The following is a 60,948-nucleotide window of genomic DNA, read 5'->3' on the forward strand; positions in this document are numbered from 1 at the left end:
GTTTCCACCACTCAAATTGTTCACTGGCTTCACACCGATCCAAACGTATGTACGTTTCCATTTTGTTTTATTCATTTTTGATTGCCCCTTTGGACAATAAAAGTAACATTGTGCAATGAGTACAACGAGCGATGATGTATATATACACTTTTACAAAAAATACCAATCAGGGCAACTCATTGCCTAAAAATAAAAAAGGACGCTGATTTTTGCAGGTCTTAACAATCCCCAAAACCCGTTGAGCTTGACACACACTGGCAAAAAAAATATTCTACATGTAAACGTTTATTATGCCATTTTCAAAGAAATTTTGCTTCCAATATGCCAGTACCCCAACGTGCCAGTACCCTAACGTGCAAGTACCCCAACGTGCAAGGACTCCAACGTGGCCCGGGCTGCGAGGGCCCTTTATAGCTGCTCGCAGCTCTAGTTATTATTATTCTTCTTCTTCTTTATTCTCCGCAAACAATCGCGATTTTGGGTACCTAAATATTCACGAAAACTCACCGAACTTTGCACACTCCTCAGGTCCGGCGAAAAATTTGATATTATGAAGTCGTTATAACAACGCGACTCTATAGCGCCCCCTAGCATAGAAAAATAAAAACCAAGCCCGGCACGTTTGAGCTAGAGCAACGAAAATTGGCAGGCATGTGTAGCACCCCGAGACGCACAAAAAAGTCTATTGGGACCATGTAGCTAAAATGTACAGGAAGTGAGCTATGAATTTTTTAATGTCCAATTTTGGCCTATTTTGGCACATTCACTGTGGTCATGCTTTTTCCCCCTATGCAAACATTTTTCATCCCATTGACTTCAAACTTGGGATTTATCATCTCAAGACATAAGAGAACAGCTGGGCAAAAAGTCTTGCCTTTTCGAAATACTATATGACGGGGGCGGGGCATCAAATATTGCCTTTAAAATTTCATTTGTCCAGAAAGAGCAAATGCTGAATAACTCCCATGTACAAGCTCCAAAAAATCTCAAACTTCTCAGGCAACGTAATAGTCACGGCCTGAAAACATCTATATGACAAAATTCAGTTATACATATAGCGCCACCTAGTGGTTACAATAAATGTCATACATTACGTTTTTAGCTACTGTGCTGAGCTCGTTGAAGGGATCCAGTTGAAAATTGGTCAGAAAAGCCTTAAGATGTTGATGATGCCCCACACCGAATATTGTAACTTTTCGCCAAAGGGCGTGGCCGCTACGGTGACGCAAAGTCTGAAGATTTTTCGTGACAATAAAAGCTGCATTAACTTGACCGAGATGATCCTATCTTCTCAAAATTTCACACATTTGATGAGAGTCCAGCTCTAAAGATATCTACTAACTTACATTTCATCTAACTGATAGCGCCACCTAGTGGCAATTTTTTTTCTTACGAATCTTCTTCTACGTTTTTCTCCAAACACGTTAACTGGACCTACCTCATATTTGCTCAGATGAGGGTTTCGGCCTTCATGATGTCACAACACGAAGTTTGTGAGTTTTCGCGAATTGCTGTGGGCGTGGCTAAGCGCTGTTCGCCAAGAAAACAACGCCAGTTTTGAGGGTCTAAACATGCACAGAAACTCCTGAAACTTGGCACACACATCTGGCCTGGTAAAATGAGCAATATTTTATTGTTGATTGTGCTATTTTTACAAAAATGACTCAATAGCGCCCCCTCGAAATTTTTAACGAAGCAGCCCCGGTTGTACGTTTAAGCAAGAACGACGAATATTTTCAGGTGTATGAGGGAGCCCAAGACCTACAAAAAAGTCTCTTGTACCCATATGCTAAAATGAACAGGAAGTGAGCTACGAATTTTTGAATGTCCCATTTTTGACGATTTTTGCACATTCACAGGGGGCAGACTTTTGCCCACCTCTCCTACACGTTTCATCCGACTGAGTTAAGACTTGGCCTGGACCATGTCAAGACCTGAGCCAACGACAGGGAGAAAAATTTTGACTTTTCGAAATACTATATGATGAGGGCGGGGCATCAAAATTTGTGTTTCGCAATGAAAAAGGATATGCTTGATAACTCCCCGGTACATGCTCCAAAAAATCCCAAACTTGACATGTATGTTTATCGTCAAGGCCTGAAGTTATCTCTATGACAACATTCAGTTATATATGCAGCGCCACCTAGCCCTTGAGGCATGAAAAAAAAATACCCCACATACGGTATTTTGTACAAAAAATGTAAACTCATTCTAAGTGTGATAACGAAGTCATTTATGAATATTATTTTAGTTTCCACCACTCAAAATGTTCACTGGCATCAGACTTATCCAAACATATATATATTTTTATTTATTTTTGATAGCCTCTATGGACATTAAAAGCAATATCGTGAATGAAGGATATGCTTAATAACTCCACGGTACATGCTCCAAAAAAAATCCCACACTTGACATGTATGCTTATAATCAAGGCCTGAAGGTATCTCGATGACAACATTCAGTTATAAATACAGCGCCACCTAGCCGTTGAGGCTTATATAAAAAAAAATAAAAAAAATACCCCACATACGGTATTTTGTACAAAAAATGTACACTCATTCTAAGTGTGATAACTAAGTCATTTATGAATATTCTTTTAGTTTCCACCACTCAAATTGTTCACTGGCTTCACACCGATCCAAACGTATGTACGTTTCCATTTTGTTTTATTCATTTTTGATTGCCCCTTTGGACAATAAAAGTAAACATTGTGCAATGAGTACAACGAGCGATGATGTGTATATACACTTTTACAAAAAAATACCAATCAGGGCAACTCATTGCCTAAAAATAAATAAGGACGCTGATTTTTGCAGGTCTTAACAATCACCAAAATCCGTTGAGCTTGACACTGGCAAAAAAAATATTCTACATGTAAACGTTTATTATGCCATTTTCAAAGAAATTTTGCTTCCAATATGCCAGTACCCCAACGTGCCAGTACCCCAACGTGCAAGTACCCCAACGTGCAAGGACCCCAACGTGGCCCGGGCTGTGAGGGCCCTTTATAGCTGCTCGCAGCTCTAGTTATTATTATTCTTCCTCTTCTTCTTCTTTATTCTCCGCAAACGATCGCGATTTTGGGTACCTAAACATTCACGAAAACTCACCGAACTTTGCGCACTCTTCGGGCCCGGCGAAAAATTTGATATTATGAAGGCGTCATAACAACGCGACTCTATAGCGCCCCCTAGCGTAGAAAAATAATAACCAAGCCCGGCACGTTTGAGCTAGAGCAACGAAAATTGGCAGGCACGTGTAGCACCCCGAGACGCACAAAAAAGTCTATTGGGACCATGTAGCTAAAATGTGCAGGAAATGAGCTATGAATTTTTTAATGTCCAATTTTGGCCTATTTTGGCACATTCACTGTGGTCATGCTTTTTCCCCCTTTGCAAACATTTTTCATCCAGTTGACTTCAAAATTGGCATTTATCATCTCAAGACCTGAGACAACAACTGGGCAAAAAACCTTGACTTTTTGAAATACTATATGACGGGGGCGGGGCATCAAATATTGCCTTGAAAATTTCATTTGTCCAGAAAGAGCAAATGCTTAATAACTCCCATGTTCAAGCTCCGAAAAATCTCAAACTTCTCAGAAAACGTAATAGTCACGGCCTGAAAACATCTATATGATAAAATTCAGTTATCCATATAGCGCCACCTAGTGGTAACAATAAATGTCATACTTTACGTTTTTAGCTACAGTGCTGAGCTCGTTGAAGGGATCCAGTTGAAAATTGGTCAGAAAAGCCTTAAGATGTTGATCATGCCCCACACCGAATATTGTAACTTTTCGCCAAAGGGCGTGGCCGCTACGGTGACGCAAAGTCTGAAGATTTTTCGTGACAATAAAAGCTGCATTAACTTGACCGAGATGATCCTATCTTCTCAAAATTTCACACATTTGATGAGAGTCCAGCCCTAAAGACATCTACGAACTTATATTTCATCTTACTGATAGCGCCACCTAGTGGCATTTTTTTTTTCTTACGAATTTTCTTCTACGTTTTTGTCCAAACACGTTAACTGGACCTACCTCAGATTTGCTCAGATGAGGGTTTCGGCCTTCATGATGTCACAACACGAAGTTTGTGAGTTTTCGTGAATTGCTGTGGGCGTGGCTAAGCGCTGTTCGCCAAGAAAACAACGCCGGTTTTGAGGGTCTAAACATGCACAGAAACTCATGAAACTTGGCACACACATCTGGCCTGGTAAAATGAGCAATATTTTAATGTTGATTGTGCTATTTTTACAAAAATGACTCAATAGCGACCCCTAGAAAATTTTAACGAAGCAGCCCCGGTTGTACGTTTAAGCAAGATCTACGAAAAATTTTAGGTGTATGAGGGAGCCCAAGACCTACATAAAAGTCTCTTGGACCCATGTGCTAAAATGAACAGGAAGTGAGCTACGCATTTTTGAATGTCCCATTTTTGATGATTTTTGCACATTTACAGGGGGCATACTTTTGCCCACTTCTTCTCCACGTTTCATCCGACTGAGTTAAGACTTGACCTGGACAATGTCAAGACCTGAGCCAACGACACGGGGGAAAATCTTGACTTTTCGAAATACTATATGATGAGGGCGTGGCATCAAAATTTGTGTTTCGCAATGAAAAAGGATATGCTTGATAACTCCCCGGTACATGCTCCAAAAAATCCCAAACTTGACATGTATGTTTATCGTCAAGGCCTGAAGTTATCTCTATGACAACATTCAGTTATATATGCAGCGCCACCTAGCCCTTGAGGCATAAAAAAAAATACCCCACATACAGTATTTTGTACAAAAAATGTAAACTCATTCTAAGTGTGATAACTCAGTCATTTATGAATATTCTTTTAGTTTCCACCACTCAAAATGTTCACTGGCATCAGACTTATCCAAACATATATATATTTTTATTTATTTTTGATAGCCTCTATGGACATTAAAAGCAATATCGTGAATGAAGGATATGCTTAATAACTCCACGGTACATGCTCCAAAAAAAATCCCACACTTGACATGTATGCTTATAATCAAGGCCTGAAGGTATCTCTATGACAACATTCAGTTATAAATACAGCGCCACCTAGCCGTTGAGGCTTATATAAAATTTTTTTTTTAAAATACCCCACATACGGTATTTTGTACAAAAAATGTACACTCATTCTAAGTGTGATAACTAAGTCATTTATGAATATTCTTTTAGTTTCCACCACTCAAATTGTTCACTGGCTTCACACCGATCCAAACGTATGTACGTTTCCATTTTGTTTTATTCATTTTTGATTGCCCCTTTGGACAATAAAAGTAAACATTGTGCAATGAGTACAACGAGCGATGATGTGTATATACACTTTTACAAAAAAAATACCAATCAGGGCAACTCATTGCCTAAAAATAAATAAGGACGCTGATTTTTGCAGGTCTTAACAATCACCAAAATCCGTTGAGCTTGACAGACACTGGCAAAAAAAATATTCTACATGTAAACGTTTATTATGCCATTTTCAAAGAAATTTTGCTTCCAATATGCCAGTACCCCAACGTGCCAGTACCCCAACGTGCAAGTACCCCAACGTGCAAGGACCCCAACGTGGCCCGGGCTGCGAGGGCCCTTTATAGCTGCTCGCAGCTCTAGTTAGGGCCCGAGCAGCGACCGCTGCGAGGTCCCTATTGTTTTTGTAAAAATTATTATTATTATTATTATTATTAGGGCCCGAGCAGCTACCGCTGCGAGGTCCCTATTGTTTTTCGATCGGATTATTATTATTATTATTATTATTATTCTTCTTCTTCTTCTTCTCCGTAAACGATCACGATTTTGGGTACCTAAACATTTACGAAAACTCACCAAACTTTGCACACTCCTCAGGCCCGGCGAAAAATTTGATATTATGAAGTCGTCATAACAACGCGACTCTATAGCGCCCCCTAGCATAGAAAAATAAAAACCAAGCCCGGCATGTTTGAGCTAGAGCAACGAAAATTGGCAGGCACGTGTAGCACCCCGAGACGCACAAAAAAGTCTATTGGGACCATGTAGCTAAAATGTACAGGAAGTGAGCTATGAATTTTTTAATGTCCAATTTTGGCCTATTTTGGCACATTCACTGTGGTCATGCTTTTTCCCCCTTTGCAAACATTTTTCATCCAATTGACTTCAAACTTGGCATTTATCATCTCAAGACCTGAGAGAACAACTGGGGACAAAATCTTGCCTTTTCGAAATACTATATGACGGGGGCGGGGCATCAAATATTGCCTTTAAAATTTCATTTGTCCAGAAAGAGCAAATGCTTAATAACTCCCATGTTCAAGCTCCAAAAAATCTCAAACTTATCAGGCAACTTAATAGTCACGGCCTGAAAACATCTATATGATAAAATTCAGTTATCCATGTAGCGCCACCTAGTGGCAACAATAATTGTCATACTTTACGTTTTTAGCTACTGTGCTGAGCTCGTTGAAGGGATCCAGTTGAAAATTGGTCAGAAAAGCCTTAAGATGTTGATCATGCCCCACACCGAATATTGTAACTTTTCGCCAAAGGGCGTGGCCGCTACGGTGCCGCAAAGTCTGAAGATTTCTCGTGACAACAAAAGCTGCATTAACTTGACCGAGATGATGCTATCTTCTCAAAATTTTACACAATTGATGAGAGTCCAGCCCTAAAGACATCTACAAACTTATATTTCATCTTACTGATAGCGCCACCTACTGGCAATTTTTTTTCTTACGATTTTTCTTCAATGTTTTTCTCCAACCATGTTAACTGGACCTACCTCATATTTGCTCAGATGAGGGTGTCGGCCTTCATGCTGTCACAACACGAAGTTTGTGAGTTTTCGCGAGTCGCTGTGGGCGTGGCTAAGCGCTGTTCGCCAAGAAAACAACGCCAATTTTGAGGGCCTAAACTGGCACAGAAACACACGAAACTTGGCACACACAGCTGGCCTGGCAAAATGAGCAATTTTTTATCGGCGATTGTGCTATTTTTACAAAAATGACTCAATAGCGCCCCCTAGAAATCTTTAACGAAACAGCCCCAGTTGTACGTTTAAGCAAGAACGACGAATATTTTTAGGTGTATGAGGGAGCCCAAGACCTACAAAAAAGTCTCTTTTACCCATATGCTAAAATGAACAGGAAGTGAGCTACGATTTTTTGAATGTCCCATTTTTGACAATTTTTGCACATTCACAGGGCGCAGACTTTTGCCCACTTCTCCTACACGTTTCATCCGACTGAGTTAAGACTTGGCCTGGACCATGTCAAGACCTGAGCCAACGACAGGGGGAAAAATTTTGACTTTTCAAAATACTATATGATGAGGGCGGGGCATCAAAATTTGTGTTTCGCAATGAAAAAGGATATGCTTGATAACTCCCCGGTACATGCTCCAAAAAATCCCAAACTTGACATGTATGTTTATCGTCAAGGCCTGAAGTTATCTCTATGACAACATTCAGTTATATATGCAGCGCCACCTAGCCCTTGAGGCATAAAAAAAAAATACCCCACATACGGTATTTTGTACAAAAAATGTAAACTCATTCTAAGTGTGATAACTCAGTCATTTATGAATATTCTTTTAGTTTCCACCACTCAAAATGTTCACTGGCATCAGACTTATCCAAACATATATATATTTTTATTTATTTTTGATAGCCTCTATGGACATTAAAAGCAATATCGTGAATGAAGGATATGCTTAATAACTCCACGGTACATGCTCCAAAAAAAATCCCACACTTGACATGTATGCTTATAATCAAGGCCTGAAGGTATCTCTATGACAACATTCAGTTATAAATACAGCGCCACCTAGCCGTTGAGGCTTATATAAAAAAAAATTAAAAAAATACCCCACATACGGTATTTTGTACAAAAAATGTACACTCATTCTAAGTGTGATAACTAAGTCATTTATGAATATTCTTTTAGTTTCCACCACTCAAATTGTTCACTGGCTTCACACCGATCCAAACGTATGTACGTTTCCATTTTGTTTTATTCATTTTTGATTGCCCCTTTGGACAATAAAAGTAAACATTGTGCAATGAGTACAACGAGCGATGATGTGTATATACACTTTTACAAAAAAATACCAATCAGGGCAACTCATTGCCTAAAAATAAATAAGGACGCTGATTTTTGCAGGTCTTAACAATCACCAAAATCCGTTGAGCTTGACAGACACTGGCAAAAAAAATATTCTACATGTAAACGTTTATTATGCCATTTTCAAAGAAATTTTGCTTCCAATATGCCAGTACCCCAACGTGCCAGTACCCCAACGTGCAAGTACCCCAACGTGCAAGGACCCCAACGTGGCCCGGGCTGCGAGGGCCCTTTATAGCTGCTCGCAGCTCTAGTTATTATTATTCTTCTTCTTCTTTATTCTCCGCAAACAATCGCGATTTTGGGTACCTAAATATTTACGAAAACTCACCAAACTTTGCACACTCCTCAGGTCCGGCGAAAAATTTGATATTATGAAGTCGTTATAACAACGCGGCTCTATAGCGCCCCCTAGCGTAGAAAAATAAAAACCAAGCCCGACACGTTTGAGCTAGAGCAACGAAAATTGGCAGGCACGTGTAGCACCCCGAGACGCACAAAAAAGTCTATTGGGACCATGTAGCTAAAATGTACAGGAAGTGAGCTATGAATTTTTTAATGTCCAATTTTGGCCTATTTTGGCACATTCACTGTGGTCATGCTTTTTCCCCCTTTGCAAACATTTTTCATCCAATTGACTTCAAACTTGGCATTTATCATCTCAAGACCTAAGAGAACAGCTGGGCAAAACATCTTGCCTTTTCGAAATACTATACGACGGGGGCGGAGCATCAAATATTGCCTTTAAAATTTCATTTGTCCAGAAAGAGCAAATGCTTAATAACTCCCATGTTCAAGCTCCAAAAAATCTCAAACTTCTCAGGCAACGTAATAGTCACAGCCTGAAAACATCTATATGACAAAATTCAGTTATACATATAGCGCCACCTAGTGGTTACAATAAATGTCATACTTTACGTTTTTAGCTACTGTGCTGAGCTTGTTGAAGGGATCCATTTGAAAATTGGTCAGAAAAGCCTTAAGATGTTGATCATGCCCCACACCGAATATTGTAACTTTTCATCAAAGGGCGTGGCCGCTACGGTGACGCAAAATCTGAAGATTTTTCGTGAAAATAAAAGCTGCATTAACTTGACCGAGATGATCCTATCTTCTCAAAATTTCACACATTTGATGAGAGTCCAGCTCTAAAGACATCTACTAACTTACATTTCATCTAACTGATAGCGCCACCTAGTGGCAATTTTTTTTCTTACGAATTTTCTTCTACGTTTTTCTCCAAACACGTTAACTGGACCTACCTCATATTTGCTCAGAGGAGGGTTTCGGCCTTCATGATGTCACAACACGAAGTTTGTGAGTTTTCGCGAATTGCTGTAGGCGTGGCTAAGCGCTGTTCGCCAAGAAAACAACGCCAGTTTTGAGGGTCTAAACATGCACAGAAACTCCTGAAACTTGGCACACACATCTGGCCTGGTAAAATGAGCAATATTTTATTGTTGATTGTGCTATTTTTACAAAAATGACTCAATAGCGCCCCCTCGAAATTTTTAACGAAGCAGCCCCGGTTGTACGTTTAAGCAAAAACGCCGAATATTTTTAGGTGTATGAGGGAGCCCAAGACCTACAAAAACGTCTCTTGTACCCATATGCTAAAATGAACAGGAAGTGAGCTACGAATTTTTGAATGTCCCATTTTTGACGATTTTTGCACATTCACAGGGGGCAGACTTTTGCCCACTTCTCCTACACGTTTCATCCGACTGAGTTAAGACTTGGCCTGGACCATGTCAAGACCTGAGCCAACGACAGGGGGAAAAATTTTGACTTTTCGAAATACTATATGATGAGGGCGGGGCATCAAAATTTGTGTTTCACAATGAAAAAGGATATGCTTGATAACTCCCCGGTACATGCTCCAAAAAATCCCAAACTTGACATGTATGTTTATCGTCAAGGCCTGAAGTTATCTCTATGACAACATTCAGTTATATATGCAGCGCCACCTAGCCCTTGAGGCATGAAAAAAAAATACCCCACATACGGTATTTTGTACAAAAAATGTACACTCATTCTAAGTGTGATAACTAAGTCATTTATGAATATTTTTTTAGTTTCCACCACTCAAAATGTTCACTGGCATCAGACTTATCCAAACATATATATATTTTTATTTATTTTTGATAGCCTCTATGGACATTAAAAGCAATATCGTGAATGAAGGATATGCTTAATAACTCCACGGTACATGCTCCAAAAAAAAATCCCACACTTGACATGTATGCTTATAATCAAGGCCTGAAGGTATCTCTATGACAACATTCAGTTATAAATACAGCGCCACCTAGCCCTTGAGGCTTATATAAAATAAAAAAAAATACCCCACATACGGTATTTTGTACAAAAAATGTACACTCATTCTAAGTGTGATAACTAAGTCATTTATGAATATTCTTTTAGTTTCCACCACTCAAATTGTTCACTGGCTTCACACCGATCCAAACGTATGTACGTTTCCATTTTGTTTTATTCATTTTTGATTGCCCCTTTGGACAATAAAAGTAACATTGTGCAATGAGTACAACGAGCGATGATGTGTATATACACTTTTACAAAAAAATACCAATCAGGGCAACTCATTGCCTAAAAATAAAAAAGGACGCTGATTTTTGCAGGTCTTAACAATCACCAAAACCCGTTGAGCTTGACACACACACTGGCAAAAAAATATTCTACATGTAAACGTTTATTATGCCATTTTCAAAGAAATTTTGCTTCCAATATGCCAGTACCCCAACGTGCCAGTACCCCAACGTGCAAGTACCCCAACGTGCAAGGACCCCAACGTGGCCCGGGCTGCGAGGGCCCTTTATAGCTGCTCGCAGCTCTAGTTAGGGCCCGAGCAGCGACCGCTGCGAGGTCCCTATTGTTTTTGTAAAAATTATTATTATTATTATTATTATTATTATTATTAGGGCCCGAGCAGCGACCGCTGCGAGGTCCCTATTGTTTTTGTAAAAATTATTATTATTATTATTATTATTATTATTATTATTATTATTATTATTAGGGCCCGAGCAGCGACCGCTGCGAGGTCCCTATTGTTTTTCGATCGGATTATTATTATTATTAGGGCCCGAGCAGCGACCGCTGCGAGGTCCCTATTGTTTTTGTAAAAATTATTATTATTATTATTATTATTATTATTATTAGGGCCCGAGCAGCGACCGCTGCGAGGTCCCTATTGTTTTTGTAAAAATTATTATTATTATTATTATTATTATTATTATTATTATTATTATTATTCTTCTTCTTCTTCTTTATTCTCCGCAAACGATCGCGAATTTGGGTACCTAAACATTCACGAAAACTCACCGAACTTTGCACACTCCTCAGGCCCGGCGAAAAATTTGATATTATTAAGTCGTCATAACAATGCGACTCGATAGCGCCCCCTAGCGTAGAAAAATAAAAACCAAGCCCGGCACGTTTGAGCTAGAGCAACAAAAATTGGCAGGCACGTGTAGCACCCCGAGACGCACAAAAAAGTCTATTGGGACCATGTAGCTAAAATGTACAGGAAGTGAGCTATGAATTTTTTTATGTCCAATTTTGGCCGATTTTGGCACATTCACTGTGGTCATGCTTTTTCCCCCTTTGCAAACATTTTTCATCCAATTGACTTCAAACTTGGCATTTATCATCTCAAGACCTAAGAGAACAGCTGGGCAAAACATCTTGCCTTTTCGAAATACTATACGACTGGGGCGGAGCATCAAATATTGCCTTTAAAATTTCATTTGTCCAGAAAGAGCAAATGCTTAATAACTCCCATGTTCAAGCTCCAAAAAATCTCAAACTTCTCAGGCAACGTAATAGTCACAGCCTGAAAACATCTATATGACAAAATTCAGTTATACATATAGCGCCACCTAGTGGTTACAATAAATGTCATACTTTACGTTTTTAGCTACTGTGCTGAGCTTGTTGAAGGGATCCATTTGAAAATTGGTCAGAAAAGCCTTAAGATGTTGATCATGCCCCACACCGAATATTGTAACTTTTCATCAAAGGGCGTGGCCGCTACGGTGACGCAAAATCTGAAGATTTTTCGTGAAAATAAAAGCTGCATTAACTTGACCGAGATGATCCTATCTTCTCAAAATTTCACACATTTGATGAGAGTCCAGCTCTAAAGACATCTACTAACTTACATTTCATCTAACTGATAGCGCCACCTAGTGGCAATTTTTTTTCTTACGAATTTTCTTCTACGTTTTTCTCCAAACACGTTAACTGGACCTACCTCATATTTGCTCAGAGGAGGGTTTCGGCCTTCATGATGTCACAACACGAAGTTTGTGAGTTTTCGCGAATTGCTGTAGGCGTGGCTAAGCGCTGTTCGCCAAGAAAACAACGCCAGTTTTGAGGGTCTAAACATGCACAGAAACTCCTGAAACTTGGCACACACATCTGGCCTGGTAAAATGAGCAATATTTTATTGTTGATTGTGCTATTTTTACAAAAATGACTCAATAGCGCCCCCTCGAAATTTTTAACGAAGCAGCCCCGGTTGTACGTTTAAGCAAAAACGCCGAATATTTTTAGGTGTATGAGGGAGCCCAAGACCTACAAAAACGTCTCTTGTACCCATATGCTAAAATGAACAGGAAGTGAGCTACGAATTTTTGAATGTCCCATTTTTGACGATTTTTGCACATTCACAGGGGGCAGACTTTTGCCCACTTCTCCTACACGTTTCATCCGACTGAGTTAAGACTTGGCCTGGACCATGTCAAGACCTGAGCCAACGACAGGGGGAAAAATTTTGACTTTTCGAAATACTATATGATGAGGGCGGGGCATCAAAATTTGTGTTTCACAATGAAAAAGGATATGCTTGATAACTCCCCGGTACATGCTCCAAAAAATCCCAAACTTGACATGTATGTTTATCGTCAAGGCCTGAAGTTATCTCTATGACAACATTCAGTTATATATGCAGCGCCACCTAGCCCTTGAGGCATGAAAAAAAAATACCCCACATACGGTATTTTGTACAAAAAATGTACACTCATTCTAAGTGTGATAACTAAGTCATTTATGAATATTTTTTTAGTTTCCACCACTCAAAATGTTCACTGGCATCAGACTTATCCAAACATATATATATTTTTATTTATTTTTGATAGCCTCTATGGACATTAAAAGCAATATCGTGAATGAAGGATATGCTTAATAACTCCACGGTACATGCTCCAAAAAAAAATCCCACACTTGACATGTATGCTTATAATCAAGGCCTGAAGGTATCTCTATGACAACATTCAGTTATAAATACAGCGCCACCTAGCCCTTGAGGCTTATATAAAAAAAAAAAAAAATACCCCACATACGGTATTTTGTACAAAAAATATACACTCATTCTAAGTGTGATAACTAAGTCATTTATGAATATTCTTTTAGTTTCCACCACTCAAATTGTTCACTGGCTTCACACCGATCCAAACGTATGTACGTTTCCATTTTGTTTTATTCATTTTTGATTGCCCCTTTGGACAATAAAAGTAACATTGTGCAATGAGTACAACGAGCGATGATGTGTATATACACTTTTACAAAAAAATACCAATCAGGGCAACTCATTGCCTAAAAATAAAAAAGGACGCTGATTTTTGCAGGTCTTAACAATCACCAAAACCCGTTGAGCTTGACACACACACTGGCAAAAAAATATTCTACATGTAAACGTTTATTATGCCATTTTCAAAGAAATTTTGCTTCCAATATGCCAGTACCCCAACGTGCCAGTACCCCAACGTGCAAGTACCCCAACGTGCAAGGACCCCAACGTGGCCCGGGCTGCGAGGGCCCTTTATAGCTGCTCGCAGCTCTAGTTAGGGCCCGAGCAGCTACCGCTGCGAGGTCCCTATTGTTTTTCGATCGGATTATTATTATTATTATTATTATTCTTCTTCTTCTTCTTCTTCTTCTTCTTCTCCGTAAACGATCACGATTTTGGGTACCTAAACATTTACGAAAACTCACCAAACTTTGCACACTCCTCAGGCCCGGCGAAAAATTTGATATTATGAAGTCGTCATAACAACGCGACTCTATAGCGCCCCCTAGCATAGAAAAATAAAAACCAAGCCCGGCACGTTTGAGCTAGAGCAACGAAAATTGGCAGGCACGTGTAGCACCCCGAGACGCACAAAAAAGTCTATTGGGACCATGTAGCTAAAATGTACAGGAAGTGAGCTATGAATTTTTTAATGTCCAATTTTGGCCTATTTTGGCACATTCACTGTGGTCATGCTTTTTCCCCCTTTGCAAACATTTTTCATCCAATTGACTTCAAACTTGGCATTTATCATCTCAAGACCTGAGAGAACAACTGGGGAAAAAGTCTTGCCTTTTCGAAATACTATATGACGGGGGCGGGGCATCAAATATTGCCTTTAAAATTTCATTTGTCCAGAAAGAGCAAATGCTTAATAACTCCCATGTTCAAGCTCCAAAAAATCTCAAACTTATCAGGCAACTTAATAGTCACGGCCTGAAAACATCTATATGATAAAATTCAGTTATCCATGTAGCGCCACCTAGTGGTAACAATAATTGTCATACTTTACGTTTTTAGCTACTGTGCTGAGCTCGTTGAAGGGATCCAGTTGAAAATTGGTCAGAAAAGCCTTAAGATGTTGATCATGCCCCACACCGAATATTGTAACTTTTCGCCAAAGGGCGTGGCCGCTACGGTGCCGCAAAGTCTGAAGATTTCTCGTGACAACAAAAGCTGCATTAACTTGACCGAGATGATGCTATCTTCTCAAAATTTTACACAATTGATGAGAGTCCAGCCCTAAAGACATCTACAAACTTATATTTCATCTTACTGATAGCGCCACCTCCTGGCAATTTTTTTTCTTACGATTTTTCTTCAATGTTTTTCTCCAACCATGTTAACTGGACCTACCTCATATTTGCTCAGATGAGGGTGTCGGCCTTCATGCTGTCACAACACGAAGTTTGTGAGTTTTCGCGAGTCGCTGTGGGCGTGGCTAAGCACTGTTCGCCAAGAAAACAACGCCAGTTTTGAGGGTCTAAACATGCGCAGAAACTCATGAAACTTGGCACACACATCTGGCCTGGTAAAATGAACAATATTTTATTGTTGATTGTCCTATTTTTACAAAAATGACTCAATAGCGCCCCCTAGAAATTTTTAACGAAGCAGCCCCGATTGTACGTTTAAGCAAGATCTACGAAAATTTTTACGTGTATGAGGGAGCCAAAGACCTACAAAAAAGACTCTTGGACCCATATGCTAAAATGAACAGGAAGTGAGCTACGAATTTTTGAATGTCCCATTTTTTACGATTTTTGCACATTTTCAGGGGGCATACTTTTGCCCACTTCTCCTACACGTTTCATCCGACTGAGTTAAGACTTGACCTGGACCATGTCAAGACCTGAGCCAACAACAGACGGAAAAATCTTGACTTTTGGAAATACTATATAATGAGGGCGGGGCATCAAAATTTGTGTTTCGCACTGAAAAAGGATATGCTTAATAACTCCCCGATACATGCTCCAAAAAATCCCAAACTTGACATGTATGTTTATCGTCAAGGCCTGAAGGTATCTCTATGACAACATTCAGTTATATATGCAGCGCCACCTAGCCCTTGAGGCATGAAAAAAAAATACCCCACTTACGGTATTTTGTACAAAAAATGTAAACTCATTCTAAGTGTGATAACGAAGTCATTTAGGAATATTCTTTTACTTTCCACCACTCAAAATATTCACTGGCATCAGACCTAACCAAACATACATATTTTTGTTATTTAGTTTTATGTATTTTTGATAGCCTCTATGGACATTAAAAGCAATATCGTGAATGAAGGCTATGCTTAATAACTCCCCGGTACATGCTCCAAAAAATCCCATACTTGAAATGTATATTTATAGTCAAGGCCTGAAGGTATCTCTATGACAAAATTCAGTTATAAATACAGCGCCACCTAGTCCTTGAGGCTTAAAAAAAAAATGCCTCACTTACGGTATTTTTGCAAAAATTGTAGACTCATTGTAAGTGTGATAACTAAGTCATTTATGAATATTCTTTTACTTTCCACCACTCAATATGTTCACTGGCATCAGACCGATCCAAACATACGTATTTTTTATTTAGTTTTATTTATTTTTTTGATCGCCTCTATGGACAATAAAAGCAACATTGAGTACGAGCGATGATGTGTGTATATATACTTTTACGAAAAATACCAATCAGGGCAACTCATTGCCTAAAAATAAAAAAAAGACGCAGATTTTTGCAGATCTTAACAATCACCAAAACCCATTGAGCTTGACACACTCATCACACCTGGCAAAAAAAAAAAAAATAATCCACATGTTTATCATGCCATTTTCAAAGAAATTCTGCTTCCAATGTGCCAGTACCCCAATGTGCAAGTTCCCCAACGTGCAAGTACCCCAACGTGGCCCGGGCTGCGAGGGCCCTTTATAGCTGCTCGCAGCTCTAGTTATTATTATTCTTCTTCTTCTTCTTCTTCTTCTTCTTCTCCGTAAACGATCGCGATTTTGGGTACCTAAACATTTACGAAAACTCACCAAACTTTGCACACTCCTCAGGCCCGGCGAAAAATTTGATATTATGAAGTTGTCATAACAACGCGACTCTATAGCGCCCCCTAGCATAAAAAAATAAAAACCAATCGCGGCACGTTTGACTAAGAGCTACGAAAATTGGCAGGCACTTGTAGCACCCCGGGACGCACAAAAAGTCAATTGGGATCATGTAGCAAAAATGTACAGGAAGTGAGTTATGAATTTTTGAATGTCCAATTTTGGCCCATTTTTGCACATTCACTGTGGTCATACTTTCCCCCCCTTTGCAAACAGTTTTCATCCGATTGACTTCAAACTTAGCATTTATCATCTCAAGACCTGAGAGAACAACTGGGCAAAAAGTCTTGCCCTTTCGAAATACTATATGATGGGGGCGGGGCATCAAATATTGCCTTTAAAATTTCATTTGTCCAGAAAGAGCAAATGCTTAATAACTCCCATGTTCAAGCTCCAAAAAATCTCAAACTTCTCAGGCAACGTAATAGTCATGGCCTGAAAACATTTATATGATAAAATTCAGTTATACATATAGCGCCACCTAGTGGTAACAATAAATGTCATACTTTACGTTTTTAGCTACTGTGCCGAGCTCGTTGAAGGGATCCAGTTGAAAATTGGTCAGAAAAGCCTTAAGATGTTGATCATGCCCCACACCGAATATTGTAACTTTTCGCCAAAGGGCGTGGCCGCTACGGTAACGCAAAGTCTGAAGATTTTTCGTGACAACAAAAGCTGCATGAACTTGGCCCAGATGATCCAATCTTCTCAAAATTTCACACATTTGATGAGAGTCCAGCCCTAAAGACATCTACGAACTTATATTTCATCTTACTGATAGCGCCACCTAGTGGCAATTTTTTTTTTTAAACAAATTTTCTTCTACGTTTTTCTCCAAACACGTTAACTGGACCTACCTCATATTTGCTCAGATAAGGGTTTCGGCCTTCATGGTGTCACAACACGAAGGTTGTGAGTTTTCGTGAATTGCTGTGGGCGTGGCTAAGCGCTGTTCGCCAAGAAAACAACGCCAGTTTTGAGGGTCTAAACATGCACAGAAACTCATGAAACTTGGCACACATATCTGGCCTGGTAAAATTAGCAATATTTTATTGTTGATTGTGCTATTTTTACAAAAATGACTCAATAGCGCCCTCTAGAAGTTTTTAACGAAGCAGCCCCGGTTGTACGTTTAAGCAAAAACGACGAATATTTTTAGGTGTATGAGGGAGCCCAAGACCTACAAAAAAGTCTCTTGGACCCATGTGCTAAAATAAACAGGAAGTGAGCTACGAATTTCTGAATGTCCCATTTTTTACGAATTTAGCACATTTACAGGGGGCATACTTTTGCCCACTTCTCCTACACGTTTCATCCGACTGACTTCAGACTTGACCTGGACCATGTCAAGACCTGAGCCAACGACAGGGGGAAAAAATCTTGACTTTTCGGAATACTATATGATGAGGCCGGGGCATCAAATTTTGTGTTTCACAATGAAAAAGGATAGGCTTAATAACTCCCCGGTACATGCTAAAAAAAATCCCAAATTTGACATGTATGTTTAGAGTCAAGGCCTGAAGGTATCTCTATGACAAAATTCAGTTATATATGCAGCGCCACCTAGCCCTTGAGGCGTGGAAAAAAAAAAATACCCCACTTACGGTATTTTGTACAAAAAATGTAAACTCATTCTCAGTGTTATAACTAAGTCATTTATGAATATTCTTTTACTTTCCACCACTCAAAATCTTCACTGGCATCAGACCTATCCAAACATACGTATTTTTTATTTATTTTTATTTATTTTTGATAGCCTTTATGGACGTTAAAAGCAGTATCGTGAATGAGGGATATGCTTAATAACTCCTCGGTACATGCTTCAAAAAATCCCAAACTTGACATGTATATTTATAGTCAAGGCCTGAAGGTATCTCTATGACAAAATTCAGTTATAAATACTGCGCCATCTAGTCCTTGAGGCATAAAAACCCCCCCAAAAAAACCCACTTAAGGTATTTTGTACAAAATTAGTGAACTCATTGTAAGTGTTATAACTAAGTCATTTATGAATATTCTTTAACTTTCCACTACTCAAGATGTTCACTGGTATCAGACCGATCCAAACATATGTACTTTTTTATTTTGTTTTATTTATTTTTGATAGCCTCTATGGACAATAAAAGCAACATCGTGCAATGAGTACGAGCGATGATGTGATGAGCAGCGACCGCTGCGAGGTCCCTATTGTTTTTCGTTCGAATTATTATTATTAGGGCCCGAGCAGCGACCGCTGCGAGGTCCCTATTGTTTTTCGTTCGAATTCTTCTTCTTCTTCTTCTTCTTCTTCTTCTTCTTCTTCTTCTTCTTCTTCTTCTTCTTCTTCTTCTCCGTAAACAATCACATTTTTGAGGACCTAAACATTTACGAAAACTCACCAAACTTTGCACACTCTTTGGGTCCGGCGAAAAATTTGATATTATGAAGTTGTCATAACAATGCGACTCTATAGCGCCCCCTAGCGTAGAAAAATAAAAACCAATCCCGGCATGTTTGACCTAGAGCTACGAAAATTGGCAGGCACGTGTAGCACCCCGGGACGCACAAAAAGTCAATTGGGACCATGTAGCTAAAATGTACAGGAAGTGAGCTATGAATTTTTGAATGTCCAATTTTGGCCCATTTTTGCACATTCACTATGGTCATGCTTTTCCCCCCTTTGCAAACAGTTTTAATCCGATTGACTTCTAACTTGGCATGTATCATCTCAAGCCCTGAGACAACAACTGGGCAAAAAATCTTGACTTTTCGGAATACTATATGACGGGGGCGGGGCATCAAATATTGCCTTTAAAATTTCATTTGTCCAGAAAGACAAAATGCTTAATAACTCCTATGTACAAGCTCCAAAAAATCTCAAACTTCTCATGCAACTTAATAGTCACGGCCTGAAAATATCTATATGATAAAATTCCGTTATACATATGGCGCCACCTAGTGGTGACAATAAATGTCATAATTTACGTTTTTAGCTACTGTGCCAAGCTCGTTGAAGGGATCCAGTTGAAAATTGGTCAGAATAGCCTTAAGATGTTGATCATGCCCCACACCGAATATTGTAACTTTTCGCCAAAGGGCGTGGCCGTTACGGTGCCGCAAAATCTGAAGATTTTTCGTGACAACAAATGCTGCATGAACTTGGTCCAGATGATCCAATCTTCTCAAAATTTCACACATTTGATGAGAGTCCAGCCCTAAAGACATCTACGAACTTATATTTCATCTTACTGATAGCGCCACCTAGTGGCAATTTTTTTTTTAACGAATTTTCTTCTACGTTTTTCTCCAAACACGTTAACTGGACCTACCTCATATTTGCTCAGATGAGGGTTTCGGCCTTCATGGTGTCACAACACGAAGGTTGTGAGTTTTCGCGAATTGCTGTGGGCGTGGCTAAGCGCTGTTCGCCAAGAAAACAACGCCAGTTTTGAGGGTCTAAACATGCACAGAAAGTCATGAAACTTGGCACACACATCTGGCCTGGTAAAATTAGCAATATTTTATTGTGGATTGTGCTATTTTTACAAAAAAATGACTGAATAGCGCCCCCTAGAATTTTTTAACGAAGCAACCCCGGTTGTACGTTTAAGCAAGATCTTTGGAAATTTTTAGGTGTATGAGGGAGCCCAAGACCTACAAAAAAGTCTCTTGGACCCATATGCTAAAATGAACAGCTACGAATTTTTGAATGTCCCATTTTTGACGACTTTTGCACATTTACAGGGGGCATACTTTTGCCTACTTCTCCTACACGTTTCATCTAATTTGCTTCAAACTTGACCTGGATCATGTCAAGACCTGAGCCAACGACAGGGGGAAATATCTTGACTTTTCGAAATACTATATGATGAGGGCGGGGCATAAAATTCTGTGTTTTGCAATGAAAAAGGATATGCTTAATAACTCCCCGGTGCATGCTCCAAAAAATCCCAGACTTGACATGAATGTTTATAGTCAAGGCCTGAAGGTATCTCTATGACAACATTCAGTTATATATGCAGCGCCACCTAGCCCTTGAAGCATAACAAAAAAATACCCTACTTACGGTATTTTTACAAAAATTGTAAACACATTCTAAGTGTGATAACTAAGTCATTTATGAATATTATTTTACTTTCCAGCACTCAAAATCTTCACTGGCATCAGACCTATCCAAACATATGTAGTTTTTTATATTTTGTTGTATTTATTTTTGATAACTTGTGTGGACAATAAAAGCAACGAGCGAAGATGTGTATATATACTTTTACAAAAATATTCCAATCACGGCAACTCATTGTCTTCAAATAAAAAAGTACGCTGATTTTTGAAGATCTTTTTTTTTGCAGATGCTTTCAGTGTGCCAGTACCCCAATGTGCCAGTACCCCAACGTGACACTCACCAAACTTTGCACACTCTTCGGGCCCGGCGAAAAGTATTATATATATAATATTATATTGAGGGGCGGCACGTTAGTCGAGTGGTTAGCACGTCCGCTTCCCAGTTCTGAGGTCTCCGGTTCGAGTCCAGGCTCGGACCTTCCTGGGTGGAGTTTGCATGTTCTCCCCGTGCCCGCGTGGGTCTTCTCCGGGTACTCCGGTCTCCTCCCACATTCCAAAGACATGCATGGCAGGTTAATTGGCCGCTCCGAATTGTCCCTTGGTGTGCATGTGAGTGTGGATGGTTGTTCGTCTCTGTGTGCCCTGTGATTGGTTGGCAACCAGTCCAGGGTGTCCCCCGCCTACTGCCCAGAGCTAGCTGAGATAGGCGCCAGCAGCCCCCGCGACCCTTGTGAGGAATAAGCGGTCAAGAAAATGGATATTATATTGATATTATGAAGTTGTCATAACAACGCGACTCTATAGTGCCCCCTATCGTAGAAAATAAAAACCAATCCCAGTACGTTTGACTTTGAGCTATGAAAATTGGAAGGCATATGTAGAACCCCGAGACGCACAAAAAAATCTTTTGGGACCATAGAGTTAAAATGTAGAGGAAGTGAGCTATGAATTTTTGAATGTCCAATTTTGGCCCATTTGGCACATTCACTGTGATTATGCATTTTCCCCCTTTGCAAACAGGCTGGAGGGCCTTCACACGATCACATATGTTATTCCCTGTTACATTACCCCCCATAAAGTATTTTGTACAAAATTTGGATACTCTTTGTAAGTGTGATAACGAAATCATTTATGAATTATTTTTCACTTTCGAGCATTCAAAATGTTCAGTGGCATCAGACTAACATATGTATTTTTAATTCATTAATTTGCCAACCAGGGAAACTCATTGCCAAAAAAAAAAAAAAAAGTACAGACTTTTGAGGGTCTTATCATTGACCAAAACTCAGTGAGCTTTACACACTCATCACACCTGGCAAAAAAAATTCCCTATGTAAAGGTTTATTATGTCATTTTCAAAGAAATTCTGCTTTGAATGTGCCACTACCACAACGTGGCTGTTTGTAAATTTCTATTTTCTGAAATTTTATTACTGAAATTGTGACATGACATACCTCATATTTACAGGCAGGGTTAAATATTTCAAAACTGCCTAAATTTAATTAGTCTATTACCAACCAAAGCTAAGTAGGAGTACATGAAGTTATTTTTTATTATAAGTACATTTACGTATTAAAGATAGTGGTAGGTAAAATTACGGTACCAATAGTAAACAGTGCAGTACTTAAGTTGTAATTTCAACATGTTTTTTTTAACTTCAGTATTCCATGTGACCTAATAAATTCTTATGTAATTGTTTTTATTACTTTCCAAGTGCAAACAAATATATAATTTTACATGCATTTCACTTTGCAGTTATATACACCTTTCATGTTTTTTTTTTTTAATTTTGTAATCCATATGCATAAACAAATTGCATACAAATTTCTATTTTCAGATATTCTATTACAATTGTGATGTGACATACCTCCTGTTTAAATGGCAGGGTTAATTAAATACTTCAAACTTGCCAAATTTTGTGTTACCAACCAAAGCTAAGTATGAGTTATTACTACATCAATTAGAAGTATACAATTAAGTCAAATTTATTTGCGTTGCCATTAATCAAAACTCTGAAGGGGCATCAGGAATTTGACGTTGAGTTAACAAAGATCAGTAAAATCAACTGATCTAAACCTCTAGCCATACAAGGAAAACCACAAAACCTCATATTCAAAATTGTCCAAATGTACTTTTATTGTCTATGCATGCTAAATGAATTCATACTACATCAGTTCTAAGTGTCAAATTTATTTGTACAACAGTGAAGTCAAATTTATTTGTACAACACTTCATCATAATAAAAAAAAAAAAAAGACTCAAAGGGCTTCATAGGACTACAGTTGTTAAAGATTGGTGACATCCCCTGATCTATAGCCCCCAACCAGTAAAGCACAATTCAACACCGCATGTGTTAGAAAAACAAGAAATCTTGAAAAGGGACTACAGATGGAGGGATCCACCTTACAGACGGATCTGATTGCAATGGATGTTGAGTGAACAACATGGAATACGTAATAGGGTATTGTACAATGTTTGTTAAAACAGCAGTCAATTTAATTAATAAATTATCGCAGGTTGACTCCTCATGAAAGTGGTTCTTCCTCAGGCTCGGTGAATCGATGTAGAATCCTCCATAGCAACACATCTGAGGAAGTGGTCTGTCTCAGATTTTGTCCCAGTCAGTCGGTAGAGAATCCATCCAGAAACAGCTTGACAGTTGATCACCGCCACCTAGCCTCCACTCCACGCAGGAGGCCGGGGAGAGAGAGAGAGAGAGACACACACAACGGCAGTAAAAAGGCCCATGTGTAGTTTAGCAAAGTATGAGTGTGTAAGAGAGAGACAGAGAGAGAGAGAGAGAGAGACAGAGACAGAGAGAGAGAGAGAGAGAGAGAGAGAGAGAGAGAGAGAGAGAGAGAGAAAGAGAGAGAGAGAGAGAGAGAGAGAGAGACAGACAGACACAGAGACAAAGAGACAGAGAGAGACAGAGAGAGACAGAGAGAGACAGACACAGAGACACAGAGACAGAGAGAGACAGAGAGAGTGAGTGAGTCGGTACAGAATCTATCCAGAAACAATTTGACAATCGACCATCGCTACCTAGCCTCTATGCAGGAGGCCAGGGAGAAAGAACAACAGACAACAACGGCAGCAAACAGGCGAGGGAGTGTGAGCGAGCGTGTGAGGGTGAGGGTGTCAGAGCGTGAGTGAGCGCAGTAAGACAGGCCAATGTGTAGTTTAATGAAATGAGTGTGTAAAAGGGGAGGGTAAAAAAATATATTTAGTGCGTTACAGTACTTTGTCATTAAACAGTAAGAAACGAATATTAAAATTGTAAATTTTGGAACGTAAACTGTTATGGGACCCTTTAACATGATTGACAGAATTTCAGAAGTATGAAATATATATATATATATATATATATATATATATATATATATATATTACACCACCCCCCCCCACTACAATTGTGAGTGTGCAAGTTATTTTTCTGTGTCATTCATTTACTTGTAAACGAACATAAAACCCCTTCGTGATCACTGAAATACGTCGGTAACACAATTGATTGTACATCATAATTTGTTGTTTTAACATACACATGATCAATTAGTGTACCTTTTTCTGTTGTGGGTTGTGTGACAAGCTGAGTGTATCCTTTGTCTGTTACCAATTTGTGGATTGTGGATGATTTCAGAAGGTCTTCATTAAAATCTCCCATGATCGCAATTGTGTTACTGAGAGGATCGAGCCAATCAAGTAACTTGCCAAAATTTTCTTTAAATAAAAACATGGGATATGATGGTGGTCGATAAATGATTGCCACCAATATGTTGTATGTAACACATTGGTAAGCCAAACACTCCAAATTGACATTTGGTAGTTTGAGAATGTGATATTCTGTATTGTGTTCAACATACATGCCAACACCACCATGTTGTTGTTGTTGCAAAGCAACCAAAGTGGGGTTGTTGCCACTGTATGCCAAACTGCGTGGTGCGCTATGAAAACTGTAACCATCAATTTTCACGGTTTCCAATGAAAAAGCATCAGGTAGCCATGTTTCTGTAACAGCAATACAGTTAAGCTGCAAATGCTGTGTGCGCAATACTAAATCTGCAACATGACAAGGCAAATTTTGCACATTCATCATAAACACAGAAAAAGTATGCGTGTTGAGATTGGGTTTTGTCATGTTTTCAACCAGGAATTTGGGCATACTCTCAATTGCATCCTTAATGTTATCCTTGCAATAGAGAGCTTTATCTTCAAAATCTTGAATTACCAACCCGGGCAGACTGGTAACACGACTTAGAGCCACATATGCCTGTCCTGCAGAAAATACTTTTTTGAGGGACACTACAACTTTGTCAACTGTAATTCCTTGTACTTTATGTATTGTGCAAGCCCAGGCAAGTTTAAGAGGAAATTGTCGGCGCAAACCACCTTGTTTTGTGACCCGTTCTTCCTCTGGTTCAACAGCAGTGGAACCCATTGAAACAGATGGATTGGAACCTGCAGATTGTTTCCTCCTCTGTGCACCAACTTGATCATCATCAAATTTCACATACACTTTTTGAGGAAACCTCTCATTCGGAGAAGTAACAATATGTGTTACAGTTCCACATACGCCATTAACCAGACCATCAGTAACGTCCACGTTCTTACACAACATTACGCGTGCATCTTTTCCCAACAATAACTTTTCTGCCAAACATGTGTCATTAGCGTTAGCGTGATGTCGACTTTTTAACTCAAGTTTCCCGTTTTTTTTATTAAGTACAAAATCCTGAGCACCTATCTCGATATATTCAGGACAAATTTTGATTAGCTGCTGAATGTTGTATTCGTTTACTTGTTTGTTTGTAGGAAATATGTGCAATGCTGTGCTTTCTTCGCCAGTTTCGCACCGTTTCAGTGCTTCAATGTCAGTTTTTAACATTGGGGAACCTTTGGAACGAGTTCTTATTCTGTTCAGCAACTCGGCAAACACGTGGTCTTTCTGCCTGACGATGTCTGTCAGTTCCACAACTCTAAATCGATCAAACCACAAGTTAAAACCGACATCATCTACATACAGAGGTTTTCCTTTTACTGGAGGTAGTTGGAAAAAATCTCCAACAGCAATTACGCTTACTTTACCAAAGGGGTAAAGGTCACCGGTTTGTTTAATTTGTCTTAATCTGCCATGAATGTATGATAGCATTTTGTGATCAACCATTGATATTTCATCAATTATGAGCAGCTGTAAATCACTATAGTTAGCACGTAAGGAGTTGAGCTTTTCTTCCCCCAATGGTGTGTAAGGTAAGCGACAATCTTTGCCGATGCTAAATGTGTGATGAATAGTTGATGCATGCAAATTGTATGCAGCAATTCCTGTTGGAGCAGTTATCAAAACACAAATGTTGTCAGGAAGGCGGCAGAGTGTTGACAACAATCTTGTTGCTTCATACTGAATAGCTTTTATTAGGTGGCTTTTTCCTGTCCCGGCACCACCTGTAATGAATACATGTAATGGATCAGGATTTTTCCCTGCAACCTTTTCTAAACACCACTGTCGAATCTGATAGAAAACAGACAGCTGTGTCTCGTTGAGAGATCGAATTAAAGCCAAGCCGTCACTTCTGCTCAAGATGTTATTTCGCTTTTCCAAATGTGCAATTTTTTGGTTACTTACAGCTAAATCAGGAATATTTTCTACATGTTCGTCAACGGTCTGGTCTTTGTTTTTCCGTTCCTCCTCACATTCTAACCGCTCTAGCTCTTGCTCAGGAAACAGCTCACACCAGGCATTTTCTAAAACCCCATCAGAATCAATCATATTCTGGACAGTTTCCAATTCATTTGCTTCAATTTCAAATTTACTTCTGTTCAAATCGACAACCGACTTGACAGAATGTCTTGAACCATCACTGAACATCATTTGACCATTTTTATAAAACTGTTCAAATAACTCACAGTTTGGAGGTTTTAGCTGCGCTTCTACCCGATATGGCAAAAACAACTGCAGCATGCTTTGATAAAACGACTCTGGATTTTTAGTCTCAGAAAAGCGCATATAACGAACTACTGCGGGTTTTGTACGTGTTCTTTTAGTGATGAAACCATAATCATTGTTTAGTTTAATTCGGTTTTTGGATTTCTCATTCTTACTCAAAACACGATATTCTGATGCAAATGTCGCCATACACATATCGTTAAATGCAAGGTCATTTGGTCTATTTTGATACCGGTCAACATTACTGGTCATCCACATGTCTTCCGTGGTAAGATTTTGTGATGCCGCCTTTTGTCTTAACACATTTAAAGGCAAACTCATTTTCACTTGATTGTCCCCTGTTGGTACAAATACAACTTTCCTTGAGCATTCCTTCAGATGCATATTTGTTAAGCGGTAAACTGCCTCTTGAGCGCACACCTCTCGGTTATGTAGGTACACACTGCCCAGATTTTTCAAGGCATCCTTGGCTGAAATATTTCCCTCTTTTGCTGCTTCTCTTTGTGCATTACTTAACAGTAGTCCCATTTCTCGTTCTGACTTTGAAATGTAAGAAATAATGTATACTATGCATGCGTATGCATCAATAACGAACTGTATGTCCATGTTTGCATTCCAACATTTTAGCAGTGACTTGTTGTAAGGATTTACCCAAACCTCGTTTACATCCCTTTTCAGAACAACGTGTGTATTTCGACTAATGCATTGATATGCATCTTCAAACATTGCTTGATCTATACCGAGGCTTTCAAACAAATCTTCAACAGTGTTGTAGCTTGCATTTTTATCAGAAAGAGCAGTCTTAATTGCTTTCATAATTTCTTTTGCTGGGGCAGGATGTTTCTGACCTTCATTTTCACATGTACATTCGGCTACATTAGCTGTGTTGTCTTCCTTACACTTGCATTGAGTTTTGCCATGTTCATCAGTTTTGCATCGACAAATAAACGTCCTAAGAGATGCTGGCTTGGGATAATGAAAACGACAATCTGTGCCTTTCTTTTTACACGTTTTTGTATGTTGCTTTGAATGCTCCTGCACAGATTTGACTGTGTCTAACAATGACTCATCATCTGAAGGTAATTCACACGTTACATATTTGTCTATAAATTCACAGACTTCTTCATCTGTGTTTTTGTCAATCTGTGGAGCTTTGAAAATCCAAAAAAAGCAATGAGTATGAGGTGAACCACGTTGTTGAAATTCCACCCTATGAAAGTAATCCAGGATTTTACCAATTGGATTTGAATCTGACATAATCACCTCTCGCAAAAAGATATGCCACCGAAAATCAAAATATCTTGCTGCAGCAACAGGATTGTGACGCAGAAGTTCACATTTGTCTGCCCATTCCAAGTCTTCCACTGTCTGTGTTCTACCTTCGGTTTTCAAAATACTGTAGAGAAGGGTTTGCCATCGCAGATCAGCTGAAGAAAATGAACAAAACCAGGTAGGAACACCAAGCTGACGAACACAGGCAATCAGGTCTCGTTGTACTTTCTGCCAAAAAGCAGGGGTACCTCTTATAGGTTTAAGGAAACGATAACCTTCATCACACTGCAATAACGTTTTCAAAGATTCTTCATTGTTCAACAGATCATCGCTCAGCCTTTGACATGTTTGACCTTTGTTTCCTTTGCGCAATGCTATGGAGACATTAGACATAACCTGTTCAATCTCAACCATGTACTGGGCAAAAAAGATATATTCAACATTTTGTGCAAACCTACCATCAGCATGTAAAATTCTGTTATTGAAGTAACGCGCCAGTGTAAGTCGATATGGTCTACTATCATAGTATGTATTTTGCCCTTGTGGAAATAGCACTGGGAAGCATTTGGCTTCATTTGTATGGTCAGAAAGAAGTTTAACTGGATTATTCCCTTCTGCTGGTGCCAAATTCAATACATTGTCAAAGTACTGATCGAGCGCTTCCTGACCAATATCAACAGGCATTAGACAGGTGTCTTGGAACATACAATGTTGCTGTCTATCATGCAAAAGCTCGTCTTCAACACCTGCAGATTTTTCGCCACTTCCAACGTGAGTATTATTGACATTTTCAACAACTTCGTCCTGTTTTCTACAAAACTCATTTATCCAGGCTTCATTAAAATGTATATCTTTATAATGAACATTTGTTTGTTTTAAATACTGTAACGCCTGTCGTATGCGCATCGTGTCAACAAATTGATATTCATAATGACCTTTATATGTTATCTTACGCTTCAGTTTTACAGGCAATAAAGACCCTTCCATATTAGAACGAGGCAGTAAGTTGTTTGTTTGCACAATATTTGCTGGAACACATGTCACTGGTCCATGTACTCCATTTTGCCCGCCTTTAGGTAATGCTAGCATTTTCATAAATGGTATATGTAAAGCAATCAAATGTTGTTCCAAGCTATTCAAACATGATAATTTGGGTGGAATTGGTTGAACTGTCAAGTTGTTAATTACGCATTCAGGAGGTATTTCACCTTTCATAATCTTACTATTACATGTGAAGCAAATCCAAAGCTGCCCTCTAGCTGACTCTAACACTTTGCATGGCACTACACAGTCCTCATTACATTTGTGTAAATATTCTTCAGTTATGCATTTGTTTGCTATTAACTCTATTGCGCTACTCATTTTTTTATAATGATCCCTTTTACAGTATGAAACCTGACGTTTAAACATCAATCTATGGCAGACACTACACACAAATTCTGGCCCATTTTTAACTTTATCAAGAAAATTTTCCATCACGAAATCAAACTGATTTAACTTTTCTTTAAAATTTTGCATCCTCAATTTGTTGGCTACTTTTACATTTTTCTTGTGTTCAGGATTATTATGGTATTTGTTTGTACTTCTGAGTTTGACATTTTGCCTGTGCAATGCGTTTTGGCGATATTTCTTTATGCTCATTTCTTTCACTTTTTCTTTATGGAATGCGTTTTGGCGATATTTCTTTATGCTCATTTCTTTCACTTTTTCTTTATGGAATGCGTTTTGGCGATATTTCTTTATGCTTATTTCTTTCACTTTTTCTTTATGTAATGTGTTTTGGCGATATTTCTTTATGCTCATTTCTTTCACTTTTTCTTTATGTAATGTGTTTTGGCGATATTTCTTTATGCTCATTTCTTTCACTTTTCCTTTATGTAATGTGTTTTGGCGATATTTATTTATGCTCCTTTCTTTCTTTTTTTCTTTAAGCAAAGGATTTTGGTGATATGCCTTCATACTGATTTCCTTCTTTTTTTCTGGATTTTGGTGATATGCCTTCATACTGATTTCCTTCTTTTTTTCTGGATTTTGGTCATATGCCTTCATACTGATTTCCTTCTTTTTTTCTGGATTTTGGTAATATGCCTTCATACTGATTTTCCGCTTTTTGTCTGGATTTTGGTAATATGCCTTCATACTGATTTTCCGCTTTTTGTCTGGATTTTGGTAATATGCCTTCATACTGATTTTCCGCTTTTTGTCTGGATTTTGGTGATATGCCTTCATACTGATTTTCCGCTTTTTGTCTGGATTTTGGTGATATGCCTTCATACTGATTTCCTTCTTTTTTTCTGGATTTTGGTGATATGCCTTCATACTCATGTCCCTAACATTTTGCCTGTGCAACATGTTATCCTGATATTTCATTTTCTTTTGATGTTTGTATTTCTCCATCAAGTACTTGGAATAATTATTGGCAATAGTCTCAGCAGTGTCTATTGTCTTAGTTTCTAAATTTATGCATGAAGCTGGGATTATATTTTGCCACCGGAAATTGTATGCTTTGGCGTCGGATGTTTCAACTTTACAGAAACCGTAACAGCTCTGCAGTTGAGCATTATGTACACATATAACTGTTTCATAATGATTACCGTTGCAATTTTCCAAATAAATTCCCTGTTTTGAGTTTGAACTATATTGTAGCCACTTGTCATGTAAATATGTAAATATATTAACTCCTAAACAATCTGCCGCTGCCTGGATCTCTACTTCAGTAGCCCAACTACCAACGTTTCGCATTTTTGATTTTTTTATATACTCTTCCACTGAAGAGTATTCGCGTCTTAAAAATGTTTTATACTTAACTGCATTAGATTCCATTTGTTTAACAACCGCTAGTCTGATTTTTCTGTGGTTCTTTTGTGAGCCACTCACAGCTTGAGCGACTGCTCGAAAGAAACAGTTCCCATCATTCACAATTTTCTCTTTTTGGCATGGGATTCCTAATAAACCAACAGTTGCAGACTCGGGTGCATCCGGTTTCTCAAACTCCAATTTAAGCCGTGTACATATTGCTAGTGCAGTTTCTTTACCAATAGGCTCAAACTGCATGGTTTTAGAAGTCACACAACCCACAAACTGAATGTCTGCATCGAGAGAAGCGGCATCATGACTTTTCAATGTCTTTGAAACGCTACTTCTCAATGACATCTTACGTTGTTGCGATACAGTCTCTTCATGACCATCTGAAGAAACACTTGGTGCTCCCAAGGACATTGGATGGAAATTATCATTGGATCCATTAGTGTGTGCAATAGTGGTCTCTCTTTGGATAATTTTGGAACTGATTTCCATGTTTCTATAAGGCATATTACCCACAAACTGAACGTCTGTATTAAGTGCAGTGGCATCATGACTTTTTAGTACATCTGCATTAAGTGTAGTGGAATTATGACTTTTCAGTACATTTGCATTAAATGAAGCGTCATCATGACTTTTCAGTGTCTTTGAAATGTTAGTTCTCAATGACATACTTGATTTCATTAATAGAGGAGAATCCAATACAATTATTTCAAGACCCTCAATAGACTTTTCATATGAGCCCGTCTGTTCAACACGCAAACCTGAAAACTCGAACAATGTTTGACCTTCACAGGTCATTTTGATCAAATTACATATATGACCATAAACATCTTGAAGGCGACTAAAGTAAACAATGACACTTTTACCGCCAGTATCTGGCATTCCACAGGCGCTGCGGGCGTGGGAATCCAACACTGCATATTGTCCGTTTTGACAAATAATAGCAGATGTATAACAGCCCATTGTCAGCAAACACGCCTCAACTTCATCACAAATCGTACGCAGTCCACCTAAAAGAGTGACACCTCCACCCTCCTCAATCTTGGTTTTGTTTACCATGGATAGAAAACCCTGTGCTATAATTACATTTTCAAACTGAATTTTCTTTCCTTCAAGAACAAGCTGCTTGGGTAATTCGTCACCATTTAAATAATCATTAGACCCGCTGATCTTGTTGTTGTTGCGCAACCACGTGTACAAACTGTCACCTAAAACAACAACTTCGTCTAAATCTGTGGAGCACCATGAAAACACACTGCTAATCGTGTGCTTTGCTAGACCCACATAAGCTATAGCCATACACTGCTTGCCCGGATGGTTCAACCGACTGTCTCCCTGATGAAAAGATCCATTCAAACATCTGTCATGACCAAAGGAAATTGGATTGATGTTGGAACCCTCAGTGTATGAATGACTCTCAGATGTATTCAAATCAGTCAGCAGTGATTCAAGTGTAATATCTGACTCCAAAACGAAGCGCACAGATTTATTAGCGTCACCTGTAGTCTTAGTTTGGATGCTCTTGGGACTGATCCTGGGCGTATGCTGCATGTGGGAAACCTCCTTGCTCTGCAACTAAAAAGGAAACACAACCCCCCCAAAAAAAGATTTAGAAAAGCATTCATGTAGTGTCAGATAATATAAATGGAAATGCATAGCCACATTATCACACTGTGTGTTAATGTCACAATACAAATAATTTCACAATACAAAGGCTAATTTGAGAAAATTTGTTATGTCAAAAGTGTGTCTCAAACTGATAGACCTTTGCATTAATCAGTTACCCAAGAATATGTTCTAACGTTTATGAAAGGTTGGTGACCCAAGTTATAAAATAAAACAATAACACAGACAGCTTAATGCATGTGGAATGGGCCAGCTAAATATAAAAAAAATATATTACAAGTAAGGAATCATAGTAATTCTAAGGGCCTTGTGTAATTCTAAATAAACCAGGAAACAAACCTCCTCCTGCAGAGCCTCATTCGCAGTACTGGAAGAAGCCAGACTCTCATCCACCACTGGGCTTTGTGTTGCCTATAAAAAAAAAAAATACAAAAGGTTATATAATTTATTCAATAAAAGCAAAATACATCTCTAAAATTTCATAGTTTCACAATCATTTACTCCATGCTAGACTATGTTCTCTCCCATGTACTTCAATTCAACTGTACAACAATCAAACAAGCCACCTATTCTTTTATGCAACAACAACTATCACAAATAACGAATCATAATAATTCTAGGGATCTTGTGTAATTCTAAATAAACCAAGAAACAAACCTCCTCCTGCAGAACTTCATTCGCAGTACTGGAAGAAGACAGACTCTCATCCACCACTGGGCTTTGTGTTGCCTATAAAAAAAATACAAAAGCTTATATAATTTATTCAATAAAAGCAAAATACATCTCTAAAATTTCATAGTTTCACAATCATTTAATCAATGCTAGACTCTGTTCTCTCCCATGTACTTCCAATTCAACTGTACAACAATCAAACAAGCTACCTATTCTTTTATGCAACAACAACTATCACAAATAACGAATCATAATAATTCTAGGGATCTTGTGTAATTCTAAATAAACCAAGAAACAAACCTCCTCCTGCAGAACCTCATTCGCAGTACTGGAAGAAGACAGACTGTCATCCACCACTGGGCTTTGTGTTGCCTATAAAAAAAAAATAAATACAAAAGCTTATATAATTTATTCAATAAAAGCAAAATACGCTACATTTTTCATAGTTTCCCAATCATTTACTCAATGCTAGACTCTGTTCTCTCCCATGTACTTCAATTCAACTGTACAACAATCAAACAAGCCACCTATTCTTTTATGCAACAACAACTATCACAAATAATGAATCATAAGAATTCTACGGATCTTGTGTAAATCTAAATAAACCGGGAAACAAACCTCCTCCTGCAGAGCCTCTTTCGCAGTATTGGAAGAAGACAGACTGTCATCCACCACTGGGCTTTGTGTTGCCTATAAAAAAAAATAAATACAAAAGCTTATATAATTTATTCAATAAAAGCAAAATACGCTACATTTTTCATAGTTTCCCAATCATTTACTCAATGCTAGACTCTGTTCTCTCCCATGTACTTCAATTCAACTGTACAACAATCAAACAAGCCACCTATTCTTTTATGCAACAACAACTATCACAAATAATGAATCATAAGAATTCTACGGATCTTGTGTAAATCTAAATAAACCGGGAAACAAACCTCCTCCTGCAGAGCCTCTTTCGCAGTACTGGAAGAAGACAGACTCTCATCCACCACTGGGCTTTGTGTTGCCTATAAAAAAATAAAAAAATAAAAAAAATACAAAAGCTTATATAATTTATTCAATAAAAGCAAAATACGCTACATTTTTCATAGTTTCCCAATCATTTACTCAATGCTAGACTCTGTTCTCTCCCATGTACTTCAATTCAACTGTACAACAATCAAACAAGCTACCTATTCTTTTATGCAACAACAACTATCACAAATAAGGAATCATAATAATTCTAGGGATCTTGTGTAAATCTAAACAAACCGGGAAACAAACCTCCTCCTGCAGAGCCTCATTCGCAGTACTGGAAGAAGACAGACTCTCATCGACCACTGGGCTTTGTGTTGCCTATAAAAAAAAATAAAATACAAAAGGTTATATAATTTATTCAATAAAAGGAAAATACATCTCTACATTTTCATTGTTTCACAATCATTTACTCAATACTAGACCCTGTTCTCTCCCATGTACTTCAATTCAACTGTACAACAATCAAACAAGCCACTAGGGGTGTTTAAAAAAAAAAAAAAAAAAAACGATTTGGCAATATATCGCGATACTACAGCACGCAATTCTCGAATCGATTCAATAGGCAGCCGAATCGATTTTTTTAACATCCATTTTTGATGAAAAAATATTCAACAAAACGTCTAACTTTCACACGTTAAGCATGGAAGAATGGAACATTAAGCCTTAGTATTTTAATTCAATGCTGTTCTAACATGAAAAAGGTTACAACCTGTTTGTTAAATACAGTGGCTCACAGTTATAACACTGACGTTTGAGATCAATAAATAATAAATTTTCATACAAATCTTACAGTGTACATGTACAAGTTTACTGAATGGTATTTTCTAAATTGAGTAAAAAAAAAAATCGTAACAATCGACTTGTAAATTCATATCGGGATTAATCGGTATCGAATCGAATCGTGACCTATGAATCACGATACAGATCGAATCGTCGGGTACTAGGCAATTCACACCCCTACAAGCCACATATTCTTTTATGCAACAACAACTATCACAAATAAGGAATCATAATAATTCTAGGGATCTTGTGTAAAATCTAAATAAACCAGAAAACAAACCTCCTCCTGCAGAATCTCATTCGCAGTACTGGAAGAAGCCAGACTCTCATCCACCACTGGGCTTTGTGTTGCCTATAAAAAAAAAAAATACAAAAGGTTATATAATTTATTCAATTAAAGCAAAATACATCTCTAAAATTTCATAGTTTCACAATCATTTACTCAATGCTAGACTCTCTTCTCTCCCATGTACTTCAATTCAACTGTACAACTGTAAATAAATATCTGTAAATACTGTAGAGATAGTCATATACAATTATTTAGCTGTTTATCAATATTATATACACATTTATATCCTGCCATAATGTGTATATACTAAATCGATCTTATTTTTAAAATATGTAATTTATTCTTGCTAAAGCACTTCTGAATGGATGCAAACTGCATTTCGTTGTTCTGAACTTGTGACAGTGCAATGACAATAAAGTTGAATTCTGTTCTATTATGTTCTATTCTATTTTATTCTACAACAATCAAACAAGCCACTAGGGGTGTGAAAAAAAAACAAAACAAAAAAACGATTCGGGAATATATCGCGATACTACAGCACGCAATTCTCGAATCGATTCAATAGGCAGCCGAATCGATTTTTTAACATTCATTTTTGATGAAAAAAATGTGTTGCCTTTTTTTTTTAAGAAACAACAACAACAACAACAACAACACAAACCTGTGCCGTCAGACTCTTGGAAGCACCAACCCTGCGGCCATATCGTACAACATCTGCCCAAGATTGCTGAAAAGAAAAAAGAAAGACAAAATAAATTTTTGTAGCCACATTTGGAATAACAGTTTCTTTTGCACAGTTTAAGCAGTTAAAATATTACAATCAAGACTGTATCAGCTAAAAAGACTAGAAAGAATAGCATTGACCCATGACATGTATATGCAAATCACCTTTGGAACAGCCTCATCCATCGCATCCAAAGTTGCACTGCTGAGCGGAACTCTGGTCAGAGGGATGAAACATTCCTTCAGCACATCCTGTGAAATAAAAACGTAGATTAACTGTTGTTGATAGGACTTGTCAATTAAAAAAAACAAACAAACAAACATATCAATCAAGATACTAATTGATTAGGGTGCAGCAAGACCTCGTGCTGAAACTTCCTCTTTTTGTGGCGCACATCGCAGGACTGCTTAAGTTTCCTCTGTAATGACAAATAACATAATTTACAAAAAAAATACACACTTGTAATGTATACAGCATGACCACCAACAAGGCTAGTCAATGAAATGAATTATCCGTATGTTTTAATGGTTTTGAAAAAAAGTCACGACTATCACGGTTCATACTAACATTATGGAACTTCTGTCAGTCTAAACCAGGAAACAAAGCTACTGAACACAAGAAGCCAGCTTTCTACCACAAAACAATAACATAAAAATTGAAATATAATTTCACAAACTGACTTTTCAATGTCCATTAATCAAACAAATCAATACTGCATTTCTTTTGTTTCACAATCATTTGTTACAATTACAAATAACTCAATTATTCTTTTAAAATAACAAAAGCGCACACACAAACCTGCGAATTTGCCAGTGTCCTCTTGGAAGCAGTAACCCTGGGGCCATATTTTGCAATCAACGCTTCCTAATAAAAGAAAAAAAAAATTTATAGCCACACTTGCTTTAGACAGTGTAAGAAATTTAAATGGTTTTAAATCAAGAGTGTGTCAGTTACAAAGCTGGAGACACTTCATGATAGGATTCAACCAGGAGATGTACCTTTTTCCCCTTTGGAACCACTTTTGGAACCACTCTGCGCTCCACACGGCTCGAGAGATCTGCAGGAACTAACTGATTCATTGCTTCCAACATTTCACCACTGAACCAAACTGGGGTCAGAGGGATGAAACACTCCTTAAGCACAATCTGTGAAGTAAAAATACAGGGGGAAAAATGTTGCTAAATAAGTATTTTCAATAAATACTACATCATCATTAAAGGCCAAATGTTTTGGATGAAACAAGATAACTAAACAAACCTCTTCCTCCTCTTCCTCAATCTTGATCTTTTTGCAAGCCACACCACGGGAGCGCTCAAGTTTCTCATCTTGTTTCCTCTGGAATGACAATATAATTTTCAATACACCTTGACCATTACTTTGGGGACTCAAAAACAACACACTACTACTAAACTATGACAATATGCAAGCCATTACCTTCCCGCCTGGTCCAACAAGAATCCACTTGAAAGGGTCAAGTCCACGCGGAACCACAGTCTTTCCCTTCACCACAATCTTAGGAGTAAATGTTGGTGATGGTGGCCTTGAAAGACCTTCTGTGGTGGATGGTGATGCAGGTCTTGCAAGTTGCTGAAGATTAAAAAAACAACAACAACAACAATAAGACTTTTTTATTTAACATATCATTGATAGCAGTCACAAATGTGTTTCACATAGTAAAACAGAAAATAGACAGGCAGGATACAAATAAATTCTTTTTTAACACAACTAAAAATTAAAGCAGACTACTACATCATACAAAAGAAAAATGCATACACAGGAAACAGTAATTACAGGATATATATATATATATATATATATATATATATATATATATATATATATATATATATATATAAAATAAAAAAATCTAACCTGATTGGCACCATCCCAAATCAACTGTGCAAGGATGTTCATCCCATGATCATCACTCAAGTGGACCTGCAAAAATAAGCAATTAACAATTGAATTACAAAAACCTAAAAACATGTTTGTTTATCTCTCATGAACCAAAATTGTGGAAGTGTGTATCTTTTGTATACTTTTTCATATGACACAAATATACTTTACTTACACCATCTTTGCTCCACAGCTTCAACTTCGTCAACGGGAAGGACGCAACAGTAGACAAGTACTTGATCCCTTTAAGAAAAAAAAAAATTGTGAACATATCTTCACCTTTTCTTACTTGAAAAAAATTGCCTTAATCACAACCAATAGGCCCTAACTTTATTTTTAAATCTCTTTTAAACATACCCATTCGCACTGAGATGCGATGAAACTCCTGACGGAAGAAATCCTGTTGAGCCACATCCACGTTAAGACGCGGAGGAAAGTCCAGAACAAACACCTATAGGAAACAATGATTATTACAAAAATTTTACTCATTCCAAGAATTATACATGCTACACCATATGTTCAAATGAATTATAGTATTGAAGATACACGAATAAACACCATGCATGCATACCTTATTAGGCCAACGATTTGAGACAGTGAAAAGGAGTTTGTAGAAATCCACTCCTGCCTCTTCGGGGGTCCGGCTAGCTGTCAAGTTGTTGCTAGGGGCCAAAAGGCAAACTACGTCCGGTGTAGGCACATCAGCATGCTCCACCTCAACAGTCAACTCAGCTGCATTGGCCCCCGGTGTTGACATGACACCAAAGTCAAGGTAACCCTTTGGCATCTCAACGTAGCCATCTGCGATGCTTCGCAGGTGCGAGTCTCCAATGAGCAACACAAACTAAAACACATAATGTATTTCATTTCAGAATGATAATCACAAATCATAGCTCTAAGTATTTCATTCATAATTCAGAAAACAATAATACCTTCTTGTCTGGAGACTCAGCTGGAATGACCAACTTGTGGCTCCGTCCGGTCAAGGTAGAAATTGGCCATTCTTGCACTTTGTGACGGTAACCTGTACCTCTACCTATTTGTAAACACATACACACAAAATACATATTTACATGTAATTCACTAACCTTAACATCATGTCCACAGAACAATTACACAACTTTAATTAATTAGAAGAAGTACACAAGGCATAGGGGAAAAAAAGAAAACAGTTTAACATCATGCAATGTTGATGCTTGAAAAGACCATAACATTTGCACTCTGATAAAAGTTTATAGATAAAAGTTGTATCTAATGCTTCTTATTGGTTGGTTAATATTTAATAAATCTGTTGATGTTTATGATAATATGGATTTATTTTTGTAGGTTGAAAAATAGAACGAGACCTATTTTATTAATCGCATACCAAATCACAAAATTTAGTGAAAAGAATTTAAAAAATAAAATCTCTATTTGATTCTTTTCCATAATTGTTCAGCATCTTAGTGTACTGTTAGCTACTGTACTCGTGGTCCAACCTTTGTAAGATGGTAGTCACGCTCCTTGTCACTCAAAACGTATGAAATAGTTTATGTTGTTTTTTTCTTCAACACTATCTATGTTGTACCCAGAGGAAGAAGCTGTGATGGGTACAAACACTGCTTTGTTGTTTCCTGTATCTTACATCAACCAGTCACAAGCAATATTTTTACAAACACATCCCAATTTAGTTTTCCCTCTAACATCGAACATAATATGGCCAAATCTGAGCACTTCACATCTCTAACACGTATAGTGAATGGCATTACATAAAAATGGTTGCTACATATTGCAGAAACAAATAAATGCTTAAAAGCTAAATTCAATAAAATTATATAAATCAGACATGAGCTGGCAAGCATCAGAAATTGTGTCAATTCTTGTATCAGTATGAGTGTAATTAAAATTGTACATGAGCATGAAGATAGATTATTACGGTGTATGCTTATGAACTACATGTACATATGCTACTGGCAAATGCACGGACATGTCAAAGTGCAGTTGTATATATGAAGAGGTTATTTCATTGAAATATATTAACCTATTATTGTATCAATAAGTCAAATCACAAAGGGTATGACTACTGTGATATTATTGACGATTTTTTCTCTTTCTTCCTATTCTTTTTTTTTTTCTTTTACTCCAACTTATATTTTTTTTTATAATATTAATGTGTTTATGTTTATATGTTCAGTAAGCCAAAAAAAAAAACTACATACGTGCATACGTGCGTGGCTTCCTCAATTCCAAATCGAATGGACGTTCACTCAGCTTCCATCTGTTGGATTCAGAGCGATGGTAAGCTTTTCCACGAGGCATCTGGAGTAAAAAAAACCAAAACAAAACATTGTGGTGTTTACAGAAACATAGTTCAATTGTTGTTGTAACAGCAAACTGCCTCAAGAGGGCGCAAAGTGGCCATATATGAAGCACTGTTGTGTAATTTGGACACAACAAATATTTAGTTTAACATTAATATATAACTCAATCTCGTATAGTTAGACTCCCCTCGGGGGATGGTGGTAAGATGGCCGCCCCGTGGCTTCAAGTGCTTACTTAGCATTAGTGCTAGCGATGTTTAAAACAAATGACGTTTTGCATTTAAATAGACAATGCATGCAATTATTCATAATGTGTTTTTAGTTTTGCACTAAACTCCAATTGTGGTAGCTTAAAAGACGCATACAAACAGTAGAATCACATACCTAGCGGCAACCACGTGTCGCATTTTGATGACGTAATCGCATTACACGTGGCCACTGAGCCTTAAAAGTAATGGTATTTTTCGCCGAATTAAGGTTACATTGTGGTGTATTTATCCAAGTTTTCTTCTTGGATGCTAGCAAGAGAAAATCGGTCACCCTTAAATAATAATAATCACAATAACAATAATAATAATAAATAATGCGTTCATTGGCCTCAGAATGAATTTTCCACTGATGCCACGAGGGGGACCGCACTGTGCTGGATTCACGTAGGATATATAGTCTATAGATTTAAAACCACAAACGTATATCCCACAGTTCCCAAGCATAAGTCATTAAAAATGCACACACAAAATAATTACTCTTGAAAACCGTGACAAATCACTAATTTATTTGTGTGAATAATTCTGAGACAAATCGCTCCGCATACTTTATGATAACAACATGACAAACAATAATAATTATAAGGAAACTTACTGTTCGTCCACAAGAATCCTCCTTCAAAACGTTGATGAAACCTTGTGAAAATCTTTCGACCTCTCAAGTTATCCGAATGTTCTGTTCTCTGCTGTGAAGAGTAGACCACTCGAATGAAATTAAATGTCGTATCTCACACACTACCTGAAAAATGTAAATGTGGAAAATGTGATCGACCAATAAGAGCATAGGGGGCGGAGCTACCTCAGTTCGAGAAAAGTCTTCGTTGCACAATATGAAAATGACTAAAAGACTTTTTAAAATGCAATGAGCTTCATAATATATTTTCGTACAAGTTTATTGCCCCAATATGTATGTTCCCCTGAATATTTGTAATGTACTATTATAGTGAGTGATATAATAAGCGAAGTGCACATCTCGAATTCAAGGTGCATTATGGGTAGCGGCGTGGTGCATTGTGGGTAGGCGAAACTTCCTAACGGTCATTGAAAATGAGTTGGATCCAATGGAATCGGCTCTGATAGAAACGTTACAACCGTTGGAAAGTTGCTGTTTATTAACATGCATAACATGTGGTTTACCGACATCGGGGAAGTTGACTTGCAAGCTTTAAAATGTACAGTTACGCAAGATTGTCACCACTCCGTCATCTCCGCCATTCTAATTGGTAGCCATGTAGCCTTGTTTTTTTTTTCTCCTCGCGCATGCGCAAACTTAATGCGCACTTTGCTTATTCACCCACGGAATCAATGTTTGTTTGCCTACATTGGTCTTCTTGTCGCAGTTATTTGGTGCATGTGCAATGAGAAATCACGTGTCTACCGAGTCCTTAGAGGGTTTTTTTTCTCTCTTTATTTTAACATTTCTATAAACATACACTTGTGGAGGATGTAACTCATGAACATGGCGACAATACTGTAACATTTGTAAAAACGCCACCAGCAAATGTTGATAAGGATGTCACCCGTTTATTCTTCTCAACAAAACGCCACTCTTTTAGCAGTAGCCGACGCCAGGAAACAAGAGTACAACTCACAAGGCGAGCAGTAAAAAACACGCAACCAAGACCTGTGTTGCGTTCACTAACAGTCAGAAAAAATAGTGCTCTTTTGTCATTTGTGCTCACACGCAAGCACTTACTTCGTTACAATATAAACAGCAAAAAAAAAGAATATGAAAATAAACAAAAACTGGGGATTCTTGCACAACAATCACTTAAAATAAAAAAGGAACGTATGCCTATACATTAAAAATCAAAACAATAAATACTGCTTCATATTGGCACTTATTTTCCTTGCATATTTATTTATTTCCCACTTCTCCACAAGTGAATATCTGACCATAGAAACATTAACCTTCCTCTTGTGTTAGGATCAGCACCAACCTTTTTGAGATTTTAAATGCACATAAGTACTACAATAATTTGTTTACAACTTAAAAACTTTTTGACTTTGTTTTTGTATAACACACCTATCTGTACTCATCAACGTCGTTGGATCATGAATGTAAGTACCCATTGTTCAACATTCCAATGTGAATGGTGGTCATTTGCATGATCTTTTGGGTGTGGTGAAATATCATTGTTCAACATTCCAATGTGAATGGTGGTCATTTGCATGATCTTTAGGGTGTGGTGAAACTCCCGGACCATTGAAATGTTGAATTGCAGAGTATCTGTCTTCAGTTTATGGCAAGCAATAATGATAAGATTTACTAAGCCAAGCTTTATTATTATTATTATTATTATTATTATTATTATTATTATTATTATTATTATTATTATTATTATTATTAACGTAGCTTTCGTGATCCTTTGCAGTGAGTCGTCTTGCGTCCGCTCTTTTTTTTTTTTTGGCTTGTGTCCGCTCCAGCTATGCGCGATCAACACTATGACGTCATCTTTGTTTGTAAATAGTAAAGGTACGCATAAATCAATAATAAAATAGGGGGCTGTGTGGACGTTCTTCTTATTCTACTGTTCGATTTACCACTAATAAGTGGACCTTTTTTTCTTTTTCTTTTTTTACAATAGAATGAACTTTATTCGAACAATAACAGTGCAATGGACCAGTTTCATGTGACGTAGTCATGGAGCTGCGCGCGCAACTCGGAGGCAGAAAACTGAGCTACCTTCCCCATTCCTTTGTGTTAGCTAACAAAACAATGCCGTCGTCGTGCTGTGCCGTGGGTTGTCAGAACAGAAAGAGTACACACAGTGATTTAACGTTTTATAGAATTCCTGCTGGTAAACACTCCTTTAAGAAAAACCGGCGAAAGTTATGGCTTTACGACGTGAGAACTGGACGGAGGAGGAAATTAGGAATGCTCGTTTTTGCAGCGCTCACTTCATATCCGGTAAGTTCTTTAGTTCTACTGTTTTCAGCAAAAGAGCATGATGTTAATTTAGTATAACAAACACCTTTGTGAAAAATGATTGAAAGCACAAGTGAAGCTATTTTGTACAGTCAAACGCGTTTATTATTTTGGGCGAGAAGTAGAATAACTTAATGTGAAACAATCACAAACTATCCGTGAATGGCTTAAAAACAAAAAAAGGGCATGCCTCCACCCACAAAATCATTTTATTTTATTGTATTTTTTACAGGAAAGGCCTCACTGGAACATGGCAATCCAGACTTTGTTCCGTCAATATTTTCATATACAGCAGCTGCTGCAAGTGGACACTCAAAACTCTCAAGGTAGAACTATGAAGCCAGCAGAATCAGATAAAATTTGTCTAAAGGGAAATTTGAATGAATTTATTGTCCATGGGTATGATTGTGATGTTGTTTGTCTACCTGTAAGTGGTTCAGAAAATGGATGGATGGACAGACATGAAATATATATATATATATATATATATATATATTACAGGCCAAAAGTTTGGACACAGTCTCATTGAATACATTTACTTTATTTTCATGACTATTTACCAGTACATTGTAGATTCTCACTGAAGGCATCACAACTTTGACAACTAACAAACACGTGGAATTGTGTACTTAACAAAAAAGGTGTTAAATAATAAAAATAAGTACATAAATAAATACAATAAATGGATTTACACCTTTTTTTGTGAAGTACATAACTCCACATCAGTTCATACATAGTTTTGATTCCTTCAGTGAGAATCTACAAAGTAACCACTACCAGTCATGAATACAGTAAAACAAATGCATTGACGAGGAACGTGTGTCCAAACATTTGGCCTGTACTGTACATATATATGAACACCAAAATTCAAATACTTGTATTGGTGTATGACCTTTTTTTTTCTTTAGACACACACACAGCTATATACCTGTAAATAAATGAATATGTACACTTGTATGTTTTTGACAGATATCAACGGAAAACGAGGCGGCAGGAAACAAAAGTCACACGGGAGCCTGACCATGAAGAAATGGATACTATGACAGCTGCAGAAAGTCTATTGAGCCTTCATTCACAAGTCACTGGTAAGTAGTCTGCTAATCTGTATTTAGATCTCATTAGAATTTTACAAATATGATCATATAAAGTTTCATGCTTTACAGATGATCAACCAGTTGCTCCTGTTACGTGTACAACTACCCCAGTCACCACAGAGCAAATTCTCAAAGACAACTTGGAACTACGAAATGAATTGCAGAATTGTCAGCAACAAAATGAAAGCTTGAAGAAAAAGATATCAAACCAGCAGTTTGGATTTCAAAGTTTGAAAAATTCATCCTCCCTGTTTAAATTCTTTACAGGTCTTCCAAACGAACAAATATTCATGTTGCTGTTGAATATATTACAACCAAATGTTGTAAAAGTTGCATCATGTCTGTCTCTTGAAGATCACCTGTTGATCATTTTAATGAAGGTAAAATTAGGCTTAACTAATCAGGATTTGGCTGTCAGGTTTGACATTTCCAAATGTTTAGTGTCAAGACTATTGAGAAGGTGGTTTCCTGTAATGGGAAAAATATTGAATGCTCTCATAATCTGGCCATCTAAAGAAGCTGTGAAAAAAAACATGCCCAAAATTTTCAAGAAATCATTTCGAAAATGCAGATGTATAATTGACTGTTCAGAATTGTTAATTGAGCGTCCATCAAACCTGACAGCCAGAGCCCAGACATGGTCTAATTATAAACATCACAACACTGTAAAATATCTTATAGGAATTGCTCCAGGTGGAGCTATCTCTTTTTTATCGCAAGGTTGGGTAGGTCGAGTGTCAGATGAACAGATCACAGTTGAATCAGATTTTTTGGATAAAATTGATGATCTTGTGATCTACATGATCTTGTACTTGCAGATAGGGGCTTTCTAATCACAGATGAACTTGCTATGAGAGGTGCTACACTAAAAATTCCAAGTTTCACAAAAGGCAAGAAGCAATTACCCGGTACTGATGTAGATCATTCTCGGGAGTTATCCCGTGTTCGCATCCATGTTGAACGAGTTATAGGGCAATTAAAGAAGTACAGAATTTTGCAAACTGTCATTCCTCTGTCACTTGTAGATCTTATTGATGACATTGTTACAACATGTGCTGCTCTGGTTAATTTGTCGCCAAGTGTTGTTCCCAAAAAGATGAGGAAAATAAAACATTAGAATTCAAAGCTGTCAACACTTTTATTGATGTACAGATTGTTCTTATGCATTTACAATTATAATCCAGTTTTACTTATTCTGTATGTGATTCATCACTGAATATCAGATTGAATTTCAACAACAAACCCAAGCTTTCTTCTTTCTTTTCAAATTGACACATTTGTTATGATGATGCTTTAAGCATGAAGTCTTGTACATTGTACAGTTTTGCCAAAAAGAGGACCTGAACAAGTTGCACATTTCTGCTTTCTAAAAATTTTAGGGTCATTTGATCTTGTAAGAACTTCAGGAAGTATATGTGATTTATAAATTTCAGTAGCTTTATGAATTGCAGGACTGAGGAAATCATCTTTTAGTATTCTCACCACTATGATCCCTGATGTGGTCCATATGCATAGATCACCAAACTGAACATCACATGCAAACATTTGAAGCTGTATTTGATAAAAATATTTGGGATTTTTTTTCAGATGATTGGATTCATCCATGCAAAAGGTTTTATCTAAATTGGAATTTTGAACACCATTCCTGTATTTGTAAGGACATTTGATTTCAAGAACACCCTTACCACAGCAGTCACAATGTATTATTCCATCAGGTGAAGCTCCTAGATGAGAATAATCAGACCGTACAACAAGCCCTACCTCTGTGACAGTGACATCAAGACAATAACACCCAAAAGGGGGTCGAAGGAAGACAGCAATTCACATAATCCAATATGATCTTTTCTGTACAGATGTAGCAGATGCAACCACACAAACGGAGGAAATTGTACAAGATTCTGGTGACGATACCAGCCCAAAGACAATAGAAGACTGCTGAAATCCATCTCCGTTTCTCTCACTCCTTTCTTTTACTTCTTTAAAATAATGCACATTTACATTTTTTATTTAGTGTACTTTATATTTAATATTATAACATAAGCCCTACTTTTTATTATTATTATTATTATTATTATTATTTTAATATATTTACTTTTTCTTTGTTTTCACTGTTAAATAAAACATTTCAAGTTTGATACGTCACTGTGTCACAAATGCTTTTTGGACTGCAGGCAGAAGAAGTAAAGTTGAATGTGACTTCCATTTTGGATAACACACAATGGCTTATGAATGGCACAATTGGAGGACATTTTATTTTTCTATTGTTGCGATACAACTTGACAACGAATTCCAGTTCAAGCACAGCCAGTAAAATATTTTAAAGGGTCTGTCTGCCGGATTCACTCAGGAAAATGCACTTTTTAAATACAGGATGTACACACTTTAACTTTCTCTCAGTCTACACATCTGTGTTTTTGTTCATCTTTTGTGGTAATTTCGTTCTAAACCCCTACCTCCCCAGCCTGTATTTTGCCATTTTGTGTTTGTTTTGTAAATAGCGGGACGTTTCAAGGGAAAGACAGTGTTTACAACCCTCCAGCCAATCGCAGAGCAGGGGGATGGTGCGTCGCAAACTGGGCCGGGCAAACGTGTCAGCTGTGTGACTTCACTTCCGCGGCAATTTGAAAGCACGCACGGATTTTTTATTTCTTCACTCACTCATTCACACACGTAAGCTTCTGTGAGTGAGGGAGTGAGTGAGTGAGTGAGTGAGTGAGTGAGTGAGTGAGTGGAAAAAAAAAATCCATGCGTGCTTTCAAATTGCCGCTGGAGTGACGTCACGCAGCTGACACGTTCGCCCGGCCCTGTTCGCACTGGCAAAAATAAAAAATAAAAAAAAAATCCACAAGCAAAAGGTTTATCATGCTATTTTCAAAGAAATTCTGCTTCCAATGTGCCAGTACCCCAACGTGCAAGTACCCCAACGTGGCCCGGGCTGCGAGGGCCCTTTATAGCTGCTCGCAGCTCTAGTTAGGGCCCGAGCAGCTACCGCTGCGAGGTCCCTATTGTTTTTCGATCGGATTATTATTATTATTATTATTATTATTCTTCTTCTTCTTCTTCTTCTTCTCCGTAAACGATCACGATTTTGGGTACCTAAACATTTCCGAAAACTCACCAAACTTTGCACACTCCTCAGGCCCGGCAAAAAATTTGATATTATGAAGTCGTCATAACAACGCGACTCTATAGCGCCCCCTAGCATAGAAAAATAAAAACCAAGCCCGGCATGTTTGAACTAGAGCAACGAAAATTGGCAGGCACGTGTAGCACCCCGAGACGCACAAAAAAGTCTATTGGGACCATGTAGCTAAAATGTACAGGAAGTGAGCTATGAATTTTTTAATGTCCAATTTTGGCCTATTTTGGCACATTCACTGTGGTCATGCTTTTGACCCCTTTGCAAACATTTTTCATCCAATTGACTTCAAACTTGGCATTTATCATCTCAAGACCTGAGAGAACAACTGGGGAAAAAATCTTGCCTTTTCGAAATACTATATGACGGGGGCGGGGCATCAAATATTGCCTTTAAAATTTCATTTGTCCAGAAAGAGCAAATGCTTAATAACTCCCATGTTCAAGCTCCAAAAAATCTCAAACTTATCAGGCAACTTAATAGTCACGGCCTGAAAACATCTATATGATAAAATTCAGTTATCCATGTAGCGCCACCTAGTGGTAACAATAATTGTCATACTTTACGTTTTTAGCTACTGTGCTGAGCTCGTTGAAGGGATCCAGTTGAAAATTGGTCAGAAAAGCCTTAAGATGTTGATCATGCCCCACACCGAATATTGTAACTTTTCGCCAAAGGGCGTGGCCGCTACGGTGCCGCAAAGTCTGAAGATTTCTCGTGACAACAAAAGCTGCATTAACTTGACCGAGATGATGCTATCTTCTCAAAATTTTACACAATTGATGAGAGTCCAGCCCTAAAGACATCTACAAACTTATATTTCATCTTACTGATAGCGCCACCTACTGGCAATTTTTTTTCTCACGATTTTTCTTCAATGTTTTTCTCCAACCATGTTAACTGGACCTACCTCATATTTGCTCAGATGAGGGTGTCGGCCTTCATGCTGTCACAACATGAAGTTTGTGAGTTTTCGCGAATCGCTGTGGGCGTGGCTAAGCGCTGTTCGCCAAGAAAACAACGCCAATTTTGAGGGCCTAAACTGCCACAGAAACGCACGAAACTTGGCACACACAGCTGGCCTGGCAAAATGAGCAATTTTTTATCGTCGATTGTGCTATTTTTACAAAAATGACTCAATAGCGCCCCCTAGAAATCTTTAACGAAACAGCCCCAGTTGTACGTTTAAGCAAGAGCTACAAAAATTTTTAGGTGTATTAGGAAGCCCAAGACCTACAAAAAAGTCACTTGGACCCATATGCTAAAATGAACAGGAAGTGAGCTACGAATTTTTGAAGGTCCCATTTTTGACGATTTTTGCACATTTACAGGGGGCATACTTTTGCCCACTTCTCCTACACGTTTCATCCGACTGACTTCAGACTTGACCTGGACCATGTCAAGACCTGAGCCAACGACAGGGGGAAAAATCTTGACTTTTCGAAATACTATATGATGAAGGCGGGGCATCAAAATTTGTGTTTCGCACTGAAAAAGGATATGCTTAATAACTCCCCGGTACATGCTCCAAAAAATCCCAAACTTGACATGTATGTTTATCATCAAGGCCTGAAAGTATCTCTATGACAACATTCAGTTATATATGCAGCGCCACCTAGCCCTTGAGGCATAAAAAAAAAATACCCCACATACGGTATTTTGTACAAAAAATGTAAACTCATTCTAAGTGTGATAACTAAGTCATTTATGAATATTCTTTTAGTTTCCACCACTCAAAATGTTCACTGGCATCAGACTTATCCAAACATATATATATTTTTATTTATTTTTGATAGCCTCTGTGGACATTAAAAGCAATATCGTGAATGAAGGATATGCTTAATAACTCCACGGTACATGCTCCAAAAAAAATCCCACACTTGACATGTATGCTTATAATCAAGGCTTGAAGGTATCTCGATGACAACATTCAGTTATAAATACAGCGCCACCTAGCCCTTGAGGCTTATATAAAAAAAAAAAACCCGAGCAGCGACCGCTGCGAGGTCCCTATTGTTTTTGTAAAAATTATTATTATTATTATTATTATTATTATTATTATTATTATTATTATTAGGGCCCGAGCAGCGACCGCTGCGAGGTCCCTATTGTTTTTGTAAAAATTATTATTATTATTATTATTATTATTATTATTATTATTATTAGGGCCCGAGCAGCGACCGCTGCGAGGTCCCTATTGTTTTTGTAAAAATTATTATTATTATTATTATTATTATTATTCTTCTTCTTCTTTATTCTCCGCAAACAATCGCGATTTTGGGTACCTAAACATTCACGAAAACTCACCGAACTTTGCACACTCCTCAGGCCCGGCGAAAAATTTGATATTATTAAGTTGTCATAACAATGCGACTCGATAGCGCCCCCTAGCGTAGAAAAATAAAAACCAAGCCCGGCACGTTTGAGCTAGAGTAACAAAAATTGGCAGGCACGTGTAGCACCCCGAGACGCACAAAAAAGTCTATTGGGACCATGTAGCTAAAATGTACAGGAAGTGAGCTATGAATTTTTTAATGTCCAATTTTGGCCTATTTTGGCACATTCATTGTGGTCATACTTTTTCCCCCTTTGCAAATATTTTTCAGCCAATTAACTTCAAACTTGGCATTTATCATCTCAAGACGTGAGAGAACAACTGGGCAAAAAGTCTTGCCTTTTTGAAATACTATATGACGGGGGCGGGGCATCAAATATTGCCTTTAAAATTTCATTTGTCCAGAAAGAGCAAATGCTTAATAACTCCCATGTTCAAGCTCCAAAAAATCTCAAACTTCTCAGGCAATGTAATAGTCACGGCCTGAAAACGTCTATTTGATAAAATTCAGTTATACATATAGCGCCACCTAGTGGTAACAATAAATGTCATACTTTACGTTTTTAGCTATTGTGCTGAGCTTGTTGAAGGGATCCAGTTGAAAATTGGTCAGAAAAGCCTTAAGATGTTGATCATGCCCCACACCGAATATTGTAACTTTTCGCCAAAAGGCGTGGCCGCTACGGTGCCGCAAAATCTAAAGATTTTTCGTGACAATAAAAGCTGCATTAACTTGACCGAGATGATCCTATCTTCTCAAAATTTCACACATTTGATGAGAGTCCAGCCCTAAAGACATCTATGAACGTATATTTCATCTTACTGATAGCGCCACCTAGTGGCAATTTTTTTTCTTACGAATTTTCTTCTACGTTTTTCTCCAAACACGTTAACTGGACCTACCTCATATTTGCTCAGATGAGGGATTCGGCCTTCATGATGTCACAACACGAAGTTTGTGAGTTTTCGCGAATCGCTGTGGGCGTGGCTAAGCACTGTTCGCCAAGAAAACAACGCCAGTTTTGAGGGTCTAAACATGCGCAGAAACTCATGAAACTTGGCACACACATCTGGCCTGGTAAAATGAACAATATTTTATTGTTGATTGTGCTATTTTTACAAAAATGACTCAATAGCGCCCCCTAGGAATTTTTAATGAAGCAGCCCCGGTTGTACGTTTAAGCAAGATCTACGAAAATTTTTAGGTGTATGAGGGAGCCCAAGACCTACAAAAAAGTCTCTTGGACCCATATGCTAAAATGAACAGGAAGTGAGCTACGAATTTTTGAATGTCCCATTTTTGACGATTTTTGCACATTCACAGGGGGCAGACTTTTGCCCACTTCTCCTACACGTTTCATCTGACTGAGTTAAGACTTGACCTGGACCATGTCAAGACCTGAGCCAACGACAGGGGGAAAAATCTTGACTTTTCGAAATACTATATGATGAAGGCGGGGCATCAAAATTTGTGTTTCGCACTGAAAAAGGATATGCTTAATAACTCCCCGGTACATGCTCCAAAAAATCCCAAACTTGACATGTATGTTTATCGTCAAGGCCTGAAGCTATCTCTATGACAACATTCAGTTATATATGCAGCGTCACCTAGCCCTTGAGGCATAAAAAAAAAATACCCCACATACGGTATTTTGTACAAAAAATGTAAACTCATTCTAAGTGTGATAACTAAGTCATTTATGAATATTCTTTTAGTTTCCACCACTCAAATTGTTCACTGGCTTCACACCGATCCAAACGTATGTACGTTTCCATTTTGTTTTATTCATTTTTGATTGCCCCTTTGGACAATAAAAGTAACATTGTGCAATGAGTACAACGAGCGATGATGTATATATACACTTTTACAAAAAATACCAATCAGGGCAACTCATTGCCTAAAAATAAATAAGGACGCAGATTTTTGCAGGTCTTAACAATCACCAAAACCCGTTGAGCTTGACACACACTGGCAAATAAAATATTCTACATGTAAACGTTTATTATGCCATTTTCAAAGAAATTTTGCTTCCAATATGCTAGTACCCCAACGTGCCAGTACCCTAACGTGCAAGTACCCCAACGTGCAAGGACCCCAACGTGGCCCGGGCTGCGAGGGCCCTTTATAGCTGCTCGCAGCTCTAGTTAGGGCCCGAGCAGCGACCGCTGCGAGGTCCCTCTTGTTTTTGTAAGAATTATTATTATTCTTCTTCTTCTTCTTCTCCGTAAACGATCGCATTTTTGAGGGCCTAAACATTTACGAAAACTCACCAAACTTTGCAGTCTCTTCGGGCCCGGCGAAAAATTTGATATTATGTAGTTGTCATAACAACGCGACTCTATAGCGCCACCTAGCGTAGAAAAATAAAAACCAATCCCGGTCCGTTTGAGCTAGAGCTACGAAAAATGGCAGGCACGTGTAGCACTACGAGACGCACAAAAAAGTCAGTGGAAGCCATTTCCTAAAATGTACAGGAAGTGAGCTATGAATTTTTTAATGTCCAATTTTGGCCTATTTTGGCACATTCACTGTGGTCATGCTTTTTCCCCCTATGCAAACATTTTTCATCCCATTGACTTTAAACTTGGCATTTATCATCTCAAGACTTAAGAGAAAAACTAGGCAAAAAATCTTGCGTTTTCGAAATACTATATGACGGGGGCGGGGCATCAAATATTGCCTTTAAAATTTCATTTGTCCAGAAAGAGCAAATGCTGAATAACTCCCATGTACAAGCTCCAAAAAATCTCAAACTTCTCAGGCAACGTAATAGTCACGGCCTGAAAACACCTATATGAAAAAATTCAGTTATACATATAGCGCCACCTAGTGGTTACAATAAATGTCATACTTTACGTTTTTAGCTACTGTGCTGAGCTCGTTGAAGGGATCCAGTTGAAAATTGGTCAGAAAAGCCTTAAGATGTTGATGATGCCCCACACCGAATATTGTAACTTTTCGCCAAAGGGCGTGGCCGCTACGGTGACGCAAAGTCTGAAGATTTTTCGTGACAATAAAAGCTGCATGAACTTGACCGAGATGATCCTATCTTCTCAAAATTTCACACATTTGATGAGAGTCCAGCCCTAAAGACATCTACGAACTTATATTTCATCTAACTGATAGCGCCACCTAGTGGCAATTTTTTTTCTTACGAATTTTCTTGTACATTTTTCTCCAAACACGTTAACTGGACCAACCTCATATTTGCTCAGATGGGGGTTTCGGCCTTCATGATGTCACAACACGAAGTTTGTGAGTTTTCGCGAATCGCTGTGGGCGTGGCTAAGCACTGTTCACCAAGAAAACAACGCTAGTTTTGATGGTCTAAACATGCGCAGAAACTCATGAAACTTGGCACACACATCTGGCCTGGCAAAATGAGCAATATTTTATCATGTATTGTCCTATTTTTACAAAAATGACTCAATAGCGCCCCCTAGAAATTTTTAACGAAGCAGCCCCGATTGTACGTTTAAGCAAGATCTACGAAAATTTTTAGGTGTATGAGGGAGTCCATGACCTACAAAAAAGTCTCTTGGACCCATGTGCTAAAATGAACAGGAAGTGAGCTATGAATTTTTGAATGTCCCATTTTTGACGATTTTTGCACATTTTCAGGGGGCATACTTTTGCCCACTTCTCCTACACGTTTCATCTGACTGAGTTAAGACTTGACCTGGACCATGTCAAGACCTGAGCCAACTACAGGCAGAAAAATCTTGACTTTTGGAAATACTATATGATGAGGGCGGGGCATCAAATTTTGTGTTTCGCACTGAAAAAGGATATGCTTAATAACTCCCCGGTACATGCTCCAAAAAATCCCAAACTTGACATGTATGTTTATAGTCAAAGCCTGAAGGTATCTCTATGACAAAATTCAGTTATATATGCAGCGCCACCTAGCCCTTCAGGCGTGAAAAAAAAATACCCCACATACGGTATTTTGTACAAAAAATGTCAACTCATTCTAAGTGTGATAACTCCCATGTTCAAGCTCCAAAAAATCTCAAACTTCTCAGGCAACGTAATAGTCACGGCCTGAAAGCATCTATATGATAAAATTCAGTTATACATATAGCGCCACCTAGTGGTAACAATAAATGTCATACTTTACGTTTTTAGCTACTGTGCCGAGCTCGTTGAAGGGATCCAGTTGAAAATTGGTCAGAAAAGCCTTAAGATGTTGATCATGCCCCACACCGAATATTGTAACTTTTCGCCAAAGGGCGTGGCCGCTACGGTGACGCAAAGTCCGAAAATTTTTCGTGACAATAAAAGCTGCATGAACTTGACCGAGATGATCCTATCTTCTCAAAATTTCACACATTTGATGAGAGTCCAGCCCTAAAGACATCTACGAACTTATATTTCATCTTACTGATAGCGCCACCTAGTGGCAATTTTTTTTCTTACGAATTTTCTTGTACATTTTTCTCCAAACACGTTAACTGGACCAACCTCATATTTGCTCAGATGAGGGTTTCGGCCTTCATGATGTCACAACACGAAGTTTGTGAGTTTTCGCGAATCGCTGTGGGCGTGGCTAAGCACTGTTCGCCAAGAAAACAACGCTAGTTTTGAGGGTCTAAACATGCGCAGAAACTCATGAAACTTGGCACACACATCTGGCCTGGTAAAATGAACAATATTTTATTGTTGATTGTACTATTTTTACAAAAATGACTCAATAGCGCCCCCTAGAAATTTTTAACGAAGCAGCCCCGATTCTACGTTTAAGCAAGATCTACGAAAATTTTTACGTGTATGACGGAGCCAAAGACCTACAAAAAAGTCTCTTGGACCCATATGCTAAAATGAACAGGAAGTGAGGTACGAATTTTTGAATGTCCCATTTTTGACGATTTTTGCACATTTTCAGGGGGCATACTTTTGCCCACTTCTCCTACATGTTTTATCCGACTGACTTATGACTTGACCTGGACCATGCCAAGACCTGAGCCAACAACAGACGGAAAAATCTTGACTTTTGGAAATACTATATGATGAGCGCGGGGCATCAAAATTTGTGTTTCGCACTGAAAAAGGATATGCTTAATAACTCCCCGATACATGCTCCAAAAAATCCCAAACTTGACATGTATGTTTATCGTCAAGGCCTGAAGGTATCTCTATGACAACATTCAGTTATATATGCAGCGCCACCTCGCCCTTGAGGCAAAACAAAAAAATACCCCACATACGGTATTTTGTACAAAAAATGTAAACTCATTCTAAGTGTGATAACTAAGTCATTTATGAATATTCTTTTACTTTCCACCACTCAAAATGTTCACTGGCATTAGACTTATCCAAACATGTACTTTTTTATTTATTTTTGATAGCCTCTAATGGACATTAAAAGCAATATCGTGAATGAAGGATATGCTTAATAACTCCACGGTACATGCTCCAAAAAAATCCCACACTTGACATGTATGTTTAGAGTCAAGGCTTGAAGGTATCCCTATGACAACATTCCATTATATATACAGCGCCACCTAGCCCTAGAGGCATAAAAAAAAATACACCAACTTAACGGTATTTTTACAAAAAAAAAAAAAATCCACATGTCAAGGTTTATCATGCCATTTTCAAAGAAATTCTGCTTCCAATGTGCCTTACCTAAACTTGCCAGTACCCCAACGTGCCAGTACCCCAACGTGCAAGTACCCCAACGTGCAAGTACCCCAACGTGGCCCGGGCTGCGAGGGCCCTTTATAGCTGCTCGCAGCTCTAGTTATTATTATTCTTCTTCTTCTTCTTCTTTATTCTCCGCAAACAATCGCGATTTTGGGTACCTAAATATTCACGAAAACTCACCGAACTTTGCACACTCCTCAGGTCCGGCGAAAAATTTGATATTATGAAGTCGTTATAACAATGCGACTCGATAGCGCCCCCTAGCGTAGAAAAATAAAAACTAAGCCCGGCACGTTTGAGCTAGAGCAACAAAAATTGGCAGGCACGTGTAGTACCCCGAGACGCACAAAAAAGTCTCTTGGGACCATGTAGCTAAAATGTACAGGAAGTGAGCTATGAATTTTTTTATGTCCAATTTTGGCCTATTTTGGCACATTCACTGTGGTCATGCTTTTTCCCCCTTTGCAAACATTTTTCATCCAATTGACTTCAAACTTGGCATTTATCATCTCAAGACCTGAGAGAACAACTGGGCAAAACATCTTGCCTTTTTGAAATACTATATGACGGGGGCGGGGCATCAAATATTGCCTTTAAAATTTCATTTGTCGAGAAAGAGCAAATGCTTAATAACTCCCATGTTCAAGCTCCAAAAAATCTCAAACTTCTCAGGCAACGTAATAGTCACGGCCTGAAAACATCTATATGATAAAATTCAGTTATACATATAGCGCCACCTAGTGGTTACAATAAATGTCATACTTTACGTTTTTAGCTACTGTGCTGAGCTTGTTGAAGGGATCCATTTGAAAATTGGTCAGAAAAGCCTTAAGATGTTGATCATGCCCCACACCGAATATTGTAACTTTTCGCCAAAGGGCGTGGCCGCTACGGTGCCGCAAAGTCTAAAGATTTTTCGTGAAAATAAAAGCTGCATTAACTTGACCGAGATGATCCTATCTTCTCAAAATTTCACACATTTGATGAGAGTCCAGCCCTAAAGACATCTACTGACTTATATTTCATCTAACTGATAGCGCCACCTAGTGGCAATTTTTTTTCTTACGAATTTTCTTCTACGTTTTTCTCCAAACACGTTAACTGGACCTACCTCATATTTGCTCAGATGAGGGTTTCGGCCTTCATGATGTCACAACACGAAGTTTGTGAGTTTTCGCGAATTGCTGTGGGTGTGGCTAAGCGCTGTTCGCCAAGAAAACAACGCCAGTTTTGAGGGTCTAAACATGCACAGAAACTCATGAAACTTTGCACACACATCTGGCCTGGTAAAATGAGCCATATTTTATTGTTGATTGTGCTATTTTTTACAAAATTGACTCAATAGCGCCCCCTAGAAGTTTTTAACAAAGCAGCCCCGGTTGTACGTTTAAGCAAGAACGACGAATATTTTTAGGTGTATGAGGGAGCCCAAGTCCTACAAAAAAGTCTCTTGGACCCATATGCTAAAATGAACAGGAAGTGAGCTATGAATTTTTGAATGTCCCATTTTTTACGATTTTTGCACATTCACAGGGGGCAGACTTTTGCCCACTTCTCCTACACGTTTCATCCGACTGAGTTAAGACTTGGCCTGGACCATGTCAAGACCTGAGCCAACGACAGGGGGAAAATTTTTGACTTTTCGAAATACTATATGATGAGGGCGGGGCATCAAAATTTGTGTTTCGCAATGTAAAAGGATATGCTTGATAACTCCCCGGGACATGCTCCAAAAAATCCCAAATTTGACATCTATGTTTATCGTCAAGGCCTGAAGTTATCTCTATGACAACATTCAGTTATATATGCAGCGCCACCTAGCCCTTGAGGAATGAAAAAAAAATACCCCACATACGGTATTTTGTACAAAAAATGTACACTCATTCTAAGTGTGATAACTAAGTCATTTATGAATATTCTTTTAGTTTCCACCACTCAAATTGTTCACTGGCTTCACACCGATCCAAACGTATGTACGTTTCCATTTTGTTTTATTCATTTTTGATTGCCCCTTTTGACAATAAAAGTAACATTGTGCAATGAGTACAACGAGCGATGATGTGTATATACACTTTTACAAAAAAATACCAATCAGGGCAACTCATTGCCTAAAAATAAAAAAGGACGCTGATTTTTGCAGGTCTTAACAATCACCAAAACCCGTTGAGCTTGACACACACACTGGCAAAAAAATATTCTACATGTAAACGTTTATTATGCCATTTTCAAAGAAATTTTGCTTCCAATATGCCAGTACCCCAATGTGCCAGTACCCCAACGTGCAAGGACCCCAACGTGCAAGGACCCCAACGTGGCCCGGGCTGCGAGGGCCCTTTATAGCTGCTCGCAGCTCTAGTTATTATTATTATTATTATTATTCTTCTTTATTCTCCGCAAACGATCGCGATTTTGGGTACCTAAACATTCACGAAAACTCACCGAACTTTGCACACTCCTCAGGCCCGGCGAAAAATTTGATATTATTAAGTCGTCCTAACAATGCGACTCGATAGCGCCCCCTAGCGTAGAAAAATAAAAACCAAGCCCGGCACGTTTGAGCTAGAGCAACAAAAATTGGCAGGCACGTGTAGCACCCCGAGACGCACAAAAAAGTCTATTGGGACCATGGAGTTAAAATGTACAGGAAGTGAGCTATGAATTTTTTAATGTCCAATTTTGGCCTATTTTGGCACATTCTCTGTGGTCATGCTTTTTCCCCCTTTGCAAACATTTTTCATCCAATTGACTTCAAACTTGGCATTTATCATCTCAAGACCTGAGAGAACAACTGGGCAAAACATCTTGCCTTTTTGAAATACTATATGACGGGGGCGGGGCATCAAATATTGCCTTTAAAATTTCATTTGTCCAGAAAGAGCAAATGCTTAATAACTCCCATGTTCAAGCTCCAAAAAATCTCAAACTTCTCAGGCAACGTAATAGTCACGGCCTGAAAACATCTATATGATAAAATTCAGTTATACATATAGCGCCACCTAGTGGTTACAATAAATGTCATACTTTACGTTTTTAGCTACTGTGCTGAGCTTGTTGAAGGGATCCATTTGAAAATTTGTCAGAAAAGCCTTAAGATGTTGATCATGCCCCATACCGAATATTGTAACTTTTCGCGAAAGGGCGTGGCCGCTACGGTGACGCAAAGTCTGAAGATTTTTCGTGAAAATAAAAGCTGCATTAACTTGACCGAGATGATCCTATCTTCTCAAAATTTCACACATTTTATGAGAGTCCAGCCCTAAAGACATCTACTGACTTATATTTCATCTAACTGATAGCGCCACCTAGTGGCAATTTTTTTTCTTACGAATTTTCTTGTACATTTTTTCTCCAAACACGTTAACTGGACCAACCTCATATTTGCTCAGATGAGGGTTTCGGCCTTCATGATGTCACAACACGAAGTTTGTGAGTTTTCGCGAATCGCTGTGGGCGTGGCTAAGCACTGTTCGCCAAGAAAACAATGCCAGTTTTGAGGGTCTAAACATGCGCAGAAACTCATGAAACTTGGCACACACATCTGGCCTGGTAAAATGAACAATATTTTATTGTTGATTGTGCTATTTTTACAAAAATGGCTCAATAGCGCCCCCTAGAAGTTTTTAACGAAGCAGCCCCGGTTGTACGTTTAAGCAAGAACGACGAATATTTTTAGGTGTATGAGGGAGCCCAAGACCTACAAAAAAGTCTAATGGACCCATATGCTAAAATGAACAGGAAGTGAGCTACGAATTTTTGAATGTCCCATTTTTGACAATTTTTTCACATTCACAGGGGGCAGACTTTTGCCCACTTCTCCTACATGTTTCATCTGACTGAGTTAAGACTTGACCTGGACCATGTCAAGACCTGAGCCAACGACAGGGGGAAAAATCTTGACCTTTCGAAATACTATATGATGAAGGCGGGGCATCAAAATTTGTGTTTCGCACTGAAAAAGGATATGCTTAATAACTCCCCGGTACATGCTCCAAAAAATCCCAAACTTGACATGTATGTTTATCGTCAAGGCCTGAAGCTATCTCTATGACAACATTCAGTTATATATGCAGCGCCACCTAGCCCTTGAGGCATGAAAAAAAAATACCCCACATACGGTATTTTGTACAAAAAATGTAAACTCATTCTAAGTGTGATAACTAAGTCATTTATGAATATTCTTTTAGTTTCCACCACTCAAAATGTTCACTGGCATCAGACTTATCCAAACATATATATATTTTTATGTATTTTTGATGGCCTCTGTGGACATTAAAAGCAATATCGTGAATGAAGGATATGCTTAATAACTCCACGGTACATGCTCCAAAAAAAATCCCACACTTGACATGTATGCTTATAATCAAGGCCTGAAGGTATCTCGATGACAACATTCAGTTATAAATACAGCGCCACCTAGCCCTTGAGGCTTATATAAAAAAAAAAAAACACATACGGTATTTTGTACAAAAAAATTTAAACTCATTCTAAGTGTGACGACTAAGTCATTTCTGAATATTCTTTTAGTTTCCACCACTCAAATTGTTCACTGGCTTCACACCGATCCAAACGTATGTACGTTTCCATTTTGTTTTATTCATTTTTGATTGCCCCTTTGGACAATAAAAGTAACATTGTGCAATGAGTACAACGAGCGATGATGTATATATACACTTTTACAAAAAATACCAATCAGGGCAACTCATTGCCTAAAAATAAAAAAGGACGCTGATTTTTGCAGGTCTTAACAATCACCAAAACCCGTTGAGCTTGACACACACTGGCAAAAAAAATATTCTACATGTAAACGTTTATTATGCCATTTTCAAAGAAATTTTGCTTCCAATATGCCAGTACCCCAACGTGCCAGTACCCCAACGTGCCAGTACCCTAACGTGCAAGTACCCCAACGTGCAAGGACTCCAACGTGGCCCGGGCTGCGAGGGCCCTTTATAGCTGCTCGCAGCTCTAGTTATTATTCTTCTTCTTCTTCTTCTTCTTCTTCTTTATTCTCCGCAAACGATCGCGATTTTGGGTACCTAAACATTCACGAAAACTCACCGAACTTTGCACACTCCTCAGGCCCGGCGAAAAATTTGATATTATTAAGTCGTCATAACAATGCGACTCGATAGCGCCCCCTAGCGTAGAAAAATAAAAACCAAGCCCGGCACGTTTGAGCAAGAGCAACAAAAATTGGCAGGCACGTGTAGCACCCCGAGACGCACAAAAAAGTCTATTGGGACCATGTAGCTAAAATGTACAGGAAGTGAGCTATGAATTTTTTTATGTCCAATTTTGGCCTATTTTGGCACATTCACTGTGGTCATGCTTTTTCCCACTTTGCAAACATTTTTCATCCAATTGACTTCAAACTTGGCATT

The 60,948-nt window shown here is 38.3% G+C and overlaps 1 protein-coding gene and 1 long non-coding RNA gene across 31 annotated transcripts; one reads left to right on the top strand and one right to left on the bottom strand.

Moving 5' to 3' along the window:
* Positions 1-22,946: 22,946 nt before the first annotated feature.
* Positions 22,947-44,073, bottom strand: LOC144019426 (uncharacterized). Of its 30 annotated transcripts, none has more exons than XM_077522478.1 (22): positions 41,019-44,073; positions 40,056-40,155; positions 38,790-38,893; positions 38,429-38,701; positions 38,215-38,308; positions 38,033-38,100; positions 37,834-37,899; positions 37,396-37,548; positions 37,219-37,296; positions 36,960-37,106; positions 36,760-36,825; positions 36,323-36,379; positions 36,126-36,212; positions 35,899-35,964; positions 35,229-35,300; positions 34,415-34,486; positions 34,087-34,158; positions 33,770-33,841; positions 33,452-33,523; positions 33,137-33,208; positions 32,819-32,890; positions 22,947-32,428 (listed from the first exon to the last, which is right to left on the bottom strand). In XM_077522478.1, the coding sequence occupies exons 2-22, from the start codon at positions 40,153-40,155 to the stop codon at positions 24,278-24,280; spliced, it is 10,014 nt and encodes a 3,337-aa protein (XP_077378604.1). In that variant the 5' UTR covers positions 41,019-44,073; the 3' UTR covers positions 22,947-24,277. The 30 variants fall into 30 exon arrangements, with proteins under 30 accessions (XP_077378604.1, XP_077378612.1, XP_077378654.1 ...); XM_077522486.1 differs by having other exon boundaries at positions 40,542-44,073; XM_077522528.1 differs by lacking the exon at positions 34,415-34,486 and having other exon boundaries at positions 40,056-44,073.
* Positions 37,857-45,571, top strand: LOC144019563 (uncharacterized). Its single transcript, XR_013283710.1, has 3 exons — positions 37,857-43,678; positions 44,322-44,437; positions 44,516-45,571. It is a non-coding gene; the product is annotated as an uncharacterized LOC144019563 (long non-coding RNA).
* Positions 45,572-60,948: the final 15,377 nt, after the last annotated feature.

This window comes from Festucalex cinctus, chromosome 1 (assembly GCF_051991245.1).
Source record: "Festucalex cinctus isolate MCC-2025b chromosome 1, RoL_Fcin_1.0, whole genome shotgun sequence".
Taxonomy (NCBI): Eukaryota; Metazoa; Chordata; class Actinopteri; order Syngnathiformes; family Syngnathidae; genus Festucalex; species Festucalex cinctus.

Excerpts from the sequence above, each read along its gene's own strand:
- LOC144019426 (XM_077522478.1), bottom strand. The coding sequence starts at position 40,155 with ATGCCTCGTGGAAAAGCTTACCATCGCTCTGAATCCAACAGATGGAAG. Across the intron at positions 37,900-38,032 it reads AGCTGTGGAGCAAAGATGGT|GTCCACTTGAGTGATGATCA; the intron begins GTAAGTAAAGTA and ends TTATTTTTGCAG. Across the intron at positions 33,524-33,769 it reads AAGAGGCTCTGCAGGAGGAG|GCAACACAAAGCCCAGTGGT; the intron begins GTTTGTTTCCCG and ends TTTTTTTTATAG.